This window comes from Hirundo rustica, chromosome 31, assembly GCF_015227805.2.
Source record: "Hirundo rustica isolate bHirRus1 chromosome 31, bHirRus1.pri.v3, whole genome shotgun sequence".
NCBI classification, from domain to species: domain Eukaryota; kingdom Metazoa; phylum Chordata; class Aves; order Passeriformes; family Hirundinidae; genus Hirundo; species Hirundo rustica.
In genome coordinates this window covers 1,266,056-1,335,766 of record NC_053480.1, presented here as the reverse complement: position 1 = coordinate 1,335,766, position 69,711 = coordinate 1,266,056, and the positions used below count along the sequence as shown (strand labels likewise).

Sequence of the window (69,711 nt, the reverse complement as noted above, 5' to 3'; positions counted from 1 at the left end):
TGAAGCAGGACCATACTAAAAGGATTTTAGTATGGGAACACAGGAGAACACTGCAGCCTGTTGCTTACTTTTCTTAGATGTTAGACCCAGTGGGCTGAAGGCTGGCCTCATTGTCTGCAGAACTGTGCAACCATGGCTTTAATGGTAACTGAAGCCCGAAAACTGATGACAGGAGAATGTTTTATTATTGAAGTCTCACATCAAATTAATGTTTTGCAAATTGAAAAAGCCTCTAAGTGGATGTCCAGTACTCAGTTATTACAGTCTAAAACTCATTTAACAGAACAGAAAGACTTAGGATGAGAAGTGGGGAAGGGTTTAACCCAGCCTCCTGCTTGAATAGTCCTGGAGAGGGGGTTGGGAAGGAACCCATGACTGCATTCAAGTAATAAATCTCCAGACCCAGGCTAGTGAATATTTACGAGACACTCCCTGGCCTAAGGGAGAAAATGTGTTTTTTACTGAGACTTCAGGGGTAATAGAAGGGAAGCAAGTTACAGAAGAAGCTATTATTAAGGGAAGGGAATTAGAAGAAAGGAGGATGTTGTCACCCACATAATCAGCTCAGACAGGGGAGCTGTAAGTTCTTGTAAGAGCCTGTGAATTTACATTCTTACTGATTCTAAGTATGCATGTGGAATAGTACATGCATTTAGAAAACTGTCAGAGGAAAGAGGTTTATTAAGCTGCAGCAGAAAAACAGTAGCTCATGAGAGATTAATTATTCATCTATTGGAGGTGGTGAACTTACCAAAAATGGTGGCAATAATGTATGTTAGGGGACATCAAGCAAGGTACTCAGAGGAGGCAATAGGTAATCAATTGGCAGATGAAAAATCTCAGAAAGCAACACTTTGGCCAGAAATCTGGAAGATCCTCCCTCTGCTCCCAGTGACTTAATCACTGTCAGAGAATCTGTCTTTTCCACCAAAGGACCTGGAGATTAATAAAATTAATGAGGCAGAGAAAAAAGGGGGATAATTGGTTAACAAGAGATGGCAAACGATAGATACCAGAAGCTTTGGCCCTACAAGTAGTAGAACAACTCCATGAAGGGAGTCATTGGAGTTCTTGAGGATTGGCAGAAGCCTTCCTCAAGATGTATGTTGCTGTGTGTCTTTTTAGTCTGGCAAAGCCAGCTGTTGAAGGTTGCTTGATTTGTGCTAAAGCAAATAACACGGTTACAAAGGAAACTGCCAAGGGAGGGAGACTTTGAGCTGTATGTCCCTTCCAAAGATGCCAGGTAGATTTTACTGAGATGCCCCAAGTGGGAAGGCTTAAATATCTTCTGGTAAAATATTACATCAGCTAACAAGGTGGCCAGAAGCATTTCCAACTGCTTCATCAACTGCAATATCAGTTACTAAGGTATTTTTGGAAAAAATAATTTCAAGACATAGGATTGTAGAAGCAATAGACTCAGATAGGGGAAATAATTTTTCAGGAAAGATCCTTCAAGGGATTATGGCTACTTTAGGAAAACAATGGGTAGAAACAAAAAAGAATGGAGAAATAAAGAAACACCTTTTGAAGCTAGTAATAGAAACCAAGATGCCACAGGGTGGACTTTTGCCGTTGACTTTCACCGTTGACTTTTGCAAGAATGAGGGCCAAACCCAGAAGAGAGATTTGGTATTTTCTTTTGAATAATTGTTTGTTATTCTTTACCCAGGTAATTCTCATCCTACTGGGGGGTGGTGATAAGTGGTGTATATTTAAAATAATATGTGGCCAGGATACTGTCTCTTGTGAAATCTCTTTCAACGGGAAGCTCAGCTGGCACAGCTCCCTGCCTTTGGACTTTTCTGTTTATTACATCCAACCAGGGGATTTAGTCCTGGTTAAGGAGTAAAAAGAAGCACCACTGATGGCGAAGTCGTGTGGACCTTTCCAAGTGTTAGTGACCACAGAAACAGCTGTCAAGACAGCTGAACACAGGTGGACCTGTCACACTCTCATCAAGGTCCCTAAGGCCCTGGAGACTTCTCAGCTGGAAGGACAGGAGGCCATGACTGACACTCTGCAGGAGTGGTCTAGAGCAGCAGACAGTTCATCGACATCAGGGGTTGTGGCAGTGCATGTTTTATTTCATTTGTTCTATGTAATTTATACTGAGTTTTGTATTGGTTTGTTCCAATGTACCCCCCAGTTTCTATAATGGTTCCATCCCCACATGTTTGTTATATAATCCCCAGTTATCTGTCAATCATTCCACTCCCCCACCTATCCCTGTCAATCCCCTCTCTCTCCTCTTGGGCGCCCTGTCTGTCACTTTGGGGCCCTTCCCTGGCTTCTGGAAAGATCCAGGGGAGGCATCGAGTGATAGGCTGGTACCCAGGAAATCCCCCTCCCCCCTCTTGTTATTGGTTCAATGTTCAGGAGCTAACACGCATTGTTAGACCCCCATATCCCCTGACTGGCTGACCCGTTGTCGCCACCCCTGGATCCTCCCCTGGTTAAAAGACCATGCACAGCTCTGTTTGGGGCTCTCTCTGGGCAGCAGTTGTCAGAGGCGGAGCTCCCTGCTGGTCTCCCCTCCAATAAACCATTTTTAACCCTGCACAAGAGAGTAGATCCTTTATCCATCGCCACAGTCGTGCCTCCAACGAGTCCTGTTGTCGGCGTGGGGAACCAAGGCCCCACAGGGAGGATGTTGCTTGCCCAGCCTGCAACCCTGACCTTACTCGCGTAAGCCGCAGTGCGAGGCTGAGTTAACCTGTGGTCAGCGCCTGCCGAGCGCAAGGGACACTGTGACAAAGGGTCGCCCCGTGTGCCTACAGACTGTCTGCTGAAATAGTCTGTATGGGGATCCCTCCTTTAGAATCTCCACTCACTGGTGGGCTACTACTTGCTGTCATTGTTTTAATTATCTTAAGTGGCTTTTGTACCTTCACTCACCACAAGTGGTGTGTAAAATAAGGTGAAAAATAGACGAGGTCATTAGTATACACTGTTATAATATTTTCCTTATTAATTCTGCTTTTATATTGTCAGCTAAGTTTAGGCTAGGAGTGGAAGAATCAGTTTGCAGCCTTAGCAGGAGTAGCAAGTTTTTAACCTTAGCAATTGTTAGATCTGGGCAGAGACAGGAGGATCTGAAGAGTGGCCATGGGTGACTAGCCCAGTTGAACCTACATGGTGGGCCAACACCCTAAGTGAGGTCCATAATGGGGCAGGATTTGGGGACGAAAAAAGAAGTCCATGGCCATTTCATTCTTCTGAAACAGGTACTTATTGCCTAAATAGGATGGGGGGGGATTTGTGCAGGAAAAGTGTTGGTGAATTTTTGTCTTTGAGTTGGAACAATTGGGTTTGGACTCCCAATTACCCTCCTTACAATTGTTCCAAATATGAAGGCAAGTGCAATCAAATGCCTGTTAAGCTCACTAATGGTAGCTGGGTAAAGTGTTCCTACCATAATTAATGAAAAGATTTTGAAGGCTGTAAAGCAGTGGGGAGGGACAAGTTGGTTTTTCTCAACCACCTATTCTTAAGTTGTCTCCAAGAAAATTCCACAAGTAGAACATGTTGTTTGTGATTATCAGTGGAAATGGCAATACCAGAATGGAGCTTGAACCCTTTTTATTGAGTTCTGCTCCAAATCCAACCAAACAGCTTGCAGATGTAAATGTAGATGGGAACCCCGCATGAGAGCTTAGAAAGGCAAATATTGTGACCCTTATGGTGGGACAGCTATTGTAGGAGGACTGTTATGGCCAGGAAACAAGCAGTATTTTGAGCCACCAATTGATGACAAAGGATAGGAAGGCCCCTTTGCTAATAGAACATGGGCTTTGAAAGGACATTATTGGATTTGTGGCCAACATGCTTATTGCAGGTTACCTCCAAATTGCTCAGGGATATGTTACAGGGGGCATATTAGACCATTGTTCTTTTTCCTACCACAAGTTCAGGGAAATCACTTAGGAATCAAAATCTATGATGATTTAATTGGAGAAAAGAAATCAATTGATGCAGCATTGGCTAGAGGGAGAACCCCAGAATGGAGAAAATATGAATGGCCACCAGAAAAAATTATACTGCACTATGGACTAGCCACTTGGAATCCTTATGAATTAATATCAGATGCCAGAGAACCGATTTATAATTTGAATGGGATTATTAGGTTACAAGCTGTCTTTGAAGCAATAAGCAACCAGACAGCTACAGCTCTTGACCTTCTTGCTGACCAATCCACTCAAATGAGTGGACTCTCCCTTTATTTGAAGAAAGTTACAGGACTCCTCTGTCTCCTTTTTGGACAGAAACCTCTGGCATTGAGAAGAATAAAAATTTCAAGGTGCAATGCCTATAAGTTATTAACCATCTATGTTACCTGTTGTTAGTTATTAGTTATCTATATTATTTGTTATCGGTATAGGTTACCAGTTCTATGTATCAATGTTATCTGTACCCCGAACCCCAGTTCTTTACAAAATGCTGTACTCCCCAGTTCCTTCCCAGTTCTCCCCCAGTTCCCCAGACCCCGAAAACCTTACCTTATTCCAAGTTAAGCCTCCGCTGCTCCCTTGTTAGTCTACGAACACATCAAAGCCGCCTGCGCCCCGTCTGCTGCTCCCTATCTGTCAATCACAGCATCAACACCGCCTGCTTTTAACCAGCTCCTCCCTGCCTGCCTGTCAACCCGGAGGCCCTGCCCACTCCTTGTCTGCTCCTGGCCCAACACCGCCCATTATGGAAATCAGGCAACTCCCAGGATGCCTTGCTCAGGCGGAAGTGTGGTGGAAACCAACAGCCCCTAAGAACAACGAGCCAACATGAACTTCAAAGAAATGAGAGGCAGCACCAGGTGAGGAAAGCATCCAAGCAGCTACAGACTACATTCAGCCATTCTCCAGGTTCTCACCCCAACCTAAGAAGCACTGGCTGGGAGACACCCCTTAGGCCTGAGGAGCCTAGAACGAGATCCTGGGGACTCCTGTGAGGCAAGGCTCCTGACTCTGCAGCACATGCGGCAAAGTCATTGTAGGCTTCCTCCTCAGCAGTGCCCATTGAGAGCAGTGGTGGCATACATATCCCCGAGCCGTCCCTCAGAAAGAGCTGATAATAAAGGCGTTTAAAGGAGTTAAATTGATCTCCTGCCCTTTCATTTCTAACAGCATTGTGGATTAATTTTTCTAACAGCAACGACCTGCTGCGGGGTCTCCGTGCACCCCCGCAGCCCTCCAGGAGGTGTCAAACGGTTCCTGGCGGCTCCTCTGCCCAGGACTGCCTGCAGCTCCGTCTCCTCCCCAGGGCTTCCCGCGGGCTACAGGACCACCTCGCTACTGGTGCTGGCAGCGGCGGGACTCCCTCTTGACAGCAGTCAGAGGCATGCGGAGTGGGCAGCTGTGGGACCATCAACAATTTTACGCCGCGCAGTGATGCCGCCTCCGTCTTCCCATGGCCTCTTCTGCTCCCCACGCAGCTGCACGTTCACGGGCTGCGCCTTGGCACGGCCTGGGTCTTGGCAGGGCCCAGCCATTGGCGCACCAAGCAGCGCACATGCATTGCGTGGCAGGCCACGGGGCAGGTGGAGCGGGCCGGCACGGTTGGGGTAGCGCAAAGATAGGAACCCCCGGGCGGAGCAGCTAGTGGCACCATGCTGTGCGTTTCTGCCTCCTGTCGCTCGGTGGCCACTCCCGGCAGTGGCCTGGCAGGTGTCGTGTGACCCAGCAGAGCGGTGGGGCTGGCTGGGTGGTGCGCGGCCTGGTGTATGGATTGCGGCAGCCGCAGCAAGGGCCTGCTAACACTGCCAGTGCATGTGGTGAGAGGGAGGAGCCGAGGCCTGCATTCCCAGGGTGATAAGGGGTGGCCACCTTTTCAGACTTACCCTCCCTGCCACACATGGCCAATTCTGGCGAACCACAGCTCCCGCAGCGGCACAGACCGTCGGGCGTGTGGAGAGCGTGCTCGGTGCCATGCCGGCTGCTCCAGCCTAGCGCCGCACTCCTCCAAGGCCTTTTTCCGCCTGTCCTCAGAAGGAAACGTAAAGAACACTGAATCTGGAGGTTCGCTGTCAGCGTGAGCAACTTCCCTCCGTTAACTACCTCTTTTCCCCCTGCGATTCAGGTACCTTGTGGTACATGCGGTGGTGCTTAAGAGGAGCGGTTTGGCCCAGACACTGGCAGAGGTGGTGCGGGAGCTCAAGGCAAGGAGCTTTCAGTGGCATGTGTGAGGGTAGGAGGGAATGGTATCCATAGCTGAAGGCAAGAACAGGTCAGGGCGTGTAATCGGCTGCAGTAATGCTAAGTTGTTAATCTTTGCAAACTGCTTGATGAGTTGTTCCTTTCTTAGGTTATGGGGGTTTGTATCAACCAGAACTGCATGTGGTCAGTATTTGCAGATGATGTTATGAGGCCGGTTGGTGAAGTAAGTCTAGCAGTTTATATGGCATTCTGCAAAAAAGTGGCAGGTCTTTCTATGTTCCTCAATTCTTAACAAAAATTAACAAAAGCCTGAAAATAGGTTTTACGAAACATCGGATTTTTTTACTACTATTACTAGAGATGAGCATAGTTGCCTTGTTTTTAAGTAAAGGTTACCTATTTTTCTCCAAGAGCATCAAGTGCTTTTGATCAGTATTTGTGTGCATCAATTAGCCTTGTTCATCTTTGGAGAACTTTCGCAGTACTCAGTGAAATTAATAAGAACACAAAGACTCCAAATTACATTGTTAAGAAGGTTGTACTGTTTGTTATATTGATAAAATGTTATGCCATTACTTACCCCTATTCCAAACTGTTCATGCTGACCCTGTAATCCCAGACCCTTGTGTTCCAAAGTTATAATCCCTCTTCCACACTGGCTGGCTGGGCCTCTGCTTGCTCCCTGCCTGCTCGTTGCCATTTGCTCCCCTGCCTGTCCATCAAACTACTCACACCTCCTGCTCCTCGCCCGCTCCTTGAATTACTGACACCACCTAATAGGTAAATCAAGAGACTCCCATGGTGCTTAGCTCCAAGTGGAAGTCCAATTAGCACCAGAAAGCCCCTAAAACAATGAGCCAACACAAGATCTCAACTTGGAAAAGACATTTTTATATAGACAGAACCTCAGGCTACCTTGAGCTGTTTTTATCTCCTCGCCATAACATAAAAGATGCTAAGAGAGAGAGACACCCCTGGATTGTATCAGCCAGTACGAGTTCCTGGGAACCCCTGTGAGGCAGGAATCCTGACTCTGCAGCGTGAGAAGCAGATTCAACTTGCACCTCCTCCTCAGTGGTGTCTAGAGGGAGCAGCAGCAGCGTGTGCCATCCCCTGAGTTTCCTCTTAAAGGAGTTGTTTTTAATAAAGGCGTTAAAAAAGAGCAGGTCTTCTTGCCCATTTCTTTCACTCAGATGATCTGTGTAGGCTGTAGACTGCAGTGGTGAACTTTGAGGATTCCAGCTGAAAGGAGATGCTGTCCATATTTTGGATTTTTCTTTGTCTGAACCTCGAAGGTCCAAGGCTTCAATTTTTCAAGCAGTTTAAAGAACTCCAAAATAAGACATGAACATGTACTTGTTTTTTCATTACCTTAGTCACCACTGATGGTGCAAGTTATCCTGTGCATTTGATTTAATCGACTAGTGAAGCATGTGCTAAAAATATATCCAGTACCTCCTCGATTACTTTCCTAGAAGAGTTTGACTGGGTTACAAGGAGTTCTGAGGGCAAATATTTGGTATACTAAAAGTAGAATTTAGGACTCGATTGCAGAGCACTGCATGCACAAATGGTTAAGCAGTATGCATCTTTTTCTGTCCCCTCTACGCTTGTTCTCATTTGAAATACTAAACATTCTGCAGGTTAGTTTTGTTAGGGCTGAGAGTTTTTTTGTGGGGGTGGGGGCCATGCTGGGGGAGGATGTGGGTGTGTTTTATTTTTATTTCTAGAATAGTGTACAAAAAACTTTGTACACTAGTGTACAAAGAATAGTGTACAAAGTACCCCAAACCAGCAGTATGAAACAATGCATGTGTAAAATAAGGTCACAGAAATGTAGGATAATATGAATCTGAAAATTCTTCAATATTTCCCAGGTTTTTCACTCCAAAAAGGTGATTGTAATTCACAGAAATGTAGTGGCAGACTTACAGCATACTAGAAGTGATGAACATTTTCTCTCCCAAATCAACCAGTGAAATGCTTTGGCTCTTGATTTAAACCCCCAAGTCAGCCATATTTCAGGCTGCAGGAGCTGCAGCTGGTGTGGCAGAGGCAGGGTGCAGCTCTGCCCATTGGTCACCCCCTGGCACCCGCAGGTTGCAGCCATTCGTGCCCAGGGTCCCCTCTGCTTCCTTGCTGGGGCTGTGTCTGCCTCCTTCCACCCCTGGTAGCCTTAGGGACACAGCACACTACCCCATCTGCTTTTAAAACAAGCAAACAAAAAACAGCCCACTGTAAAAATACGCAAAGGTCTTCAAACTACTTACCAAACTGCTTGGAGTTTCTTGATGGAGCAGATGGTTTTTAGGTAAACTGATATTGCTGGTACTACTTTTAGATTAGGCTCCTCAACTTCAGAAGGGAAGGGATGGTGGTCATGTACCCCTGAGGAATGCTGGAAACAGTGAGACTGCTCAGTCATTTCAAGGTGGTCACAAAATGGCTGTAACGGTGGAGTGGACACTCTGAGTAGCCTTAGGTCGTGTAATGACTGGCACTTCAGTGGGAATGTTACATCAACACCAAGAGGTTGTGTCATGACGTGTTGCATGACAGCAAATGGGGCCAAAATTCTACTGATTTGGACCTAGATGGACAGGCCACTTTCACTTAACCTGGCAAAGGGATGTAAGTCAATGATGTTTTAAAAACAGGCCTAAAAAGTTGTTCTTTTGGACTGTTGCAACTGTGCAAAGCTCTGTTGACAGGTCATTGGAATCAGCTGCTGGAGTCTAATTGCAGTTTGACACTTCACCGGTCTGCATCACTAGGAGGCACACCTCTAGGTGGTGCACATTTTTTTCACAGTAATGACCCAATGAAGAGCAGCGTTCACTACCATGACTGCTGTTGTGCTCTTCAAGAGAAATGGGCTCGCCTCACTGTGTGAGAGTTCTTGGTTCATTCTAACAGAACCTCCTTGGTTCTGTTGGTTTGGTTTCACAGCTGGAGCAAAGGCACAACATTGGAAGCAGTCCCTGGGGCAGAAGTGGATCATATCCGGAGCAGAGGACTTCACTGTCCTTCAGCAACACAATGTAATTGAGTGTAGTCTAATTGGGGGAGTGCTGACCATCAGTGCTATCAGATTTTTGAAAAGTTCTTAATTCTGTCAAAACAAGAAAGAAGTAAAGTGATGAAGATGAAATCCTTTCCTCTTAAATCTGCCTACCCAACAACTTCAGGGGTAGTTGTAATGTGCACTCAGCTATTTTAGCACTGAAAGGATATTGGAGCCACCTAAAGAAAGCTTTCCTATGGAGTACTGTAAAACTGTAACAAGTTTCCATACAGTAGTTTGAACACAAAGGTAATAGATGTACAAGCTTGGTTGTTTAATCCTCACTGGCTCAAGAGCCAGTGTCAAGCTTTTGTGTTTTAAATCCAGTCTTGGGGCTCTGCAGGGGTCACTGTTGTGACAAGGGGATGCTGGTTCATACATAAACCAGAGATGCTTTCATGATATATTCAACCAGCTTTGAAGACTTGTACCTGGCATGTTGAAACTTGAGAGAAATGGCCAAGGTTTCCCCAAACATTTTGTAATATCATGCTATAGCTTTCATTCCTGAAGAAACAGTATTGAGCACACTGCTGGCAAAATGCTGAAAGAATAAGCCAAAAAGAAAGAAAGTCCATTACTGGGAAGGATGAGAAGAATTAAGATGCTTTTATTTGAATTAAAATTACTGTGGACCAAGCCCAAATAGATTTCATAATAAACACAACTGATTTTAAGAAAAGGAAGGATTTTTCAGCTGCTTGTGTTTCAGTTCATTTGTATTCCTCATGCTTGCCCTTTCCTTTTCACTATAAAACATTCCTCAGGCTCAGTGAGCAGATGTAAAATAGGTTCTGTGCATCCTTGTAATTCAGGTGGTCAGGATCAGATGGACTTCTGCAGTAAAAGGATACAATTAAAATCGAGATGTAGCCTACAGTGGGAACTGCTGTGATTTTTCTTCTCTCAAAACATTTTTCCACTTGAAATTGATTTCTGTAGAAAACTTTAAACATTCTGCTATTCCTGAGAGTAATTAATAAAAAACCTGGGGTATTTATTGTGTGACAATGGTCCCTGCTGTGGACCTTTTTTCCTAGCTCACTGACCATTTTCTCACAGCTGTGATCCAGAAGATGGGCACATACATACCCAGCAGTTTTCTCTTGCCTACTTGACTTTTCAAATTCTTATTATGTGATTATTGCATTCTTTTTGTCCATAATATCTGGAATAATTTACTATGCAGTTTTGGATACAGCACATATATGTAGCAGATAAGAAAACTTTCATAGAATAAGTAGAAGGCCTTTGCTCACTTTGTTCACTCTTGCTCTCTGACAGTTCACAAAAGGTACTCCGAGAAATGTATAGGTGGCAAGTTATATAACCAGAAAACAAGTTATGCAACTGCATATGAACACTGCATGATCAGAGAGTTTACTGGTTAAAGTACAAGTGAACAATAACACAGGTAGTGGCAGGCAGCCAATAAATGTTTTAGTTTGCAAAAATGTTAATAAATATAACTTTAGCCAGAGTATTTGTAGCACAGTATAAAGGCTTGGTGTTGTGCTACAGTAAATAAAGTATTGCATTATGGCAAAAAAGTTGATTCTCTTCGGAACAAAAACCAAGAGGATTTGTGTCTTCATTTATCATTGCTACATGAACACATATCTTTTACTCTTAGAAATCTGAAAGTGAGTTCTATTTAATAGTAGTTTGTGAGAAGTATGGCAGTCAAGCCTTAAATGTGCCATTTATGCAAATAAACCCATTTTATCAGTCAATCTTTTCAATATATTAATGTGTTTATATGTGATTTTATTCCTATATAAGAGATGAAACTATAGTAATTTTTTTTCTGTTTATGCTAATCAAAGTTTTAATTTACATTGACTCCAATAGCTGTGATTGACTTCACATAGTTGGGGATGTACTTAAGTCTTTGTGTATATAAGACTTCCTTTAGTATCTGGTGTGTGTTATGCCTGCAAAGCAAGCACCACTGCTCTAAGTGATGCTGTTACTGCTGGTTTCATTTGGTTTTTTTTTATCAAGCGTCTCATGATTAAAATAGTTTTGAAAAATAAGGCACATTTATCAGAGAAATAATTCTTTTTGAACAGCTGCTAATTACTAAGGAAGTATATAATAGCTGGGAACAAATTGGTTTAAGATTTCATGAAACAGGTAAAGACTATTCTGTAATTTTGAAAATTCAAAATAACACAAAATAACCCCAAAATGGGCTTCTGCATCCCCCAAAACCACCCCTAAATCACCTTAAAAATCACCACAAATTTGCCCCAAAAAATTGCCACAACCCCCCTCAAATTGCCCCAAAAACTGCCCCCAAAACTGCCCCCAAACTGCCCCCAAAATCACCTCCAAATCAGCTTAGGCACCCTCAAAATTCCCCCAAATTGCCCTAAAATTCCTCAAAATCAGCCCCCAAATAACCCCAAACTTATCCCAAACCACTCAAAATCAACCCAAAATCTCTCAAAAACCAGAATCTGCACCCCTAAAAAACATCCCAAAATTAACCCAAAATCGGCTTTGGCACCCCCTAAAACCCCACAAATCTGCCCCAAAAATTCCCCAAACATGACTGTCACGATCTGCTTGTACAAGCGGGGGCTGTGATGGTTCATTTACTGATCTCAGAGTGCAAAACACAACACAGAGGGAGTTTCAGCATTAAAACATGCACCTTTTATTGATTGACCATAGCAAATGCAATAGAGGATTAAGAGTGAGAGAAAGAGATAGAGAGAGAGAAAGAGAAAGAGAGGGGGATATAGCTACCAAACATGGAGACGAAGTCCTCGAGGTCCTGTTGATGGGTCCGCCTGTCACGTCGGGGAGAGTCTCTACCTCGTTGGTTAACTCAGGGGTTTTTATTATAGTCCTCAATCATGGGGGGAACAGGTAAACCTATTGAAGCCCCCAAGGGGAAACAGGTAGTCCATATTCTCAGCAGTAAGCAAGAGCCATTGTCTTCTTGGTCCAACGATCATGCCTGCAGGCAAACATCTCACTTTGGTTAAGTCAGCCCCACCCCGTTGTACTAGGGTTGTAGGGGTCTCATGTCTCAGTCCTTGAGAGGGGCTTCATATAGGGGTCTCAATCTCAGTCCTTGAAAGGGAGCTTTGATCTCTGTCTGTCACAGTGGTTGTGAAGCAGATGAGGGATTTTCCGTGGAGGACCACCAAAGTTACCCCAGAAAGTTCCCTTGGCCAAGAGGTGGGGAAATTCATAGGTTATTGTTGTAAAGCAGGGACCATGAAGCAGGTGCAATCTTCAGGTACAGAACTACCATTACACTGCTCAAAGCCAGTGTACCGTGGCGTGGTGACACAGGAAAATGCACCTGCAGACGATTGGCAAGCATCCACCTCGAGCAGGCCAGAACTGCAGTGGGGTCCTTGGGGTCCTTATGACGATCGTGAGGCAGATGAGGGGAACTTCAGACAGACTCTTACACCATGCCGTGACTCACGATTGTCTTCAAGAGATGTTCTTCAGCAGGGTTCCGTAGTGGCATTGCGAAGTCTTCACAACTCATCAACGTTGGTAGCATATCCCGAGAAACAGAGGTAGTAGGTGGAGAGGGAGAGGGAGAAAAAGAAGGAAAAGGAAAAGTAGAAAAGGAAAAGGAAATAATAATTAATTCAGATTATCAAACAAATCACAATTAATCAAAACAATAGTAACAATCAGTATTAATGCAAAATAATTCTTTCAAAACAAATCACAAAAAATCAAAAGTAAATTTCACAAGATTACAAAATGAAATAATTTCAAAATATACTTTCAAATTTTATACTCACCTTGTGTCAATAGCCTTGGGGATGTCCATAGTGGAGAGGACATTGGCCAGGTTATGAGCATTAATTATGGACGTCAACCGTGTTAACCGTTTCATCATTCTCCAATTCATAATGAATAAAATTGCTGATAAAAGAAAACAAATTAAAACTAAAATCAAAAGGACAATGATGAGATGACACAATTTGTTCAAGGCACTTGTGGCAGTAGGTAACCACCCAAAAATAGTATCCCACCACCCGTGCTCGACATCTTTTCTTACCCTTTCTATAACACGAGGTATTTCTTCCACAACATGATGAACATTTATCAGGGTTTTCTGTCCATCTTTCTTGATCTTTTCCAAAATTTCTATTAAGTCCTGGTGAAGCAACAATTGCTTTACCAAAGTAAGGTTCATTCCAATGGGAGTAGGTGATAGTTTGTGAATCAATGTGTAATTCAATTGCAAAAGTTAATGAGAAGTAACGGGAGCTTTATAAGAAAAATCACATCCTGTAATTTTAGTAAAATTGCAAGCACAAAAGTTTGAATGATTTTTAGTATCTACTACTATGTTTTCTACAAATACGATATCAAAAATAGTTCTAAAGCATGCACAACCATTACCTATATATATAAGGACTGTTTCAGGACCCTCTTTAGGATGAATTTCAAAATGACAGATATTTTGCTCTGTATCCAGACAAATATCTTGAGCTATAACTGTGTTACTTCCACAGATAAACCCTTGTTTTTCTCGGACAATACAGGATTCTAAGTTAACAGTTTGCCATTTCTCACCGATTTGATGGGCCCGTTCCCTGTGCTCGGAAGGATAGAGAATAGCTAATCCTAATGCAATGATAGGGAATATCAAATGCACTGAAGCATTATGTATGGTTAACACAAAAGCTGTAGCTGTGTTTGTAATGGGTTGTAAGTAAAATTTACTAAGTTCACCAGGATTGGAATTCTCTTTCAAAATCAGTGGCATTGTCACAAATTATTTTCCAAATTTCAGTAGGAAAAGTGCCTTCTTCACCTTCTCTTATAATAGAGGCAGCAACTGACTGCATCCACAATTGAGCCTGGATACAGCTGAGGGCCAAAGAAACATTGTTTTGTGTAGCACTGAGCACATCAATTACCAATTTATGATCTTTCACATTTACCTTTTCCCAGTTTGGTAATATTGTGGTGGTGCATGTTTTGTTAGATTTGTTTAAGTATTTTATATTGTAATCAGTGTTGGTTCGCTCCAATGTACCGCCCGTTTTCTGCAATGGTTCTCCCCCGTGAGTCTGTTATATAACGAGTCGTTATATGTCAATCATCCCTCTCCCCCACCTGTCCTTGTCAATCCCCTCTCTCTCCTCTTGGGCGCCCTGTCTGTCACTTCAGGGCTCTTCCCTGGCTTCTGGAAAGATCCAGGGAGGGCATCGAGTGATAGGCTGGTGCCTGGGAAATCCCCTTCTCCCCTCTTATGATTCGTTCGTTGTTCAGAAGTTAACACCCACTGTTACACCCCCATATTCCCTCATTGGCTGACCTGTTGTCACCACCCCTTGATCCTCCCCCGTTTATAAGTTAGTGCACAGCTGTGTTTGGGGCTCTCTCTGGGCAGCAGTTGTCAGAGGCGGAGCTCCCGGTTGGACTCCCCTTCAATAAACCATCTTTAACCCTGCTCAAGAGAGTTGGCCCTTTGTCTGCTGCCACAGTTGTGACACCAACGAGTCCTGTCGCCAGCATGGGGAATCAAGACCCCACAGGGAGGAGGTTGCTTGCCCCGCCTGCAACCCCGACCTTTCTCGCGTCAGCTGCAGTGCAAGGCTGAGTTAGCCTGTGGCCAGCACCTGCAAGGCGTGAGGGACGCTGCAAAATAATATGTTTGGTAACAACCTTTGTGTTCCCAAAGCCAATAAGGACGACTGTAGTGGTTGTTGTAATTTAGTCAAATCTCTAGTTGTGGCAACCAGTTTATTCATTAATGGTATTTAGAATTTCCAATCCTGTTCCCATAACACTGGTTGTTTCTCTTAACGTCTGGGGCCAAGCATAACCGGTGATTGGGTTGGAGTGGTGGTATGAGCTGTAGTAGATTGGGCTGTGGTATTTATTTTAAACTTGAAAGGAAGCCCTTCAGTATTTTTGGCCCAAAGACAAACTACTTCTACAGTTTGTGGCAATGTGAAATTGTTCCAAGAGTCCTGTACTCTTGGATGTGTGCAGACCTCTTTGTGCTTATATGTTTGGTTTGTCCAAACACTGATTGAGATTGCCTTACTATAGGTCGTTCCATTAATCATTCGGCACCCTATACTAATTTTTTCCCCTACTATCCCTTGAAGCTGCCAGGTTTTTTGGTTTTCCCATTCCGGCCTAGTGTATATCTGATTTTCATGCATAACAAGATTTGATAGGTTTAAATCTTTCACATTTCCCATGGATCCGGTAGAGTGAACAAAAGCTTGGGACCAAGGCCATTCCAAAAAATTCTGGCCATGGGGTTGTGCTAGGATACAGAAAAGTATCACTAGTCTTATCATGGTTCAGATGATTTTTAATGTCCCTCGGAGTTTTCCTGTGAAAAGCAAACACAACAAAATCTGCCACTAAGAGGCAGAAAATTAGAATGATGGAATTGTCCAGCATGTAATTTATCCTATGTTCTTTCCCTAGGGCATCAAAACTATACATGCATAATTATTTAGAGGGATTTTCAGCACTAGGGGTATTTCCCCTGCAGTAGGGAGGTCCACCAGAGCAGGTTGTCCAGGGTAATGTACAGGATGCTTAGGATCATCAGGTCCCTGTGGTGAGGGAATTATGCTTGGAGGTGGAGGGCAAAAAGCAGTGCTTTTGGGACACCCATTTACCGTCCATCTATCATTCACACCTTTCACAGCTTCTTCAGTTATTGAGAAGATGTTACAGTAATGTTCAATCTGAGCATACCACTTTCTTACTGAGGCCCCCTGGGCCACCCCATCAGGTAGGGGGGTCCCAGTAGTGACTGTTTTAATTACTTCAAAAGGGCCTCTCAAGACAATTGGTGGTTGTTGTGCAACCTTCTCCACTGCTATGAGAGCTAAGCTAACCACAAACAATCCTTTTTCCCAGGTAGTATATCTTTTTTCAGCGTCTTTGAAACCATGGGAATAAAAACCAGCAGATCTCATCGGACCCTCAGAACCTTGCTGCCATATGTATGGGTAGCCCTGAGGAGGCAAACCCCCATTCCACCTGGACAGGGTCTGTAGGGTGAATAGGGCCCTGGGCTTGATGAGCTGTTACTTCAAAAATCCTCAAGTGCGTTGCTTCCTCCTGAGAAGGGGTCCAATCCCATTTCACCCCTTTCCTCAGCAAACCATAAAGGGGGCTAGCAATTATTGAGAAATCTGGAATGTGTTTTCTCCAGATGTCCTGGTTTGGGACAAATTTGGGAGAAAACCCCTGAATAGGATCCCTCTAAGGAAGCAAACCCAAGTGGCCCCTCCCTCCAACCGGTCCAGAAAAAAAACCTCTTTGGAGAAAAGTGGAAAAAACTATTTTACTAAACAAATGAAGTGCATACAAGTATAAAGAATGAATAATATGAAACAATAAAACCTCTCCTTCTGAAGTGAGATGGCAAATTGAGAAAGTCCTTGTCGTGGATGTAGATCGGCTCTCTCTCAGTCTCTCATCAGTCCCAGTCCCTCCAGCACTGCTGGAAAATGCTGATGTCCAGGCCCCGGTGGGCCGCAGGTGCAGCCCCCAGTGCTCTGCTGGGTTTTCAGTCCAGAGCAGGTTTAAACAGTTCCAAGAAAAAGGAAAAAAAAACAATCCAGGGAACTTCTCTGCCCTAGCTAGCTGAAACTAACTAAAAGCAAAAAAATCTCTGTCCTGCAGTCTCTCCAAGCCTCCGCCGAACACCCCGTCTGGAGAAGAATGTGTAGCAGTCAGGCAGTTTTCTCAAAACAAACTCCGCGCTTCTCCTTGCTCTTAGAACCAGTCTTAAAGGCACAGGACTCAATATACAGCACAAACAGAACAGACGATTGGGGATACAAGCATCATAAAGTTACCCTAGGACACCAGAACACTAATAGTCCTAGAGCTTGCTGAAGATCTTTCCTGGATTCAGGCATTTTAATCTGATCTAAAGAGGTTAGGGTATCTGGTGGAATACAGGTCATAGCTCCCTTCCATCAAATTCCCAAAAACTTCATGTGCTGAGAAGGTTTTTGAATTTTCTCTGCGGTAACCTGCAAATCAAGACTTTCCAAGTGAGAGATTATTTTCTGTTGGACATCTCCCACTTCTATTTCATCTCCTCCCGCAAGGATAACATCAATGTATTGATAGACAGCTACATTGTGAGCTATGGGTATATTTTCTAACTCTTGGGCATCCTGAGCTAGGGTGAGGGAATGTTTTTACCCTTGGGAAAACCTAGTGGAAGTATCCTCCGGAGTTTCTACAGGTCCATACTTTTTACTGTAATTAATGAGATCTGCTGCAAGCTGACTCCCAGTCCAAACTTTATGATCACTGGCAGATGAATCAGATTGAGAAGCTGGCAACTGAGAGGGGGTTGAATATGGAGCAAACCCAGGATCGGTAGATCCAGTTTGGTTGCTTGGGTTTCCAAGGAATCTATCCAGCCTTTCTACGAGACCTAAAGTCATCATGGTTTTTTGTGAAGAAATTGCTGTAGGTTTTAGTGATTCTGGAAGCCCCCGAATTAAAGGGGTCATCAATTCAGGCTGCACAGGTAATTGCCTTGGTGATTCATAGCCAGAAATTAATTTTCTTTCATGTATCATTAGCAAGCAGGCAGCTTTGTGAATGTTTTCTAGCAGTTGGTCAGGGCCACCGATTATAGCCAAAGGATGGCCCTTTTCCAAGGGGCTAAGCCCCCCTGCCCAATAAGCTGCAAACTGAGTCAGGGACCACGGAATATGTTTATTTCCTGTTGTTAAGAAAACTCCATGTCCCCGATATCCACTGGCCTCATGTTCAGTTAATTTAATTTGATCTCCACCAGTGAGGGACATTCAGAAGACATACTCTGTCTCTGATTCTTGTGGGAGGTGGTTGTATTCCTTTTTTAGCTTAGCCAATTCAGTAGCACTGTATGGTATATGTTTGGTTGTGATTTGTGGTTCGAAATCTTCATCATTAATGTAATTATATTCTGTTTTAACCAAGGGTCTCAAGTGAGGACAGCAGATTTCCCTGCAGTTTTTGACTGCTTCAAGTTCCTTATGGGGATAAATTTGTTTAATGTGAGAAGTTTCCTTCTCCTCTGTTTCCATAGAGGAATCAACATTATAGGAGTTTTTAACACGTTCCTCTCTAAGGGCAGCTCTCAGTGCATAGATCTCATTCCTTTCTTCATTTAATTGTTTTTGCAAAATTTCAACTAGGTTTTGAAGGGAGTCTATTATAGCTTTTTCCTCACTTCTTCACTTAAAGTGACTTTCTACAGCTGCTGAAAGACAAACTCCCAAAACTGAGCAGAGGATAGTTTTGGTTTTACCCAGTTTAAATTTTGTTTCATGTTGGAAAGAGCATACTCTATCAATAATTTTCCAAATTAAACCAATTACATTGTATCCACTCTTCTCCTCCAGGAGAAGGCTTGTCATTGTGTTTAGCAAGTAATGCATAAAATGCAGCTTTGTCTTTTGCACTAAGATTTTCAGTCATTTTATTAAGGGATCAAAACCACAACAGGGAGGAAATACTTAGTTACACACACACACAGCTCAGCTGTGTCTCCCTTCGCTTCCCTGAGTGGGTGAAGAGACAAAATCTGCCTGGGAGGCCCTGCTTAGTTTCTTCAGGTTGTCCCTTCCTTCCCAGACAGTCCAGAAACACACAAACAGTAAAACAGTTTCAAAATACAGTTTAGTCTTTTGCACTAAGGTTTTCAGTAATTTTATGAAGGGATCAAAACCACAACAGGGAGGTACCACTTAGTTACACACACACAGCTCGGCTGTGTCTCCCTTCACTTCCCTGGGTGGGTGAAGAGACAAAATCTGCCTGGAAGGCCCTGCTTAGTTTCTTCAGGTTGTCCCTTCCTTCCCAGACAGTCCAGAGACACACAAACACAAAAACAGTTTCCCCTTTTTGCACTAAGAGATCTTTCGTGAAACTCTGAAGACAGAGCCCTCAATTGAGTATGGGGGTGCTTATCACCTAGGCGTGTGCAGTTTGCGGGAAATTCGAGTCGACCCCCCTTGCTTTCTAGCTCTGTTCGACCCTTTCGGGAATGACAGGCTAGATGTGGCTGGAGCGAAACATCCTTCCCCTATTACAGACTACTCACGACCCTGCAAACCCCTCCGTCTATCAGAATCCTGTCCGTGACACCAATTTAATGTCACAATCCGCTCGTACAAGCGGGGATCATGATGGTTCGTTTACTGACCTCAGAGTGCAAAACAAAACACGGAGGGGATTTCAGCATTAAAACATGCACCTTTTATTGACTGACCATAGCAAATGCAATGGAGGATTAAGAGTGAGAGAAAGAGATAGAGAGAGAGAGAAAGAGAAAGAGAGGGGGATATAGCTACCAAACATGGAGACGAAGTCCTCGAGGTCCTGTTGATGGGTCCGCCTGTCACGTCGGGGAGAGTCTCTGCCTCGTTGGTTAACTCAGGGGTTTTTATTATAGTCCTCAATCATGGGGGGAACAGGTAAATCTATTGAAGCCCCCAAGGGGAAACAGGTAGTCCATATTCTCAGCAGTAAGCAAGAGCCATTGTCTTCTTTGTCTTCCAACGATCATGCCTGCAGGCAAGCATCTCACTTTGGTTAAGTCAGCCCCACCCCGTTGTACTAGGGTTGTAGGGGTCTCATGTCTCAGTCCTTGAAAGGGAGCTTTGATCTCTGTCTGTCACAGTGGTTGTGAAGCAGATGAGGGATTTTCCGTGGAGGACCACCAAAGTTACCCCAGAAAGTTCCCTTGGCCAAGAGGTGGGGAAATTCATAGGTTATTGTTGTGAAGCAGGGACCATGAAGCAGGTGCAATCTTCAGGTACAGAACTACCATTGCACTGCTCAAAGCCAGTGTACCGTGGCATGGTGACACAGGAAAATGCACCCGCAGACGATTGGCAAGCATCCACCTCGAGCAGGCCAGAACTGCAGTGGGGTCCCGGGGTCCTTATGACGATCGTGAGGCAGATGAGGGGAACTTCAGATAGACTCTTACAATGCCTCAAAAATCACTCCAAAATTGCCTTTAAAAGCTTTGAAATCACCCAAAATAACCCTGAAGTTTGTCTTCGGCCCTCCCCAAAATCTCCAAAAGCGTCCCAAAAATCACTCTAAAATAGTCCAAAAGTAACCACAAAAATCACCTAAAAAATCTCTCCAAAATCACACTAAATCAGCCCAAAATAGGCTTCTGCACCCCCCAAAAACCACCCCGAAATCCCCCCAGAAACCTTCCAAAGTGTTCCAAAAACCACCCCAAAAACTGCCCCAAAAATCTCCCCCCATATAACCCCAAAAATCACCCCAAAACTGGCTTTGGCACTCTCACCAATGCCCTGCCCCCAATCACCCTAAAAAAAAAAAAAAAAAAACAAAAAAAAACAAAAATTGCCACAGAAATCACCCTAAGACTGCCAAAAATCTACCCCAAATCACCTGAAAATTGCCTTCGGCATCCCCACAAATCACCTAAAATCATTAAAATTGGCCTCAGAACTCAAAAACAACCACCAAAAAACCTCCCAAATTCACCCCAAAAATCAAACCAAAATCACCCAAAAGTCTCTCCAAAATCTGCCCTCCAAATCACCTTAACATCTCCCTGAAAGACACCCCAAAATCTTCCCCAAATACCACCCAAAATATCACCCAATAGTCACCTCAAAAATCAAACCAAAATCACCCCAAAACCTGCTTTGGCACACTCAAAAACATCCAAAATTGCCTTAAACCAACCAAAAGTTGCCACAAAAATCACCCTAAAAGCAGCTTTGAAACCCAAAATTGCCACCAACTCCCCCCGCCCCACCCCCAACTCCTCAAATTCGCCCCCAAAAATCTGACTCTCAGCTTTCTGAAGTCCTCCTGAAGAATTCTGTGTGTGAAGCACCCTAGGAACAGGGTTTTTATACCAGGGATAGGTAATTCAGAGCCCCTTTCTCCCCCTTGGGCTGAGAGTCTCGCACTTGCCATTTCCAAGGGCCCTGCAGTTGTTAAAGGTGCCCTTTTTTGCTCAGTTGTTTTTTTGGAGGATTTTTTTGTTTTGCTTGGTTTGGTTTTTGTTCTGTTTTTGTGTTTGCATCTGTTTTAGTGTTATTCTTTTAGTCAACTTCCACGGGCAGATCTGGGCAGAACTCTGTAACTGTATCTGACATTTGCCTATGGCACTGTGGAGATGGACAGGGGGAACTTCCTCAAGCTGTTGTGCAGAGGAATCCACAGCAGGCCAGGTCGGGGAGCTCAGTGGTCAGTCAGTTCTGTTGACTGCATGCGGCCCTGGATGCTTCCCTTGGAGCGTCTCCAGGGAGGGAACGCTGGGGCTGCCACCACTCTAGTGCCACAGAAACAGGAATACTAGGGCAGCTCCACTGCTACCCCGGTCCCAGCAACTCTGCCAGCGCCTCGAGCAGACACAAAGGCTGAGCCAATGGGTGAGAACTGCAGAAGGGGAGGAGCTGAGAGGGAGACCCAGCGGAATCATCGAGTCCAGCCCCTGGCCCTACAAAGATAGCCCCAAGAGCCCCAGCCTGTGCATCTCTGTGAGCGGTGTCCAAATGCTCCTAGAGCTGCAGCCACCTTGGGGCTGTGACCATTTCCTGAGGAGCCTGATCAGTGCTGGAGGAGACTCTGGGGGAGGGGAGGGGAGGGGAGGGGAGGGGAGGGGAGGGGAGGGGAGGGGAGGGGAGGGGAGGGGAGGGGAGGGGAGGGGAGGGGAGGGGAGGGGAGGGGAGGGGAGGGGAGGGAAGGGAAGGGAAGGGAAGGGAAGGGAAGGGAAGGGAAGGGAAGGGAAGGGAAGGGAAGGGAAGGGAAGGGAAGGGAAGGGAAGGGAAGGGAAGGGAAGGGAAGGGAAGGGAAGGGAAGGGAAGGGAAGGGAAGGGAAGGGAAGGGAAGGGAAGGGAAGGGAAGGGAAGGGAAGGGAAGGGAAGGGAAGGGAAGGGAAGGATCGGGAAGGATCCAGTCCTTACCAGCTCTGTCTGGAGCCTGAAATCTGGTGTTTAGCACCGCCAGTGCCAAGATCGGGAAATATCCCAATGCCAGCACAGCCCAAGTCCAGCAATTTGCTGGCACATAAAGCCAAAATCTGGCAATTTCCCAGTGCCAGCACCAGCACTGTCCAGATCTGGTAATTTGCTGGTGCCAGGAGTCCAGATCCAACAAATTGCTAGCACCTGCACTGCCCAGGTGCAGCACTTGCCAGCACCAGTACCAGCCAGACCTGACAACTTCCTGCTGCTGGGGCACTTGGGAGCCTGGCTAAGCAGGAGAGGTGACCCTGAGCCAGGAGAGTTCCTTGGGGCTGCAGCAAAGCCTCAACACAGAAGGACCTTCCTGGCACTGTGACTTATTAAAGAAATATGGGTATTGATCTAGTATCAATACCCAACTGTGACGGACAAAAACTCTCTTAACAGTTTAAAGTTAGAAAGTGTATGTTTATTATGGCTGGGCAGCACACAGGATACCTCCCTAATACGAGCTGTGAAATTTAAAGGTAATTACAAAGCCTTTTATTTACAGAAGTGTTGAATACCCAAAATACAAATGCATATTCATACCCTTGTTACCTCCCATTCCTCGCTTCATATCCTAATTGGCAAAAATAGCCATTAAGCACGCGTAGTTTGTTTCCTAAAATGAGTCAGGGTTCTATTCTGGGAAGCGGTCACCAAAAATGAGGAAGTAAAATGAGTCTTCCTCATCCTGACCTTTCTACCTTTTCAATGCATTCATCATAAATGAATCCTTGGTAGAACTTAGAGTTTCCTGTGTTGAATGGGTTCTTTAAGCAGGAAGTCTGCAGTTATATCTTATTTACCGCATTTTGGTTTTTTCTTACAAGCACAGCTACATAAAGCTGACAAGGAATTAGTTACTAAATGTGGGATAGCTTAACTAAGATCTGGCTTCTGTTAACTTAGGAAAGCTTATCCACCTACTTTAGCTATTTCAGGAACTATAATCTTAACTTTCCTAAATTCCCTATTTCTTCAAATTTAATGTCTCAGCTGTGGCCTGGGCCAGGTGGCATTGTGCCACAGGAGCTGAGCCTAAATTTCTTCTCCCAGGAAGCTTTACGACATGGAACGTGGAGAAGCCAGAGCTGACTCTCAGCTTTCTGGAGTCCTTCAGAACAATCCTGTGTGGGAAGCAGTCTGGAAGGAGGGTTTACGTGCCAGGGGCAGGCAATTCAGAGCCCTCTTCTTCCCTGTGGGCTGAGGCTTTGGTCCTTGTCCTTTCCAAGAGCCCTACAGCTGCCTGCCAAGCAGGCAGCTTTTTCACTTGGATGAGAAGAGTCCTGCTGCAAGGCACTCCACAAGCTGTTTTTGCTGCACATGTGCCCGAGGAATGGTCACTGCTTGCAGTCTCAGGTGCTGTATGTGTGCAGGTGAAACTACTGAGGGTGGGAGCAGCTCTGCTGGGGGTGGAGTTGTCTTTTTCTCCTGGTTTTTTTTTTCTAATTAACTTTCCCTGTCCTGGGCAGAGCTCTGTAACTGTATCTGGAACTTCTTCCAGGACACTTTGGGGTTTTCTTCTGACTTGGATTTCTTGAGGGAATGCTGCTACCTCCTCTCAGGATCTGAGAACCATGGACTCAAAACATCAAATACACTACAGGGCTCATTAAAATGAAGAAAGGCCTAATGAGTGGTTACCTTCCCCTTTGTCAAGTCTTCAACATTTGTACAGCTAATTAGAGAGGTTTGAGGACTGGAGATAAAGATTCCAATGACCACTTTGAAGAGATGGTAACACCATTGTACAGCTGACACTGATCCAGGGTATCCCAATGTCATAGTTTTAATTTTAAACTGGGCGGAAACACTAATTTATGTAGTGGTTTCACGTTCACTAAATTTTGGTCTTGGTACTTACTCTTTCTGTGGGAGAGAGACTAGAAACAAAACAAGCTTAACTTTAAAATTAACAAATCGTTTTATTAACATACACTAAAAGAATAGAAAAAAAGAAAGTTGGAAAAAAAAACCTAAAATGGAATGAAACTTCAAAAACACTCTTCCCTTACAAACTCTTCACTTTCTTACAAAATAACATAAAGAGACAAAACTTGTAATTTTTAGTCAGTTTCACTATCTGACAATAGTCTTTCATCAATTCATTAGGGGAAGAGTATCTTTTAGAGTCATGGATCCCACTGACAACTTAGAAAAGTTTTCTTGTGGGTTTTAAACTGTCACAAAAACAACTGCTCAGAGAAACCTGCTTTTGTGACCCTCCCAGGAGCAGTTTCTCAAGCTGCTTAGGGGTCATGGGTCTAAGATTTTTGCATACTGGGGTGTCACTTTTTAAAGATGAATAACTCCAAAGCAAAGGATTCTTCACCTCAAGGTACAGAGATACCTTCTTACTTCTTCACTGGCCCAGGGGGCTTCTCATCTTTATCTCTGTTAAAGCATCTTATAGGATATTACTTAGTTCATCACAAACACTTTTGCTTAAATTCACGCATAAATTAAAACAATCATCCCCTTAAATGCATATCTGTCCTAGAGGAAAGGAATTTAAAAGAATTATCTAAATATAGAGTTCATTTCTATGGCTCAAGTAAGAATAGAACAACTAACTCTTTAACCTTCTCTCCTAATAGTTTTTTCCCTCTTGCTTTACTGACTTTATGCTGTTGTTCTTTATGTTCACTCTGTCTTTTCTTACTCTCGTAGAGAAGGGCTAAGCTCTGGAAGCTTCATGTTGCTAAGAAAGAGTTAAATCTGCTTGGAGTCTTTGTCTCTCTCTCTGTAGCTCGTGGTGTTAGATGTTCAAGGCTGCGCTGATGAGGGAGGAAGAACTTACAGAAACATTAGAAGTTGGAGAACTTAAGCAGTCTAGAATCACAAAAAAACTAAGCAGAATTATAAATGCCTTCTCAGCTGGTGGAGAGGCTGCAGGGACAGCGTGCACAGTGCCATCAGCCCTTCTGTCCCACACCTGTGCCTGTCCATGCCACTCGCCCCCAGCGAGTGCTCAGGTGTGCAGGTGACAACAGCACCGTTGGTGCTCCAGCACAGACGTCCCCCCTTCACCCCTGCCCCCTTTGGCAGCCACTGAGGGGGACCCAGCACAGTGGCAATCATGTGTCCCTTGCACTCTGCCAAAGCGGCATTTCAGGGACATGGCAGGGTCTGGCAAGGGCGGGCGAGAGGGTGCCATGGCAGGGGTGAGATGTGGAGGGGAGGGGACACCGGGACACCCCAAAATGCCGCCAAATTTTCCCATTCCCTTCCCCAAGTTGGCCCAACATCACCTCCAGGATGGCTTCAAAGTTGTAGGGGGTGAGGGGGAGGAACATCAGGACCCCCCCACCCCCGTGTCCCAGCAGCTTCACACCCAACTAGGAGGAGCAGCAGGGCCAGGCTTGACGGGAGGTCTCCCCAAATCTCCCCCACACCAATGACACAGGCGGACACTTGGGAGGCTGCCTCAGCCTTTATTGTCCACCAACATCCCAGGAGGGAGCAAAAAATCCACCTGCAGATGCTGATTCTGGAGGCTCACAATGGCTCCTTTCTTCCATGAGGTTCTGTCAAGTCATAGTAGAACCTTGGTGCCATATTGTTCCATAGCCTCACAAAGCTCTCCTGGGTTCCATGAGTTTCTTCTTGACACACTGCAGCCTTGGTTCCATGAGGGTCTCTTGCGTTCCATGAGGCTCGGCTATGTTCCGTTAGAGCCCTGCTTTCATTGTATTCAATAACCTCACAATGTTCTCCTGTGTCCCATGAGGTCCTGCTGTGATACACTGGAGATGCGGCTCAATTAGGTTCCATAAGCTCACTAGCTTATGGAGCCTAATTGGGTTCCATCATGCACACCTTTTTCACGAGTTCCATGAGTTCCATCAACTGACAATCGTCATCTGAGTTCCATGACGCCCAGCAAGATCACATCAGAGCCTTGTTTTCATGAGGTTCCGTTACCTCACTAGAGTCCCCTGAGCTCTGTGAGGCCCCACTGTGTCACACTGGAGCATTGATTCCATGAGGTTCCATACCCTCACTATGGTATTTTTGGTTCAGTGAAGCTTCTCTGAGTCACATTAGAGTCCTGGTTCCATTGGGTTCCATAACTGTGGGAAATAAGAAAAGCCTTACAGAATAAAGGCCCTTTTCAACCTTTGTTAAATCCTGTTCACTTCTGTTCACCAAAAAGTAGTCTGGGAAGGGTTCACCTGCAGGTCAGATGGCCAGAGATTGGTTGGTGGTCACCTCGTGCATTAGGCAGTGATCGTCTAGGGAGACGCGTGGACACCATGTGATCAGAGTGCTGACTGGGTAAAGAGACGCGTCAACAGTGACACCGCAGTGGCAGGCAGCCAATGCATGCTTGTTTGGGTTAAGTTTCAGTGACGTTTGGGTGAAGTTTTGAATATAAAAAGGTTCAGTTCATTACGATAAAAAATCTTCTTCGGAGCTCCATGTGTCTTTGTTCCCCATGGCTACAGTATAGGTTTGGGGCTCACCCCCTAAAAAACACTGGTGCACCCAGAACTCTAAAACCAGTATGGACCAATATAGACTGGTATGGGCCAGTATAGACCAGTATGAACCAGCACAGACTAGTAAGGGCTCTCCCAGTCCCAGTCCCTCCCGGTCCACTTTTAACCCTTCCCAGTACCCACCCAGTATAAACCAGTAACCCCAAACTCCCTTTTAACCCTTTTTTTACCCCTTCAAACCCTTCCCAGTCCTAACCAGTGCCCTCCCAGTCCCTCCCAGTATAAACCAGTACAAACCAATATACACTAGTCCTCTCCCAGTGCTCCCAGTGTGCACAGGTTCCAGCAAGTGTCCACCTGACAATCCTGACAGACTGGCCACCAGGATGGTGCTGGTCAGGGACAGCACATGGGTGGGTGGCGCCCCCTGCGGGGAAGGTAAGTCCCAGTTAAAGCCAGTATAAACCAGTATAGCCCCAGTAAATCCCAGTTTCATCCCAATAGTACCATTAGGGGCAACATCTGGGCACAGGGTGGCCCCTGCTGGCTAGGTGAGGAACATGCCCAGTCCAAACCAGTATAAACCAGTATAGCCCAAGTAAATCCAGTGCCCTCCCAATCCCCTCCCAGTCCAGCCCAGTAACCCCCCAGGGACTTCCCAGTTCATCCCAGTAACTCTCACTGACCTCCCAGTATGGCCCAGTGACCCTCCCAGTTCAAACCAGTTACCCCTCAGTATAAATCAGTATGGCCCAGTAATATCCCAGTGACCTCCCAGTCTATCCCAGTCCCAAACCAGTATAAATCAGTCCCAAACCAGTACAAGACCAGTATAATCCAGTGTAAAATACAGTATAAACCAATATAAAATACCCTTCAACCCCTATTTATCCCTTTTTTTTTAATTCTTTAATCCTCTCCCAGTCTTTCCCAGTCCCCTCCCCAGTACAAATCAGTACAAAACAGTACCCCTAGGAAGGTGTCCATGGCCTCCTGGTACTGCCTCAGTTTCTCCTCCCACTGCTGGTGTTGGGTGGAATCTGGGGGACAGAGCTTGAGCCACCCGTGCTGGGACAGGGAACTGGGATAGACTGGGAGCACTGGGAATAACTGGGATGAAACTGGGAGGGACTGAGAGGAAATTGGGAGGGAAGGACTGGGATGAAACTGGGAGGGGATTGGGAGGGTCACTGGGCCATACTGGGAGGCATTGGGAGGTTAGTGGGAGTTACTGGGATGAACTGGGAAATCCCTGTGAGGGCTACTGGGCCACACTTGGAGGCACTGGGAGGGGAGTGGAAGGGACTGGGAAGTTACTGGGTAGTTACTGGTGGGCACTGGGAGTCACTGGTGGAGACTGGGACTAAATGGGAGGGACTAGTGGCAACTGGGATATACTGGGAAGGGGGTTGTGGGCACTGGATGGGACTGGGATGGACTGGGAGGAACCGGGAAGTTACTGGTGGACACTGGGGGGTATTGGGAGCCACTGGGAGGAGACTGGGAGTAACTGGAAGGGAATTGGGAAGGACTAGGAGGGGAACTGGGAGCACTGGGACAAACTGTGAGGGGACTGGTTGAGACCTGGAAGGACTGTGAGAAGATTGGGGAGGACTGGGATGAACTAGGAGATACTGGAAGGGATTGGGAGAAACTGGGAGCACTAGAGGGTACTGGGAGGGAACTGACAGGGACTGGGAAGTACTGAAGGAGAACTGGGAAGGGATTGGTGGGGACTGGGATGGACTGGGAACACTGGGATGGACTGGGATATACTGGGAGGTGACTGGGAAGGGAACAGTGATAAACTGGGAAGATACTGGGGGTCATTGGGAGGCACTGGTGGCAACTGGGATGGTCTGGGAAGGGGTTTGTGGGCATTGACGGGACTGGGAGAGACTGGAATATACTGAAAGCTCCTGGAAGGAGACTGGGATGGACTGAGAAAAACTGTGAGGGACTGGGGGGATACTGGGAACACTGGGATGTGACTGGGAGCAACTGGGAATTTGTTTGTGTGGACTGTAAGGGACTGGAACATACTGGGACACACTGGGCAGTTACTGGGCGGTAACTGGTGGGCACTGGGAGGACACTGTGAGTAACTAGAAGGGCATTGGGAGGGATTGGAAGGCACTAGAAGAACTGGGAGGGGATTCATGGGGACTGGGATGGACTAGGAGAAACTGAGAGAGGAATGGGAAGTTACTGGGTGGTTACTGGTGGGCACTGGGGGTACTGGGATGAAACTGAGAGGGCACTGGGAGGCATTGGGAGCACTGGGAGATTACTGGGATGAACTGGGAGGGCACTGGGAGCACTAGGGGATGAGGGGGACCCTCCGGGCCCGGCCGGTTCCATTGCCACGGGGAGGAGAGGAGGAGCTGTTGCCTCACCATTTCCTCTGCTCGGAGCGGGGGGTCCGGGACCTGCGGGCGACACCGCGGCTCATGGGGGTACCGGCGGATCCCAGAGGATCCCAAGGCCTTGCCGGCGATCCCGATGAGATTCCCCCCGGCCGCGAGTCCCACTCGGAGCGGCAGCGGCTCTTGACGGGTGCGCGAGGGCTGCCGGGAATGACGGCGCCGCGGGGCATGCTGGGATGCAGCGCGGGCCGCCGCCGGCGCTTTCAATCACCCGCAGCAGGCCTCAGTGCTCGCGGGGAGCAACGCAGGATGATGGAGGTGATGAGGGGGAAAACGCGGTATGTGTGTCAGGAAAATTAATCGACGATGCCAGAGGTTTATGTCCAAAAAAGGAGACAGAGGAGTCATTTAACTTTATTCGAACAAAGGGAGAGGCCATGGGGCGTTTCCCATGGGGTCTCTCAAATGGTTGGAGGATGCAGCCTCCCTTTTATCTTAAGGTCCCTGCTGTATCACCCTCTTCCTTTTTCCCATGGCTGAAGTAATCGGAAGGTGCAGACTTCCAGAATTGCCTCCTCTATGCCCCCCCCTAATATGCGCCCCCCCCCAATAGGCTCCCCCTTTTTTGTTATATAAAAGAAAGAAAACCCTAATCATTATTTGACTAAGTGTTCTTTTGCTCTAGGTTCAGGAATTTAAAACAGCCTTGGCTGAGCAACAGTCTGTGTTGATCGGTAACATTCTCTAGAGCTAATAGCTTCTTCTGTTACTTCCTGTAAAATTAGTTCCCCTGTCTGAATCTATTGCTTCCACAATGCCATATCTTGGAATTATTTGTTCCAAAAAATACTTTAATAACTGATCCAGTGATTGCTGAAGCACTGGGAAATGCTTCTGGCCACCCTGTTAGCTGACATGCTATTACCAGAAGATAATTCAGCCTTTGCACTCAGGGCATTCTGGTAAAATCCACTTGACATCTTTGGAAGGGACATACAGCCCATGGCCTCCATCCTCTGGTAAGTTTCTTTGTAACTTGATGTCTTCGGGATGGCTTCTTATCTCATATAATTTTTGAAGTTCTTTTGTTTTTTGTTTTGTGTCTGGAATGGTCACTGCTCCAGGCATATCACAATGAGTGGGAGTCAGGCCAGGGTTTCAAGAAGGCATTGGGGGTAGGGTGCTGGCAGGACCTTTCCCTCCAGGCCAGCTGTTGGAGTGGACACACCACTGGTGTCTCTGACCATGGATCCTGCTGCTTCTGTGGGTTCTGCCTGTTTCTTTTTGTTTCTTTCCCTTTGGTGCTGTGAAGGGCTTGCTGGCTTACTTCTCTGGTTCTCTGCTTCTTAGGAGCCCAGAGCCCCAGTGCATGCTACACCAGGAGCGGGAACACCCTGTTCCCTGCCGGGGGCTGCCTCCTCTGCACAGCCCGGACCCTGGGGCCAGCCATCGCCGGTGAGAAATTGCAGGGAGCAATGCCCGGCCCAGGCCCACTGTTATCTCTCACTGCTTCAGAGCTTCTTGACAGACTGTAACCCAGCACCCGGGCACCCCACAGCTTCAGGCATGGCTCCGGAGTTTCTGCTGCCTCTTGCTTGCTGCCTCGGGTGAGCCTGCCCTGCCGTTCCAGCTTGCTGCTTCTGAGGTTCCTGCTACAGTTCCTTTTGCTATCCAGAAGGGGCACCTGGATCAGGGGGTTTGTAAAGGAAACCCCTTTTCTATCCCTTGAGTTCACGATTACAATTATTCTGAGGGAAGGGGGTCATATTCTTATTCTCCTTTCCAAGGGTGGTTCCTGCCTTGCTTAGCTGACAGCTGTCTTTCAAACCTTGATGTTAGCATAAATCAAGCAACCTTCAGCAGCTTGTTTTGCCATATCAAAAAGACCCAAGGCATGACATTTGAGGACAGCTTCTGCCAATCCTCAAGAACTCCAAGGACTCCCTTTGTGGAGTTGTTTTAATATTTGTAAGGCCCAGAGCTTTGCGTATCCATTGTTTGCCATCCCCTGGCAGCCTGGAGAAGTGAGGGAGACTAAAGATGAGCAGCGTCAAGGAGATTAAAGGGGTGCCAGGAGAGAGGTGAGCCCTGAGTGCCTGGAGTGGGGAGAGCCTGGGACCTGTGGGAGCCAAAGCAGAATCAAGGGAGAAGGGACTTGTGGAACCCCTGAAATCCCCTACGCATCCCAAAGCAGGATCTCAGAGTGGAGGGCTCCCCCATATGCCCAGGACCCCCAGCAGCCATGAGAAGGGGGATCCCAATACCTCAAAGTGACAAGATTAGAAAGGGAGAGGCTTTTTTGGGACTCACTCTTGATTATTGGAGGTTTTATGGACACCAGACACCCAGTGATTTCTAAAGACAGCCTTGGGCAGGAGGAACCCCCAAACCAAGGCACTCGCACCTTGTTTATCCCCAAACCCAAGATTTCCCATTCCCAAACCTTGGCCAGATAGAGAAGGAAGCTGTGAGGAAGAGGAAGATGCCCAGGCACCCCCAGGCAGGTGAGGAGGAAGTCACTGCCCCTTTCCCCCTCTCTTCTGCTCTGTCTCCCTGCCCAGTATTGCCCTTGGCTGCAGGACAAACCTGATGCCGATGCCGTCCTGCTGGAGACAGACTGGGGGGGATCTCCTTTCCCCTTCCCTCTGGTATGGAGGCAAATCCCATCCTCTCCTTGTCCTTCCTCCCCCAGACAAGGAGATGAGGATGGAGAACAGGGAGGACAAAGCACCTCATCAGAACCCTCTGGAAGAGGCCATTTTGAGCAGCTCCATGGTGCAGGAATCCAACAGGGAGGAAAAGCCACGGAAATCCTGTACAAGGAGGGACTCCAAACCCAACTCAGGGTGCTCTGAGGAGGAAAGACTCACCCTGCGCCAAGAAGGCAGCCAGAGCTTCAACCAGAGCTTGGACCTGGTGGTCTCTGAGCAGCATCAGAGCAGGCAGAAGTCCTACAACTGCGAGGAATGTGGGAAGAGCTTCAGCCACAGCTCCAACCTGATCCGCCACCGGAGGATCCACACTGGGGAGAGGCCCTATGAGTGTGGGGAATGTGGGAAGAGCTTCAGCCGGAGCAACAACCTGGCCCGCCACGAGATGATCCACTATAAGGAACGGCACTATGAATGCTCTGAATATGGGAAGAGCTTCAAAAAGATATCCAAATGTATCCAGCACAAGAAAAACTGCACTGAGGAACGGCTCTATGAGTGTGGAGAATGTGGAAAGAACTTCAGCCGGAGATCAAACCTAACCCGCCACAAAAGGATCCACACTGGGGAAAGGCCCCACAAATGCTCCAAGTGTGGGAAGAGCTTCAGCCAGCGCTCCCACCTGAATGTCCACCGGTGCATTGACACCCGGGAACAGCCCAACAAGTGTGAGGAGCGTGGGGAGAGCTTCAGGAAGATTCAGAACATACCCAATTGCCTGTCTGTGGAAACCAGGGAACCGCCCTACAAGTGCTTGGTATGTAAGAAGAGCTTCAAGCAGAGATCTCACCTGACAGTCCACTGGCGCATCCACACTGGACAACAGCCCTACATGTGTGAGACATGTAATAAGAGCTTCAGTGATCGCTCCAACCTGAACCACCACCAGAGGATTCACACTGGTGAACGGCCCTACAGGTGTGAGAAATGTGAAAAGAGCTTCTCCAGGAGGTCTCATTTGACCCAGCACCAACAGAGACACCAGAAAGGGAAGCCCCACAAGTTCTCTGACTGTGGGAAGAGTTTCATCTGATGCTTCAACTTCATCACCTAAAGCCTCACCATTTTACTGCCATTTGGGAGGGGAATTTGTTTTTCAGGAGATATTCTGGAGGATTTGATGGTTCTGGAGTATTTGGAAGAATTTTCTCCATTACCTCAAAACCACTCAGTCTCACTTAAAACTATTCAATCCTATCCCAGCCCAAAATTACTCAATTCCACAGCTCCTCAGGGTGGGTGGGATTGGAAGGGGGTTGGGTCAAGTGTGATGCAAATCAGGAGGGGTGAGATGGGCATTTGGTGGGGCAGGATGGGTGGAATGGGGATTGGGAGAGATGGAATGGGGGAAGTAGGGCTTGGGAAGGGGCTCTTTATGTCCAGGAGGCTGAGAAGGATTTGTATGGGGATTGGGAGGGTGGGACAGGGTCTGGAATGAGACAGCTGAAGGTTGGGGATGATGAAGGGAGGAGGAACCATGGGGCATTCTATGTTCCTGTAGGGATTTTGGGGCATCCCACATTTTGGAAGTGGTTTTGGGTTACTCCCCAATTCTTCGGGGGTCCCTGAGAGCAGCTCCAAGGAGCCCAGTTTCCAGGCTGGTTGCCTGGGGCACAAGCTCAGAGCTGCAGCACAGTCCATTGCCGCAGTGCTGGAGAGCAGAGAAATGATGGATGGCCCCAGACATCTCCAGTGTGTGTTTGGGGGACAGGGCAAGTTCTGTGTAGGTGGTACAGTCACTGCCCCACCCCCAGCCACTGCAGCTTCTGGTCCAGCCCCAAAGTGACTGCCAAGCCCCTGGCACCCCAAAAACCCCACCTGTGACAGGAACCAGAGCAGGTAAAGACTGTGACATGCGTGTGACACTGATGTGTCCCTGACAGTAGCTGAGATGGCAAGCTGAGATGCATCCAAGGCTGTGACTGTGGATATTCCTCTCCTTCTCTCTATCTATCTCTCCGTCGCTCTCTTCCCCTGACTTCCTTTTCTCAAAATCTGGATAACTTGAAGTTGGACGGATTAGAGTTTGCTGAATCAGTGTTTTTTGAAGTGCCTTACCATAATTCCAGGTTTAATGTAAGTTATAAATTGAGTTAAATACTATCCCTCTGTAAATTGTTAAGTCATAGGTTATAAATTAGGTTAAATACTGTTAAGTGCTGTTTCTTTGCTAAATTTTTAAGTTTAAGGTGTAAGTTAAGGTTAACATAGAAGTTCTCTTAAGTTTGAGCGCTGTTAAGCTTTATGGCCATATTCCATTTATCCTTGCCTGTTGGGATACAAATCCCTCTGGGCCCCATCCACACAAGCCCAGGGGTGTTCAGAAATGTGAGGGCTGAATTAAAACCTTCAGAAAAACTAAAATACATAAATCCACACAGACATGAGGTAAAAATGCAAGTTTAGTTTTAAATAAGAAGAGAATATTTTATGTACCTTAAGCAAATAAGAAACTGTATTAATAAGAAAAAGCCCCAAAGCCTAGTTTAAAGTTCAGTGGCATCACCTTTTACAAAGTTAACTAAGTTCCAGACATAACAAAAAAATAATGTAGCCTTGCTAGCATTCCTAGATAGAACAGATAGAGTATATAAGTAGAATTTGTGTAAGGAGTTATGATCCCTTTCACACAGCAGTCTTAGATTTGGATAGGTCCAACAAGGCAGTATGTCTTGGATTATGTAACCTAAAAATGTGTATTCTGTTTCATCTGTTGAAAGCTGGTTTTTCGGAGATGCTTTGTCCTTCTCTTGTAACTCCAGGGGGGCGGATGCCTTCTGATAATGACCCAGGCATTAAAACCAGCTGGGGCAGTGTTTCTTATCTCTTTCCCCACCCTTCCATCCTCCAGGGGGACATCTTCTTATAATGGGCCATTAGGGCCCACCAATGACATGACACATTCCATCATCCCATTGTAAGATGCTCCACCCAGTAGGGGAGGAACCAGCTGTCCCTGGCTAGATAAAAACTGGGAATTAAGACCATGAGGTATCTGGTTTTTCCACTGGATTCCCAGAGGAAAGACTGGACCTATCTCATCACCGCTGGACTTTGTACAGGACTATCTCTACTCCACAGAACTACATCTGTTACTCTAGGAGAATTTACTTGGACTGCTTCCAATCCCCTGACCAACAGGGTGCCAGGTCATATCCCTGACTCTGTCAGGGGTTTTTACAGGATTTTTGTTTGCTTGCTTGCTTTTTTTCTTTTGTACTACTACATTTGGATTTTCTTTTTTTTTTTTTCTTTTTTTTTTTTTTTTTTTTTTTTTTTTTTTTAATATTCCTAGTAAATAACTGTTACTCCTATTCCCATATCTTTGCCTGAGAGCCCCTAATTGCAAAATTATAATAATTTGGAGGGAAGGGGGTTTACATTCTTCATTCCAAGGAGGGCTCTAGTTTTCCTTGGCGGACAACTGTCTTTCAAAACCAAGACAGACTTTTGCAACTACCCAGCTTATATGGTCTATGAAACCCCCACACAATTCTTGATACTTGCCCTTACTCTCCTTTTGTCAATTGCAACTAAACACATACGGACAGTTCTTGGTTCATTTCTGGTTTGACTGCCTGGATTTTGTTTAGTTTTGTTGCTTTGTTTCCTTGGTGTGCCTGAACTGTCCAGTCAGGAGTAGAGTGACTCTTGCCAGTGAACTCTATTATGCCTGTGCTCCTAATTGGAGATTTTTGTCAAATATGCTAATTTGCTAAAATTATAAAACTGTATTCACCCCATGGCGGGGTAGGCATTTTGTGGACATTTTCCATATCTTCTCCTTGGAGACCTCCAATGAAAGTTAGCCTTTATATTACCTCCTATACTAATATTATCTCCAAAGGATGTTGTTTCATTTCTAAGGCCTTTAAGGCATCAGTTTTTCTGGCGCCTCGGATGGGACTGGACCCGGCAGCCTCCCTCTGGACCAGAAACATCTTGCAAGGAATTTTTTCCTGCCAAAGACTTTTAAGAATTTCCCTGCAGTGGCCTGAGGGATGAGGAAGCATGGTTCCAGGACCCCACAGGAGGTAACATAAAGGCATCTCTTGTTGGGCAGTGCGAAGTTGTGTATTTGTGTATTTTCTGGAAAATCTGAATTCTTAAGAACCAAATTGTGGCATTTTACAGGATGCCACCTGTTTTGTAAGGTTTGATAGGTCACTTATTCTGTCCCAGCGTGGTGTGGAGAGGTGTCCAAGGGTGATTTTATGATACTTGTTTCCCCAGTCATCTGTTCTGTTTGTGCTGTATATTGAGTTCTGTGCCTTTAAGACTGGTTCTAAGAGCAAGGAGAAGTGCGGAGTTTGTTTTGAGAAAACTGCCTGACTGCTACACATTCCTCTCCAGACGGGGTGTTCGGCAGAGGCTTGGAGAGACTGCAAGACAGATTTTTTTTTATTTTAGTTAGTTTCAGCTAGCTAAGGCAGAGAAGTTCCCTGGACTGTTTTTTTCTTTCCTTTTTCTTAGAACTATTTAAACCTGCTCTGGACTGAAAACCCAGGGGAACACTTGGGGCTTGCACCTGCGGCCAACTGGGGCCTGGACCTTGGCATTTTCCAGCAGCACCGGAGGGACTGGGACTGATGAGAGACTGAGAGAGAGCCGAGCTACATCCACTGCAAGAACTTTCTCAATTTGCCATCTCACTCCAGAACGAGAGGGTTTATTGTTTCATATTATTCATTCTTTATACTTATATACACTTTGTTTGTTAAGTAAAAGTTTTTTTCCACTTTTCTCCAAAGAAGTTTTTTTACCAGACCAGTTGGAGGGAGGGGTCATTTGAGTTTGCTTCCCAGAGGGATCCTATTCAGGGGTTTTCTCCCAAATTTGTCCCCAAACCAGGACAAGAGGGAATTTGCTTTTGGAGTGGTTTCTCAAGGGTTATTTTTTTTCCCTTTTGTCGCTTTTTCCAACCCTTCTACAGCTAGGGTAGGTGAAGGCAGAGGCAGAGTCCAGCCCCATGGAAAAGCTGATGTCACCTTTGTAGCTGAAAGCTGACACCTTTCTTCCAACCTTTAAAATATGAATTAGGAAAACACTGGGTTGTCACAGCACACCCAATCTGTAGCTGGACAGATAAATCTGGCCATAACATAAACCTAATTCAGCTAGCCAGGTTTGTTCTAGAAAAGAACAAGTCCCTGGGTGAACATGATAGGATAGATTTGACCTCAAACAGGAAACTCACCCAATCATATTCAATTTAAAGTAGAGACATATCAAGGAGCTGGGTAGTGTTAAGACCCAGACCAATCAGCTATGTAAACCCAAGAAAATTAAAACCCCCTTTAAAAGAGGTGGCAATAATAAACTCAGTGCTATTTGTTGAGGATGCTTGGTGAGTTCATGTAGTTTCTCTCTCCAGCTAACGACCCTTGATGTAATACTGGGTGATTCATCAGTCTCTCTATTTGCCAGACTCTTCTAAGAAGGATCTATTGGAATTTTGCAACGTGGGGAGATAGTTTAGGATGGTTTACTGAATTGAATTTTAAAAATAACTTCTCCTGCATCCCTGTGAATAAGAAAGGGCAAGGACTGAGCAAAAGAAAGAAGGTAAAAATATTGACTAATTCTGAATATGCATTTAATATTGTTGATGAAATCATCTGTAAGGAAAGAGGAATGGCAACTCAATGCCAGTGCAAAGTAATCATGGTCCATGGGTGCAGCCTGCAGAGCTTCCTGCCCTCCAGCACATCCCCATCCCACCCAATTTGGTCTCATCTATTTACTGAGGGGACCCTCAATCCTCTCATCCAGATCATCAAGAGAGGCACAGAACAAGATCATCCTGGAAGATTCCAGACATCCCTTGGAGCAAAATGTCAGGCTTATGGCCGTTCCATCTCTCGGTGTTCTGGAGCCTGCGCATGTCCCAATGGATCAGATTTTCTCCCTGATCCCAAACCTTCCTATTCTGAATTATGTTCCCTGGTAAATGGGCATCTCTGCTGATTCCCATGACTGTGTGTGGTGTGGTGATCCTGGCTGGATTCTTGGTACCCCCAGATCTGTTACATCCTTCTCCTCTCCACCCCTGAAAGGGGACAAAATAGAAGGAAAAGCCTGAGTTGGGAAAAAGGCAGGCAGAGAAACCTCATGGATTCTGGGCAAAAGGGACTCGACGGGGGGATACTAATTCGATTTATCCCCAGTCAGAATCGCAGCAGGTAAAATGAGAAGGAAAATAAATCCTAAACCATCTTTTCCCAACCCCTTCCTCCTTCCCAAGTCCCAGCATATTCCCAATTCTCTCCTTCCCTCCCAGCAGCACAGGGAGATAGGAATGGGGGTCAGGCTCCACCTCAGAAAGAACTATCAAGTCCTTCCCTCCTCCAAGGTGCATCCCATCCACAGGGTCAGTCATTCAGGAATTGCTCCAGTGTGGGACCCCACATGATCGTAAATGCTACCAGACAAAGAGTGGTAAACTGAAGGCCCACACACACCTATCCAGGTGATGTCACCTTTCAGAACATAGAAACCCAAAATGTTTTCATGGGGATCTCTAACTGCAAAGCAGCTGGGCAGCTGGCATCTGCGTCTTGCCCAGGAGCCAGGAACTACCCTTGGTGGTTTAGCACATGGCACTTAGTCCACTGATTTTCAATGAATAATGGAATATCCTGAATCGGAAGGGATGCACAAGGGTCATCAAGTCCAACTGCTGGCCCTACAAAGGACACTCCAACAATCCCACCCTGTGCCTGAAAGCGTTGTCCAAATGCTCCTGGAGTTCTGGCAGCCTTGGGGCCGTGACCATTTCTTTGGGACCCACTCAGTGCCCGATCATCCTGTGGGGGAAGAATCTTTTCCTGATAGCCAGCCTTACCCTGCCATGGCACAGCTTCAAGCCGTTCTCTTGGGTCTTGCGACTGGCCAAGAGAGCTCGGAAATTGGTGCCTGCCCCTCCACTGCCACTCAGGAGGAAGCTGGAGAAGGCTATGGTGTGAAAAACTAAAATTCACTCTTTCACTATTTTCAAAAATTTAATAAGGGAATAAAAAAGGACAATGTCTCCAGCCCCAGGCTGGGGTGTTCCTGGCTTTGGCCAATGAACACACTGGTACATTAAGGCAGTGTTATCAATGTACTGTTACTTTACTGAGGTACATACATAAGTTTCATGCATTACTCAAACATTCTTGGGAGCTTTTGATGTTGTAGGAACTTTCTTTTGTTTTGGTTTTTCACTTGGACTTTTCTACATGACATCCTGCAGATCAGGTTAATATATTTTATTCCTTCTTGTGGCTTCATTTTGTTGTTTCACACTTCCCTGATAACGAAGAGTTAACAAATTCTTCTCTAATTTTCCTCCCATGCTCTGGTTTGTGTCATGCTTATCATTTGGAGAGGTCAGTCAGCAGATGTGGGAAACAACATAATTGCTTTATACAGTTCTCTCAGTTACATAGAGATATTTTAACATTTTATGTTTTGCTAAGGCCTAGAGTACAATACATTCATCACACCATTATTTCTATAACTTATATGCTGTATACATAGATATATTCATCATACTACTATTTCTATGTGCGATACAGTGCTTACTTAGAAGGATAAATTATATTAGCAAACAGTTAAAAGGGGTTACAAATTGCGCTATTTTTGAATACTTACGATCAATAACAACATGTAAGAGCGAATACATAAATGCAAAAGCCAATATTATAGGGTCATTTTTAACATATGGGGTCTCCTGCAAGTGCCTTGTTAAACTTCATATGGTTGATGATTTTCCACGTCTCCAATATGTAAAGGTCTCTCCGCCCTGCTAAATTTAACTTTGTTGTTTGTGAAAAACGCCAATCACTTGTTTTAAAATTTTGAAAGTTTAGTAGTAAATAAAATGGTTATAAAAATAGAATTAGAGTAAAAAAATTGAACAATTAGGGTTAGGACAATACGAGACAATAAAAACAAAGTTACAGACGTCTGGGTGCCTTCCCGAGCAAAAAGCTCTGAAGAAGGACCCCTGTTAACAAAGGATTATCTCTTAAAAGCAATAGCCTGTTGAATATTCATACATTTCATACATGATGCACAAATTCCATCCAAACAAAGAATTCTCTCTGGTTAGTGTCACCTTTTTTCCTTTAATCTCTATGGCGTCTTCAAGGCTGAGCAAGGCAGAAGAAGTTGGTCTCTTCTGATAAGGAAGTAGTAAATTCTTTTTTTTCTCTGAAAGATCTATGTTTTCCTTTGGTTGGTATATAAAAACTACATTTTAACTACAAAACTACACTTACCATACTATCAAAATATTAATACAACATTACTAATCAATACAACATAATACATATAGTAAATATCTTGCGTAGAGCCATATAATATGCACTTTTCACATTGTTTATGAAATTAGACATACAGAACTTCATTTATAACACAATCCCATATTCCAGTTATCGTATTTCCAGTCCCGTCCCCTCATTCCCGATCCCGGTCCCGATCCCGGTATCTTCCTATTGCTCATCCTATGCTCTCAGTCCGGTTGCTCTTTCCGTATTCCCTGACCCGTTCCCCTATTCCCAGCCTCTGTCCTGTTCCCGGTCGCAGGCCCGTATTTCCATTCCCGGTCCCTGTCGCCGCCATCGCTCCGGCCCTCACGCGGCAGGGGAAATACCGCGCTGGTCCCGCCCACCAATCACAGCGCGCGATTCCCCTTGGTATTTGCATAGCTCCGCTTTCTTGATAGCGCCGCTTTCTTGATAGCTCCGCTTTCTTGATAGCTCCGCTTTCTTGATGGCCACGCCCGCCGTTGGCTGCAGCCGTGTCCGTGCTGTTTCCTTCCAGTTCCTTCCCAGTGCTCCCAGTAACAGCGATACTGGGAGAGAAAGCGCTCCCAATTCCTTCCCGGTGCTGTCAGGATCGCTCCCGGTGCTCCCAGTATCGCTCCCGGTGCTCCCAGTATCGCTCCGCGCTACTTTTGCACCCGCGCGGGGCGGCGCCGCTTTGGGGATGCCTTCAGGGCACAGCACGGCTGCCTTTGAGATGTCGGCGGCTTCCCGTGCTGGGGTGGGACCGGAGAAGGAAGAGGGGGGCGGGGGGAGGGGGGAGGGAGGAGGAGGATGGGGAGAGGGGGAGGGGCAGGAAGGGGCAAGAGGAGGGACCGGAAGGGCCAAGGGCTGTTTGGATCGTGTTTAGATCATGCAGGACTCCAAAGCCAAGCTGCAAATGCTCCTTTGTGGGGTTTCTTGGAAGTCGACGTGGCGATCGCCCGGTACCGGCGAGGAAGAGGGGTCGATATCGGTGTTGAGACAGTCGGAGTGGAATGCGGGAGTCCCGGAGTGGGGAGACCCCGAAGCCGGGAGACGCCCGGTAGACGGAAGGGGTGGGAGGAGACTCGAGCGAGGTCCGGGCCCCACGACCTGAAAGGGGCGGTGACTTTTCGAGCTGGACTTGGGCAGCGGGACCGTCAAACCCAACGCGCTCAGCCCTTGTTTTTTCCTCCCCAGACCAGGATTTCCCATTTGCAAACCTTAGCCGGATAGAGGAGAAAGTAGTGAGGAAGAGGAAGATGTCCTGGGACCCTCAGGCAGGTGAGGAGGGGGTCACTGCCCCTTTCCCCCTCTCTTCTCCATCTCCCAGCCAAGCATTGCCCCTGCCGTCGCCGTCCTGCCAGGGATGGATTGGGATGATCTCCTTCCCTTCCCTCTGGCACAGAGGCAAATCCCATCCTCTCCTTGTCCTCCCTTCCCCAGGCACTGAACTTAGGATGGAGACCAGGGAGGACAAATCCCTTTGTCAGAACCTCATGGAAAGAGGCCATTTTGAGTGGCTCCACAGAGCAGGAATCTAAAAGGGAGGAAAAGCCCCAGAGATCCTTGTACAAGGAGGGGCTGCAGACCCAGTCCAGGGATCTACAAGGGGGAAAGACCCTCCATGGGCTGGAAATGCAGCTGGAGGTCTGGCCGGAACTCAGAGCTGGGTGTCCATGAGCAGTTTTATGATGGGGAGAAGCCCCAAAAGTGCTTGAAATGTGGGAAGAGCTTCAACCAGAGCACAACTCTGATCCACCATTGGAGAATCCATACCGGAGAACAGCCCTACGAGTGTGGGAACAGCCCTACGAGTGTGGGGACTGTGGGAGGAGCTCCAAACTGATTGTCCATCAGAGGATCCACACAAAGCAGGGTCCCTATTAGTGTGATGAACACCGGAAGATGTTTCAAACCAGCTCCCATCTCCTCAGGCATCAGCAGATTCACACCAAGGAGAGGCCCTTCCACTGACCCAGCTGAGGGGAAGGGCTTTAACCAGAACTGCGCCCTTGTCACCCACTGGTTCATCCACATCGGTGAGAGATCCTACAAGTGTGGAGTTTTCAGACCAGCTCCTATCTCTTCCATCACCAGCCGATTCACATAGATGATGAAGCCCTTCTGCTGCCCCACCTGCAGAAAGGGCTTCAGGTACATCTCCAACCTCATCATCCACTGGTGCATCCACACTGGGGAGATGCCCTACAAGTGACCCGAGTGTGGGAAGAGCTCACAGAGCTCTCGCTTGACGCAACACCAACAGAGGCATCACTAAGGGAAGCCCAGCGAGTGCCCCGAGTGTGGGAAGAGCTTTGTACGCTGCTCCAGCTCCATCCCCCATAGGAGGATTGGCATTGGATGATCCCCAGTGACCCTCATTGTGCAGAGCCCTGGTGATCCATGGTGCTGGTGATCTGTGTTGGAAAGATACCTGGCTGGGGGGGCCCACATCCTCCTGGTTCCCCATCAGCACCTGGACACATCCACATACCAACATCAGAAATCCATTGTGGAGAGCCCATTTGTCAACTTCCGATCCCAGAAAAATCTCACCTTTTGCATCTTCTGGTGGCATCAAGCAACACTGATCGCCTTGGAGGTCTTCTCCAACATAAATCCATCATTTTGATCTTCTCTGTCCCACAGGCATCTTCCACAGCCAAATGGGGAAGAACTGGGGCAAAATCCACGGTTTTAGAGACAGTGGGGTGGAAACCCTTCCTAAAAAGGTTCTTCCCACTCACCTAAGCACATGGATGCTCAGCAGACACAAACACATAAATCCTTTTGGTTTGGCCTTGATTTTCTTTTCGTTTCTCTTCATCCCTTTGAAACCCCTGAAACCAGGATAAAAATAAAGATGTTGAACAAAGACATGGATGAGGATATATGGGGGACAATGACATGGGTAGGGACATGGGGGGACATGGACATGGGGGACATGGACATGGGTGGGGTCAGAAGCTATGACAGTATCAGTGCCACCAGCACGTTCATCTCAGCCATGGCAAAGTGCTGCTTGATGCAGTTCCTGGGACCACGTCCCCACTGCCACCAAGGTGGTGTCTCAGCTGAATGTCACCACCCACCAGGGCAGGACAGTGAACTTGTTCAACTGGTGGAAAGTGGCCCGGAAGGGAGTGACAGCCACCAGGGTAACCCAGAGCCACCACACTCTGGGGGCCCCAACTGCCCCTGGGGACAGGACAAGGAGCAGTGTCACTTGAGTGTTCACATAGCCTACTGGCAGTGTCCCCTGACACATCCTGGCGGCTTCGTGCGCTGACTTGTCATGGTGGCAGCATCCCCATAGGTGTGGCGACATCGTCCCTGATGTGCGTCCTGATAGCATTGTGTCCCCTCCTCCTCACGTGTCCCTGTCCCTTTCCGTGTGTCCCTGTTCCCCTTCCTGTGTCCCCTCCTCCTCATGTGTCCCTGTCCCTTTCCGTGTGTCCCTGTTCCCCTCCCTGTGTTCCCTCCTCCCCGTGTGTCCCCGTCCCTTTCCTGTTCCCTTCCCTGTGTCCCTGTCCCTCCCCCGTGTGTCCCTGTCCCCCGCCCCCGGCGGGGCCAAAGTCCCCGAGGTCCCGGGGTGGTGTCCTGCAGGAGGTCCTCGTGTCCTGCAGGATGTCCCCCTGTGGCGCAGGGTGTCCCCGTGTCCCTCAAGGTGTCGCCGTGTCCCGCAGGATGTTCCCGTGGCTGCTTCTGGCGCTGAGCGTCTGCACCCGCCCCGGCACAGGTAGGGACATGCCACGGCATCCCACGACACCCCGTGACACTCCAGATCCCATGATAACCCGTGACACCCTTTGTCCTCAGAGTGTGGGTCCTTCTCCTCTCTTTTGGGTCCGTTCCCCCTAATTTTAGGTCCTTTCCTCCCTGCTTTAGATCCTTTCTCTCTATTTTGGGTCCTTTCCCACCTTTTGAGTCCTTTCCCCTGGTTTGGGTCCTTCCTCCTATTTAGGATCCTTTCCTCCCTATTTTGCGTCCGTTCCCCTGGTTTGGGTCCTTTCCCCCCATTTTGGATCCTTCTCCGTATTTAGGATCCTTTCCTCCCTGTTTTGGGGAGGAAAGGTTTGGGTCCTTCCCTCTGTTTAAGGATCCTTTCCCCCCTATTTTGGGTCCTTCCCCCCTGGTATGTGGTTTTTTCCCCCCTTTTTGGTCATTTCCCCCTGGCTTGGGTCCTTTCCCCTGTTTAGGATCCTTTCCCCCCTATTTTGGGTCCTTCCCCCCTGGTTTGTGTTTTTTCCCCCCCTTTTGGTCATTTCCCCCTGGTTTGGGTCCTTTCCCCTTATTTTGGATCCTTTTCCCGGTTTGGGTCCCTTCAACGTATTTTGGATCCTTTCCTCCCTATTTTGGGTCCTTCCCCCCGGTTTGGGTCCTTTCCTCTCTCTTCTGAGTCCTTTCCCCGTCTCGTTTCCCCCTATTTTGGGTACTCTTCCCTTGCTTTTGGCACATTTTTGGCTGCCTCCCCCTTCTCCAACCCCCTCCCCACCCCTTAGCCCTCCTTACCCCCCACCCCGTGTTCCCTAGGCGTGTCCCCAGCTGTGTCCCCAACTGTCCCCCCACGTCACATGGACTCGGTGCTCGACATCCTGGACGCCCTCGAGTCCCCGGCCCGGGGCGGCTCTCTCGGCACCGCAGCGGCCTTGTGGAGGGAGCTGGGGGTCTGCAGTACTCCGGGGTGCCGGGCGGTGCTGGGCGAGACCCCCGGGACCCCCGAACGCCCCCCGGCTCTCACCTTGGGCCAGTGGCAGCTCCTGACCGAGCTCCTCCGCCACGACCCGGTGACACCGGAGCTGGGGGTGGTGCTGGCCCCCGACGGCTCCACGTTGGCCCTCGGTCCCCTCCTGGCGGGCATCGAGGCAGGGCTGAGATCCGGCGGGTTTGGACGACCCCTCCCCACCCTCGACCCGCCCGTCGACCCCCTCTTGGCCGTCACCATCGCCGAGGCTCTGGGGACATCCTTCCTGCTGGCCGGGGGTGGTGACAACAACGCCACCGCGCTGGGACCCGGCGGCTGCTGGGACGATGCGGAGAACCCCCAAAATTACACCTTGAGGGGTCCCCCGTCCCCTGTCCCCGACCCTGTGGCCATCGGGGCCATGGATGGGGTGGTCCTGGGGGCTCGGCTAGCCCGGGGACCCCTCCCGGTGGTCGAGCTGATCCAAGGCTACTACGGCACCGGGAACGGCTCGGAAGCGGGAAGACCCCCCAGCAGTTACCGGCGCCGGGATTTTGGTGCACTGGCTGGACAGGGACGCCTGGAGAAAGAGGTGGCGGCGGTTCTGGGGCTGTTGAGGACACTGTCGCCCACCCCGGAGTTCCTGAGGGACGTGGGGGCACAGGAGGTGGCGGCCGTGGCTCATAGGGCAGCACGGGAGTTCAGTGAGCGCTACGTGGGTAAGGGCGGGGTGACACCTCCTAAACTAGGGTTGTCACTTCACAGACATGCGTTGTCCCACCCTAAACAGGGATTGCCACTGCACAAATGGGGGTTGTCACCCCCTAGATGGGGTTGCGACCTCCCAAATGGGGAGTGTCACGGCTCAAATGGGCGTTGTCACCCCCAAACGTTGTTGTCACCCCCTAAACGGTGGTTCTCACCTCCCAGACAGGGATTGTCACCCCCTTAATGAGGCTGTCACTCCTCAAATGGGGGTTGTCATCCCCTAAACAGGGATTGTCACCTCCCAGACAGGGATTATCATCCCACATGTCTCCACATGGCCTCTGCCATGTCCTCAATGTCTCAGGGGACACCTCCAAGCCCCATGTCCCCACACGGCTTCTGTCATGTCCTCAGTGTCTCAGGGGACATATCCAGCCCCTTGTCCCCACGTGGACACCAGCACAACCCCAAGGAGCCCCTTGTCCCCTGATGGACTTTATCTACTGTGTCCCCAACAAGCCCCATGTCCCCACATGGCCTCTGCCATGCCACCAAGGACCTGTCAAGTCTCTCATCCCCTGGTGGACTCTACCATGTCCCCAAGGAGCTCCTTGTTCCCATATGGCCTCTGCTATGTCCCCAAGATCTCAGGTGACACCTCCACCTCCCCCTCCCCACAGAGTGCCCCACCATCATGCCCCGCTGCCTGTGGGGTGCCCAGCCCTACCGAGGCACCCCAGCCCTGCTGCGGCCCCCGCTGGCCTCAGTGTTCCTGCACCACACCCTGGAGCCATCACAACCCTGCCGGACCTTTGGTGCCTGCGCCCGCGCCATGAGGGACATGCAAAGCTTCCACCAGGACACCCGCGGCTGGGACGATATTGGCTACAGGTCACTGTCACCGCCCTGGGGCAATGGCAGCCATCATGGGCCCTGGCACTCCCTGTGGGGGCGATCACTGTACCTCTGTGAGGACTGTCACCTCCATTGGTTCCTGTCACCTCCCATGTGGTCTCCATCATCTCCCTCAGTCCCTGTCACTCACCACAGTCCCTGCTACCCACCATGTTCCCTGTCACCCCCTGGGGAGCTGGTACCTGTCACAGTCCCTGTCACTCCCCTGGTTCCTGTCATTGTACCTCGGTGGGCACTGACACCTCCACTGGTTCCTGTCACCCCCAGTGAGGATGGTCGTTGTCTCCCTATGGTCCCTGTCAACCCCCGTGGTCACTGTCATCCCCTGTGGTTCCCATCATTGTCCCACCATGGTCTCTGTCACCCTCCATGGTCCCCATCACTGTCTCCCTGCAGTCCCTGTTGTTGTTCCCTCACAGTCCCCACCACTGTCCCTTCATGGTCCCTATCACTGTCCCTCCACTGTCCCCATCCCTGTCCCTTTGCAGTCCCCATCACTGTCCCGCACTATCCCCTCACTGTCCACATTGTGTTCTCACAGCTTCGTGGTGGGCTCGGATGGGTACCTGTACGAGGGCCGGGGGTGGCACTGGGTGGGTGCTCACACCAAAGGCTACAACACCCAAGGCTTCGGCATTGGCATCGTTGGGGACTTCACGGCCACCCTGCCGGACCCTGACACACTGGCCCTGGTGCGGGACGAACTCCTGCCCTGTGCTGTCCGCTCTGGCCACATCTGGCCAAACTTCACCCTGCGTGGCCATCGCCAGCTCAGACACACCGACTGCCCTGGCAACGCCCTCTTCCAGGAGATCCAGAGCTGGCCTGGCTTCCAGGGGACACCAGTAGCCCTGGGGCTTGGGGTGAGTGGCCTGGTGCGGTTGGTGGGAGGGCATTTAGGGTCATCTTGTTAACTGACCGTGGGTCTTGTCCACTCTGCAGTGAGGAACGGCCTTGGCTGGGAAGCCTGGGATGGATGAGGGCAGGAGGTTGGACGCTGGTCCAGATCGACACCAGAGCCATGGATCCCAGTCTGGATGGACACTGGTCCAGCAGATGGTCTGATGGAGCCCAGCTGGACATTGGTCTCCAGCCCCCCAGCCTGGACAGCCCCCAGCCCAGATGACCACCAGCTAGCCACACCCTGGCCTACCGCACTGGCCCACCAACACATCCCAGTAGCCCCAACCTCAAAACACCCCTAAATAAATCCAATTCCAGGACATCAGCTCCGGGTGGTCTCTGCAGAGCAAGGGGGCAACTGAGGCACGGTCTGGGGGTGACTTTGGAGTGATGGGAGGGGACTTTGGGGCCACCCTGGAGACCCCGAAGTTCCCCGTCCCCCTCCCTCCCAAAACGAGCGCCCACCCCCCAAACTGGTACCCGCAGTATCCCGGGACCTCCAGCTGCCACTTCGGAGGGACACCAGGAGTCACCGTGACCCCGCAATCCCTTAGAGCGGTGACCCGCGGTGTTCCCCGGGTGTCGCCAGTCCATCCCCAGTGGGAGCAGCGGCATCACCTCCCGGGGCAGAGGCAGAGGAGGAGGAGAAGGAGGAGGCGAGGGTGTGACTGAACCTCCTGCCGGGTCACATAGGAAATCCGCGACAAGATCCGGGGCCGAGCGCAGGCTCAGTAGCGGAGGTACGGCTGGGACGGGGGGGCGGGGACGCGGGAGGAGTCCCCAGAGTCCCCAAGGCCCCTCGGGGATGCTGCGGCTGGGACAGTGCGGGGGATGTGGGGTCGCGCAGCATCCTCGGGCGATGCGGGGGGATGGAAGGGGGGGGACCCCTAAAACTGCTGTCACTCCCCCTTGTGGCATGTGGGCCACCCCCCCACTTTGGGGCTCCAGTGACAAATTGGCAGGTAGTGGTGACAAAAAGCTCAGGTGCCACCTAGGGGATGTCACAGAAAGGGGATCCTGCGGTGCCACCGCACCCCCTACACTGAGCGGATGACAAAGGGGACATCAGAGGGTCCCGAGGGTGCAGGGGGGTGTGCAGGGGAAGAGCAGCCGGGGCGCGACAGAAACTCCTCTGGTCCCCCCTGCGCCCGGGGCACGGGAGTGGCGGGGCACCTAGCACCCTGCCTGGCGCCCTGGCACCGGCAGAAGGGGGTCTGCGAGGGGATGGCGTGGGCAGCCACTGGGGGGACAGGAGAGCCCAAAAATCGGGGACCCCTGAGTGGGCAGAGGTATCCCAGGGAGGTGGGACCCCGCAAATTGGGGACCACTCGTTGGGAAGTTGTGCGAGACATAGCCAAGAAGTTTCCTCTTTAGATTCAGACGAAAGGAAGGCCGAATGTGGTGGTACGTGGATGGGAAATCCGATGAGGATGATGACGCTGGCAGCCATAATAGACACGGTGACCAACACCACCTTGAGATTCCAGCCGGATTCTGGCTCTGGGAAGCACGGGATGGTGAGGAGGTGGAGGAGTGCAGGTGCTCCACAGTTCCCAATTCCTCTCCCAGATTCCCACAATACACATTCCCAGCCTCACCCCAGGAAATGCAGAGAGTAGGGAACTGGGGGAACACGGGGACTTAGGAGGTCTGGGGGTCCCAGATCCAGTAAAAGGGGAGGCTGGGGTGTGGAGAGGTTGAATGGCTGGGAAAGAGGGTGCAGGAGGGGATTGGTGCAGGATGGGGGGTGCATGGTATACACATGGCTGGGGAAGACAGTTTCAAGGGGTGCAGAGTCTTTTGCAGAGGAGATTCCAGGGGCTTCCTGTGTCCAGGAAAGAGAGTCCAGTGCTCCCTAGTTTCAGGGAAAGGGGAGTCACAGGCAGGAAGACCCAGGAATGGATGACCTACAGGCTCTCAGTGTGAAAGAACAGGGGGTCTGGAGGTTGGGAAAGGAGGGAACAAGGATCCGGGTCCCAGAGTCAAGGAAAAGCTGAAGGCTGGGGTCTATAGTGATGATGGAATGACCAGGAAAGGGAGTGCGGGGGTATTAGTGGAGGACAAGAGGTGTAGGTTAAGAGGTTTCAGTGTCATATGAGGGGGTTCAGGGGGTCCCAGTGTGGAAAAGTTGGTGAAGGGGGTGTCAGTACCGGGGTTGGGTGTTGTAATGCATTAATTGGGTTTATATTTGTAATGTTTTTTTCTGTCTGTCCCTGCCCAGCAGCGCACACCCCCCTCACTGAGATGTACTCTAATCCTGTTTCTTCCATCGGGAACACTGATTGGGTGATGCCTCTGGGTCTCGCCTATGGGCCCTGCCCCCCTGGGGAGAAAAATCCACGGCAGAGGAGGAGCCAGCACTCTGGCATCGGCTTTCTGTCGGATAGGTTCTCAAGGCTGAGCAGGACGTAAGAATAAAAGCAGAACTATCCCACCGAAGTCAGAGTCAAGACTCTTCCTTTACCTTTGGCGGCCGTCTAGTCTCGTGGGAAAGGCTACAGTTGGGGGTGCAGGATGGGAGGTTCAAAGGGTCCCCAGTGTTGAGTACAGGTGCGTCATAGGTTAGGGAGAGCCAGGACAGCTGAGGATGGGGGCTAAAGAGGTCCCCAGTGTTAAGGAAAAGGGAAAGGCAGGAATGGGGGTGCAGGGGGTCCCAGGAGAAATGAAAAGGAGCATCTGGAGGGTGGAGAGGCGGGGTGGCCGAGAAAGGGAGTTCAGGGTCATTCTGTGCCAGAAATGGTGGATCAGGCAGTCCTGGTGCTCTTGAGTTGCGGTTCAGGGTTCCCGGTGTTGGGAATTGCAGTTCAGGAGGGTCCCAGGGTAAGGAAAGGCAGTGATAAGGGTGGGGAGAGGTGAGATCTCTAGGAAGGAGGATTCAGGGCATCGCCAGTGTTGAAGAAGGGAAGATTTGGGGACTGGAAGAAGCAGGAATGGGTTTGAGGACTGGCAAAGGCAGGAATGGGCACCGAGTGCCAAGTTCAAGGGAAAGGGAGAGGCTGGGGGCTGGGAGAGGCGGCATGGCTGGGAAAGAGGATGGAGGGTTGTGCCAGGGCCAGGGAATGGGGTGCAGGGGGGGTTCGGCACACAGCAATGTGGGGTTCAGGGGGGTCACGGATTCAGACAATGGCAGTTCCCAGGTTCCGGTTCCCGGGAATGGCAGCTCAGGGGTGTCCCGGTGCCGAGGGTCCCACTCACCCCTCGCCACCCCCCAGGACCACCCCTCACCCCAGCACTACAGCCATCGATGGCACTGCTCCGCTGTGGCCCTACCCCCAGAAGCACCTCTGGGCCCACGATTTGCACCACTCTTTCCTGCCAGCCAATGGCAGCTGGGGATGTTCATTATGGAGGAGACCCTGGGCTGAGGCACATGAAGCTCCTGGCCAGTGGTGAATGCCCCTCCTTTGGCTCAGGCCACCCCTGGGGCCATCGTTTGGGTCATGTTCCCATAGCCATCTCCAGGACCATTTCTTGGGTAATGTCCCCAAAACCACCCCCAGGGCCATCGCTTGGGTAATGTCCACACAGCCACCCCCAGGCCCATTGCTTGGGTAATGTCCCCAGAGCCATAGTTTGGGTAATGTCCTCACAACCACCCTCAGGGCCATTGTTTGGGTAATGTCCCCATGGCCACATCAGTTGAGATCAGATGTACTGGTAGCAGTGATCTGATAACACCTCCCTGAGGAGGAAGGACCCATCACACGCTCACACAACGGCCATGAGGGTTGCAACACCCAAATCACCCAAAACAGCAGGTTTGCACACCACAGCCTCTCACTCTTCTCTGAAGGCATCTCCAGGACATCACTGTAGCTTGTCATGGCTGTCTACAAGGTGACAGTAGCAACCGGTGACATGGCAGAAGCTGGGACCACCAACTCCATCTCCATCACTTTGGTGGGCAGCTATGGCGAGAGCCGCCAGACCACCGTCTCCTTCTTGTTCCTGCCAGGGAAGGTGGGGATGAGGATAGGGTCACAAGGGGTGGTGGGGCTGTCCTGGGGACATGAGGGGTGGCACAAGCTGCCCCAGGGATGTGAGGGGCTGCAGGGACTGTCCTAGGGACACAAGAGGATGGTGGGAAGGGATTTGAGAGAGATGGAGGAAAGGGGTTCCTGGGTCTGGAGGAAAAAAATTTGGGGAGGGTGGTGGGTAGTGCTCCTGGGGGGATTGGAGGAATGGTGTTCTGGGAAGATGGAGGAAAAAGACTTTGAGGGGATGGTAGAGAATAAGGATCCTGGATGCAATGGAAGCAAGTGGGGATGCTTTGAGCCCCTTCTCTGCTGGTGTCCCCAGTGCCACCACAGGGCATCTGCCCATCCCCCCAGAAGTCATTTCCTTCTCTCCAGGAGAGGAGCCTGTCTGTGCACTGCGGGCAGGACTTGGGTCCTATTATCCTCATCCGTCTGCATAAGTGGCGGCTCTTCCTGGAGGATGCCTGGTTCTGCAAGGACATCCGGGTGACAGCCCCCAACGGCACCCTGTATCGCTTCCCCTGCTACCAATGGCTGGAGGGGGTCACCACGGTGGAGTTGCGGGAGGGCTCAGGTAGGACCCACCCTGCCCCTGTCCTCCTCTGATGGCCAGTGGTCCGACTTTTGACAACCCCCTTCTTTCTAGGGAAGAAGCTGGTGGATGACAAGCTGCAGATCCTCAAGGAACATCGTTTTCAGGAGCTGGCAGCACGGCAGGAAGCTTACCGGTGACAGCAGGGAAACAGGGACAAAGGCCCTACTTTGGCCAGGTGGGCTGGTCAGCAACGATGCTGATGTCTGCTCCCATTTTTCCCCCCACTCAGGTGGAAGAACTTTGCCCAGGGCTGGCCCCGTTGCCTCAACGTGGACTCCATCATCGAGCTGGACTCCAGCATCCAGTTCTCCCGCATCAGGGCCAGCAACTTCACTGGTTTCCTCATCTTCCAGTAAGCAGTGCCCTGAGACCATGGACGACCTGGGTGATGGCAGGGAAAGGGGCCAGAGAAGGCAAGGGGTGTGCTGACATCACCCCTCTGCCCTGTAGAGGGGCCTCCCACTTTCTGTCAGGGTTCCTACTGAGACGCACCTCCTGGAACAGCCTGGATGAGATGCGCACCGTCTTCTCCCGGACGCAGGGCAGGGACATTGGTGGGTGCCTTGTGTGTTGTCCCCTGCCCTTCCCCCTGCATCACTCAGGGCTTCACAAGATGTGCCTGGAGGGTGGGTAAGTGGGTGCTGATGTGTGACCATCCCCTTAGTCCCTGAGTACGTGGCCAAGCACTGGCAAGAAGATGACTTCTTCGGTTCCCAGTTCCTCAATGGCAACAACCCCATCGTCATCCATCGCTGCACCACACTGCCGCTCAAATTCCCAGTGACATCAGAGATGGTCGCTGGCTCACTGGGAGGTGGTACTGACCTGGGCAAGGAGCTGCAAGAAGGTCGGATTTTCCTTGTGGACTACAAGGTGCTGGAGGACATCCCAACCGACACCATTTATGGGCGCCAGCAGTACATAGCAGCCCCACTCTGCCTGCTTCACCAGGGCACCGATGGGCTCCTGCGCCCCATCGCCATCCAGGTAGGGATGTCCCACCCCAAACCTTACCATCAGGAGAGTGGCAGTGGTCCTAGACCACAGGGTGGTGTCCCACAGCTCAGCCAAACGCCAGGACCCTGCAGCCCCATCTTCCTGCCGAGTGATGATGAATGGGATTGGCTGTTGGCCAAGACCTGGGTGCGCAATGCTGACTTCTACAGCCACCAGCTCCTCACCCACCTGCTGAGGACCCACCTCTTTGGGGAGGTCTTTGCCATCGCCACACTGCGCCACCTTCCCACCTGTCACCCCCTCTTCAAGGTAAGGTCTCCCTTCAGGGCCATCCGCTGCTCCCCACCCCTGGATCTGAGGACAGTTATGCCCTACCTGAAAGCCCCCCCAGCTCCATGAAGGGGTCCGTGGTCATCTGCCTGGTGTTTGTTCCCCCCCTCAGCTCCTCATGCCCCATTTCCGCTTCACACTGCACATCAACACCTTGGCTCGCAGTGTCCTCATCAACCCAGGTGGCCTCATTGACAAGGTAAGCCCTGGGGACTGAGAGCAATGGATTCTGCTGGGGCACTGGGGCCTGTTGGCACTGAGGGCCACTGAATGCTCAGGGGTATTGGGAGGCATGGGGGTGTACTGGGGACACTGGGGGTCTACTGGAATCCACTGGGGCACTGGAGGGCACTGAAGTCTTCACAGCGCTGGGGTCTACTAGGGACACTAGAAGTACCGGATTCTGCTGGGGGCAGTGGGGTCTCCTGAGAGCCTTGGGGTCTACTGGAAACACTGGGGGGTACTGGGGTGCTACTGGGACCAATGCAGAATATGTACTGGGAATACTGGGTGTGCTGGAATTGCTGGGGAGCACCGTAGTGTACTCAAGGCACTAGGGGGCACTGGAAACCATGAGAGACCTGGGAGACACTAGAGAACATGGGGTGGAGAGCACTGGAGAGCACTGGGGTATGTGGGAGTACCGGGTGTGTACTTGGAGGACTCGTACCCTGGGAGCAGTGCAGGGTACTGGGGTATACTGGGAGCACTGGGGGACACTGAAGTCTGGCACATCCTGCCCTCCCCAACAATGGGTGGCCCTCCTCCCAGGGCTCAGGCGCGACCTATGAGGGGCTGCTGCTGGTGGTACAGCGAGGCCTGGAGCAGGTGACCTACAAGTCCCTGTGCCTGCCCGATGACATCCGCCACCGTGGCATGTCCCATGTCCCCAACTACCTCTACCGAGATGATGGGATGAGCCTCTGGGAAGCCATTGAGAGGTAAGACTGGTTTTGCGGGGGGGTGAAGGGTGGTCCTAGCATGCCCCAGGATCTCAAAATCACTTTGTCTCTATGGCAGCTTTGTCACTGGCATTGTGACATTCTACTATGGTGGGGATGCAGCAGTGAGTGGGGACACTGAGCTGCAGGCCTGGGTGATGGACATCTTCACCAATGGCTTCCTGGGCAGGACCTCCTCAGGTAGCGTATCTGTGGCTGCCACAGGATGTCCCCAGGGGAAGCAAGGGACAAGCAGGTCCCTGAGGCTCTTGACTGTCCCCACCGCTACCCAGGTGTTCCCTCCTCGCTGCAGACAGTGGCGGAGCTCATCAAGTTCCTCACCATGGTGATGTTCACCTGCTCAGCTCAGCACGCGGCTGTCAACAATGGGCAGGTGGGACACTGGCCAGGGACCCAAAGGATATCCCTAACTGTCCTCCAGCCATGCTGGGGACATGTCCCCTTCCCACTCCTCTGTGTGCAGGAAGGATGCCCCCATGCTGAACCAATGTCCATATCATACCTCTCTATATGCCAGAAGGATGTCCCCATCCATCCTATCTCCATGTCAGAAGAATGTCCTCACCCTACATCCCCATCCAATGGGTCCCCATGGTCCCCATCTATTCCCTCTTCATACCGGAGGAGATGTCCCCATCCATCTCCCTTGCCATGCTGAGGTCTTCCCACCTGCCCACTCTCTGTGCCAAAGAATGTCCCCACCTATCTCCTTGCTGTTTCGGGGGGGTGTCCCCACCCATTCCATCACTGTTTTGGGGGGATGTTCTCAGCAGTGACCTATCCCCCTGCAGTATGATCTGGGGGCCTTCGTCCCCAACGCCCCGTCCTCCATGCGCCACCCACCACCCTGTGAGAAGGGCCGGGCCTTCCTCCAGCACTTCCTCGACACCATCCCTGAGGTCGCCACCACTGCCAACATCCTGGTGGCTCTCATTCTCCTCAGCTCCCAACTCAAGGACAGGGTGAGTCTGGCCCCACAGCCCCCATGTGCCCCCCCAAACAGCTCTGTGGGCCTGGGAAACTGCAAGAGGTATCTACTAAGGTGGATGTCACCACCTTTGGTGTCACCAAGCTTGTGGGACAGCCACCATTGCTCCACACCTACCAGGGTGCCAGAGAACCCCTGAACAGCACCAAGGGGTTGAAGCTGTCTCTGTCCTTCCCCAGAGGCTCCTGGGACAGTACCCAGAGGAGTGGTTCACGGAGGCGGAACCCCGGCGGCTCATCCGGGCCTTCCAAGGGCAGTTGCAGGAGATCCGGGAACGGATTGAGGAGAGGAACCACCAGGCTAAGCTGAGATACAACTACCTGAACCCACTGGAGACAGAGAACAGCATCTCCATCTGAGCACAGGAGCTGCACCGGCTCAGCACCCCCAGCATTCCCAGCATCCTGCATCTGGGCATCCCCAGCACACTCAGAACCCCACATATGGTCACCCCCAACATCCAACAACCCCAGTATCTGGACACCCAGTGCACGCAGCACCTCCAGAACACCCAGCATCCTGCATCTGGACACCCCCAACACACAACCACCAGCATCCGGACATCCAGTACACCCAGCACTCCCAGTACCCCTTTTACATAGCCATCCCCAACACCCTTGTCACCCAGCATCCTGCACTTGGACAACCCCAGCAACCCCATGACCCCACACCTGGAGATCCTCAGCATCTACCCCCTAGCACCCTCAGGACCCCCTCTCCATTTTCCTCTCCCCAATAAATGCCAGCTTGTCAATCATACCCTTGCTGCTTGTTGGCGTACCCTAAAACCACACAGCCCTCCATCAAAGCAGGAAGCTGGACTGAGGCAACTGGGAGACATGACGGAGTTTCCAGTGCCAGCTCCCAGGGCTTTCTCACAGTGCTCCCAGTGCTCATCACTGGTCCCCAGTGACCCCAGTGCCCCTCTGCAGTGCTCCCCTTTCGTGGGCAGAATGGGAACTTCAAACAAAGTTTATTAGATAAGCTCTATTTGATATATAAGGTACAGAAAGGACCCCAAACACCCCAGAACCTACCCACAACCCCCTGGCTTTCTAAACTTCTCAGAAGGGAATATGGGAATGGATGGATCTAATCCAAGTCCAGCTTCCTCAGCCTCCTCACAGGCAAGGTGCTCCAGCCCCACCTTGGAGGCCCTTTAACTACATCTGCTTAGGCTTCCAGACATCTTTCCTGTGTTGAGGAACCAAAACCAAGGCACAAGAACCTGGATAATCCACATCCTTAATCTCCTGGTCACACAGCCCAGGGTGCTCCTGGCCTTCCTTGCTGCCAGGGCACATGGCTGCCACCTGCTCAACTCCCTACCCACCAAGACCTTTTCCACAGGGATACTCCCAGCCAGGCAGCTCCAGCAGGTGCCACTGCAGGGACTGACATCAGCATTTGTCCCTCTGGGATTTCATGAGTGTGTGAACTGAATATATGCAGGTAACCAAGACATCCCAAATCCACAGCTGAAGTGTAAAGAGCAGATTTATTCTATCGCCATGCTAGCAAAATGGGGACACATACAATCTTAGGTTTATTCCATCTTAACAAGGGCAAAAAGCACACACACCGAGCCTGTTCCCCTGCCATAACATACTACAGAGCCTATCACAGGCACATTTCCTTCACAATGCTGTGCTTTTGCAATCTCCAAGCTTCTTATCTCTCTTTCTTCTCACCAGGAGACCTAGCCTTGTGCAAAACGCTTTTTAGGACTTTTTTGCAACATCCTGTTATCTTCTGCAGAAATTCAATTTCTCAAAGTAGGCAGAAAACAACCCAAAGCAAAAGCAACCATAATATTTGAAATTTCCCCCACTGAATATTAGCCTCTTTCAGCTGCAAGGTCATCTTTGAATGAAAATATTACTTTTTCTTATTTTTTTTCTTCCTTGCCAAATCTTCTGCTTTTAACCTCTTCCTCCCCTCATTGAGGTCTTTGCCAATACATGCTTTCCTCTGTCAGAGTCCAGGGCATTCCTCTGGTTGCCCTGGAAGGTCAGAGACCTGGGCAGAGGGGTCTGGGACCTGGACAGGGGGTGTGGTGGTGCAGAACGGGACAGAACCAGACACAAGGGGGGTCTGGGACCCTGGCACAGAGAAGACACTGGCTTTGATATCAGTCTCCGTGGCTTCCTACACTGCAAGATAAATTACCGGCCACAAGAGTGAGAAAGATAGTAGTTTAGCTTATCACAAGGTGAAAAACAGTGGTTTTGGGTTTTTAGTATGGAAGTAGATGGGAGCAAGATGGAGGATTTTGGGCATTGTCTCTTGCTTCTTCTTTCTTCTTCCTTCAGTCCATTTTGTGTAGTGACGATGATGGCACAGAGTAGTTTAAGGAGATTGTGTCAAAGTAGAGATTAACTGTTTAGTATAAGGGATAGGTATTGGCAAATAATGATAAATAAAGAGTATGTAACAATTAGTGTAAGAGGCAGCGACAGCCCAGTGCAGGGGGAGTCGTCAGATGCCCGACCAGCTGCACAGATCTCAGTTAGGCACTGAAAGAATTGTAAGATAAGAAACAATAAACAAAGTGCGCAACCTTGAAAATCAGAACCTGAAAACTCCGTCTCTTTCTTGCGTCCTGCTCAGGGCTTCTCAGAAGGCAAAAAGACTCTAAAACCATCTGAATCTCGGGAAGCCAAACCCGAAATTCCTCCTCCTCGCTGCCCTTCACTGAGAGACCTGAGAGATCTTTCCAGTAAAGACTCAGGCAAAGAAGCCATTGCATCCCTCAACATCAATACTAGCGTCTGGTATTAAATCCCCCTCCCTGTTCTGAAGCAGCCCTGCACAGCACAAACAATGGACAGAAATGGCCTTGCTGTTATCTCCTGTCAGTGTCTTCATGGCTCCTGTTTGTAATCTGCCCTGTGACATCCCAGCCCTGCTCCCTTCACATGTCCCCACGGCCCCTGTGCAGGCCCAGGGCAGGACAGGAGCATTGCAGGGGGGAACGGCCCCTGTGCCATGGTGCCCACAGCAGCCTTGGGGCTCTGTGCCTCATGGTCTCCCTGCTGGGCAGCCTCTGCCAGCTCCTGCACAGCCCGTGGCACCTGTGGGCCTGCACAGACAGCCCTGCCCCGGGCTCTGCCGGGCTCTGGGCCAGCAGAGAGGCCGGGCAGGGCTGGCCATGGCGGGGAACAGGCCCTGAGCCCAGCAGGAGGATGGAGCTGGGCCACAGCCAAACTGCCCCACAAACCTGGGCTGAGCAGCCAGGGCTGGCAATGGCTGGGGACAGAGGTGGGCAGTGACGAATGTCCTGGGCCCCTCGCCTGTTCTGTCCATGCCACCAAGGGCACAGATCAGCCTCCTCTCAGGGCCACTTGCCTGTTTTCAATGCCGTCCACAGGTGCTGGCCCTGCCCAACAAAGCCTGGGCTGAGTCCTGCCCCTGCACGCTCACACAGGCTGAGATGGACACTGATGGCTTCTGTGCCAGGCTCTTTCAGGCCAGCCCAGCTCCCTCCAAGCTCTGCCAGCTGCCCTGAGCCCGCTGCAGCACCAAGGGCCTCTCCCCAGAGCACAGCCCAGCCGGCTCTGGCCCCACAGCTCTGCTCAGGGCAGGCTGCTCTGGGCAGGGGCCCACGGCCTCAGCCCCTCTGAAGGGCACAGCAGAGGCTGGAGCTCAGAGAGGGCTCAGCCCCACCATGAGACAAGGTGCTTGGCCAAGGGAAAAGGAGGCTCTCTGTGTGCCCTGCTCCCCTCTTCCTGAGGTCCTGAGAGCTCTGCAGCCCCTCCTGCCATCCCATCTCCACAGGCCAGCACAACAGCCACAGCCCTTGTGGTCCTAAAGAGCTCATACTGCTGCAGGCACAGGGCCCATTCCAAGGCTGGTGCAACCATAAAGTTGTTCTTATTTCCCATTCATTCCCGCTCTGCTAAGGATGAATCTCAAGACACAAAAAAAAAAAAAAAAAAAAAAAAAAAAAAAAAAAAAAAAAAAAAAAAAAAAAAAGCTGCAGGTTAATTTCTTTCATTATTTCTTTCATTTATAATTTCTTTCATTTAAATACAATGTGAGTCTCCCTATTTATACAAAATCTCCATGTCACACAAGCTTGGTGGATGCTGAAGGAGGAGAGGATGAGTTATGACATTTCTTCTTAAAGAAAACAACATAACAAGTGGAGAAGAAAAGATATGTAAATAAGGAAAGACAGACTTGATCTGTCATGACATGCACTAGGAGTCACTGACAGAGGACAACAGGCAGGCTGTGGCTGTTCAAATGCATCCAGTCCTAAGTTTCTTCAGGGCATCCTTGAGCTCCTGGTTCCTCAGGCTGTAGATGAGGGGGTTCAGTGCTGGAGGTACCACTGAATACAGAATTGACACCACCAGATGTAACAGCGGGGAGGAGGTGAAGAGGGGCTTCAGGTAAACAAACATGGAAGTGCTGATTTTACAAGGAGACTAGACAGGTGAGGGAAGCATATGGCTTTGTGCTGTCCCTGCTCAGAGGGGATCCTCGGCATGGCCCTGAAGATCCGCACAGCATTGGAAAATATTAGTACAAACCATCCAAATCCTAAACACAAGAATCCCAACTTTGGCCAGTTATTTTCAGAGATGCTCCAGTCTACAGATTCTCAGAGACTTGAACTTTTGTTGTCATGGAGACTCAGAACCCTGCAAGGTCAAGGGCCTGTTGAAGATGAAGGCTGGAAGAGAGTCATTGCAGGTACAAGGAAGGAGGTTCCTCGTCCTTCTGAAAACCTGACAAGTAGGACAGGTACCTTCTACAACAATTAAGAGGCCCTGGAACTAGGTGGCTGCTAGACAGCTGATGAGGTGGGTGAAGGTGCTTCTGGGATAGAGGAGCCTCCTAAAGCAACACCACCTGTATGCTGCATCACAATCTCCCCTGTTAAGAGGAAAAGAAAGGCAGTTTAACAGGAGACTCCCTTCTGAGGAGAACAGAGGACCTGATTTAGACAGGACCCAACTCACAGGGAAGTCTGCGGTCTCCCAGGGACTCAGGTAAGGGACATTACTGGAAAACTCTCCAGTCTAGTATGGCCTTCTGATTACTATCTGTTTTTTCAGGCTGGCAATGACAAAAAAATAAAGAGATGTCTGGGCAATCAAAAGAGGTTTCAAAGCCTTGAGACAATTGGTCGCAGGATCAGGAGCACAGGTAGTGATTTCCTCAATCCTTCTGGTAACAAAAAATAATATTGAGGGGAAAAGCAAGATCCATCATGTCAATGCATGGGTCCAAGGCTAATGCAATTGGAAAAAATTGGGTTATTTGACCATGGGATGATCTATTCAACACCTCGTCTACTGAGAGCTGATGGGATTCACCTTTAAGAGGGAAAGGGACAAAACCAGGCTCAACAGTGATGAAGTGTCAGAACTTGAGGAAAGGAGCACTAATAGCATCCCTCAATCCTGCTACAATGTATTACACCTGAAATGTTTCTACAGTAATGCATGCAGCATGAGTAACAAACAAGAGGAGCTGGAAGCTGTGGCTCACTGCCAGAGACTTGACATCACTGGCATAAGTGAAACCTGATGGGATGAGACAACTCTGTGATGGGAGTGCCCCGTTGGATGGTTAAATGCTCTTTCAGAAGGGTAAGCAGGGCAGGAGAGGTATGGGGTGTCATTGGATATAATGGAAGGGCTGGAATGTCTGGAGCTCACAGCTGGCAGTGGCAGAGAGTGTCTGGGTATGAATCAAGGGGCAAACAAATAATGCAGATGTCGCCATAGGAGTCCACCATAGACCACCCAGCCAGGCCCAGGATAGTGAAGAGTTATTATCTGAGGAAGTAAGAGACACTTCCAAGGAAAGATGCTCTCCTGGATCTGCTGCTTGTCAACAGAGAGGATCTTGTGAGCAAAATGGAGACTGGTGGCCATCTCATCCACAGAGACCACAGAGCAGTCAAGTTTAAAATCTCTGTTGACAGGAGCAAAAGTGCCAGAAAAACATCAACTTTGGCCATGAGAGTACACCTCAGGCTGTTCAGGGAACAAATGAGTACCCTAGGAAAATGTTTCTGCAGGTGCTGGGGTCCATCCATCACTGCATCACCTTCTAAGGGCACAGGAGCAGCAACTCCTAAATGCTGGAAGTCAGGCAAGGTAGAAGGCCGGCATGGCTGAACAGGGATTTTCCCTTGGATATAAGGAAAAAAGGAAGGTGTGTGCCCAGTGGAAGAAAGGTCAGGAAGAATACAGAGACGCTGCTCAACACTGTAGGGATAAAATTTGTGTGGCCAAAGCTCAGTTGGAATTGAAGCTGCCAGAAATGTGGGGAACAAAAAAAGTTTTTCAAATATATTAATGACAAAACAAAGGGTAGAAATAGCATTGTCCCATTTCAGGATGAGGATGGCCACCTCACGAACAGGGACATGCACAAGGCAAATGTGTTTAATACACTCTTTGCCACTGTCTTCAACACAGATGACAGACCTAGGGAATCTCAGCGTAGATCAAGAATGATCAACTCCCAGCTGACTGTGAACTTGTGTGGAACCTTCTAATCTAACTGGATCCCTACAAATCTATGGGGTCAGCTGGGATTCATACAAGAATACTCAAAGAGCTGCTGATGTCATTGCAAAGCCTTTCTTGATGATTTTTGAGTATTCTTGAGAAACCAGAGAGGTCCCAACTGACTGGAAACTGGCAAATGTTGTCCCAATTTTCAGGAAGGGTAAGAAGGAGGACTCTGGAAACTACAGGCCTGTCACTGTCACTTTAGTGTCCAATGATATAACAGAAAAGATTAGTCTGGGAGGTATTGAAAAATACCTGGAGGACACAGCAGTTATTGGTCACAGCCAGCACAGCTTCATGAGGGGAAAGTCCTGCTTGTTGAACCTGATTTCTTTCTCAGACAGGGTAACCCATGTGGTTGATCCAGGAAAGCCAGGAGATGGAATGTTTTCTGGACCTCAGCAAAGGTCCTGATACTGTCTCTCCCAGGACCCTTCTGGACAAACTGTCCAGCCCACAGCTGAATAACTGTGTTACGGCTTGGGCACAAAGGGTGATAGTGACAGGTGAAATCAGGCTGGCACCAGTCACTAGTGGGGTTCCACAGGGACCCATCATCAGCCCAGTTTTCTTCAACCTCTTCATAAATGACTTGAAGGCAGGACTCAAATACTAAGAAAGTTTACCAACAACATTAAATTGGGAGGAGCTATCAACTTCTGCAAAGACAGAAAGGCCTTGCAAAAAGCCTCGATAAATCAGAGATGTGGGCAATCACCAACTGTGTGAAGTTTAACAAGGGCAAGTGCAGGATTCTGCACTCTGCACCTGTGTCATGGGTTGGCACAGGTTTTTAGCTATGGAGAAATGTGGAATGTAATTCCCTGTCAGGACCTGGGAATTGCTTTAGAAATGACAGGGACCTATCAGAATGCTAGTTTGAGATATTAACATCTGGTTTAGCCCCTGAAAATGTTGAATGTGACTTTGGGCAGTACCCATATAAAAACCCTCATCCCCGGCAGATCAGCCTCTTCCGTCTAGGATAGCCATGAGGTAGCATCATGGGCAGTACGGGGGCTCGGCTTAGGCCCCAGTGCCCTCTGGGTGGCTGGGCTGGGCCCCGCCAGGCCTCCAGGAGCCGCTGCCCGCACTGAGAGCGGTCCGAGCTGGCTGAGGCCCCTTCTCCCCGGCTGCCAGCGGGGGAGAGGGCGGCTGCAGCTCGGCAGTGCTGGCCACGTACTAGGGCCACAGCAGAGGGGGCTAAGCCATGGCCCAGCTTAATCGCTGCTGGCAGCAGAGAAAGAAAAGCCTGCAGCTTTATAACAACTCTGAGCCGGGAGCCCTGAATAAGACCTGAGGGGTGGAAAGGAGGACATCAGGACATCCAACAGCCTCCCTCATCACACTTTGTGTCTCTACAGCCCTGTAGCCTGGGGCAAGAGATCACATGGCTATTGGTGGTCTGGGCAGATTTAACCCTTTCCTGGCAACATGAAGCTTCTAAAGCATAACCTTTCCCTGAGAGAGAGAAGAAAGAGAAAGAGGGTAGGTAGAAAAGACACCGCATGAAGTCAGTGGATTAAGAGTAAAAGAAATAATAATATTATTGGAATGGGATTGAAGAAGTGGACATTTTTAACCAGACTTCTCTGGAGTAAACTATGGAGAAATGGACTGTTCTTTGTAACATCTTAATGTTGTTGGGGGAATGCTGGTTTTAATCAAAATTGGGGACTGATGTGATTGAGATTTAATTAAGAACTTTAAAGCCCTTGCTCCTGGGTTAAAAGGAGGCCTCAGCCTTTGAAACGAAGATGATTTTAGACTAGAGGAAGCATTCTTAAACAGTATCCCAGATACACTGAGAGGCCCATAAGTAGCCAAGGGAAAGGCTGCTAATGGACGGAACAGCACAATCTGCAAAAACTCCGTGAGGTTGCAGATTTGTGACATTAAGAGCCACTAGACTATTTTGTCTTGTGGCAAGGGTGATATATGTCCTAAAGTTAATTCGTGTTAATAGGATATGAAATGTAATACAAGCCATATAAATATAAGTTTTGTATAAACTAGCATGTTATAAGTTAAGTTTTGTTCAAACTAGCATATTGTGAATTAACTCAGGGGAAGGTGCTTCAACAAAATAAAATAATTTCTCTAGCCCGAAAAGGCATAGGAGGGACACGAAGAAAACATGATTGGAATTACCAGAAAAGGTGACAAGAAAATGCCGCTGCCGGGAATCCTTGAAAGGGAACAAAAGGCAACGGAAAACGGAGATGATAGCCCGGAAAACCAGATGATTACCTCAGATCAATATCTAGATCGTCTCTGTCAGGAATTAACATCTCCACACCACACCTAGACCCAACCATTAACAGTATTGTCCTCCTCCGCCGACCTATTCAGACTCTCAGAACTGAGACCTGCATGATTAATGAAGATGCCCCGGAGGAAGGACCGTCGAAATCCCGAGCCTCTCTCCGCGATCCAGTGTATAAAAAGAGACTGCTGCAAACCAAAAATGTGAACTTGGGGATAACAGACTGGCAGAGTGTGTTATCATTGTTCACCCGGCGCTGATCCCGGGCTTGACGCTGTCCTTTTAATTGTGGCTGTCCGAGACTGTCATTTTATCTCTCAATAAAATTCCAAATTTTGATTTATCGAATTTGGTCCATCGTATTTATAACACAAGTGTCTTCATAAGACACTAGAGTGACTTCTCCCAAAGTAATGAAAGATTATGTTTAAATGGTGAAACTAGCTGAAAATCACAAGTTGTGTCTTTCTATGTTGTTTTCTAAGAAAGTTAACAGTTTGTAGGGGGAGGGAAGAGTATTTTTGAAGTTTCATTCTATTTTAGTTTTGGTTTTCTTTTCTCCACTTTTTTTTTTTTTCATTCTTTTAGCATGTGTTAATAAAACTGTTTATTTTTAAGTCCAAGCCTGCTTTACTTTTCTCCAAATCTTTCTCACACAAAAAGAGAATAAACACTAAAACCACTGCACTAAATTTAGCAACCAAAATTTAGTAAATACGAAACCACTACATTAGTTGGTGTTTCTGCCTCATTTTATTAAATTAAAACCATTACAACCTGAGACAGGGTGCACCTGGTTGTGTGTCTGGACTGGAGAATGAGATGCTGGAAGGAAGGAACCTGGAGGTCCTGGTCAGTGTCAAGTTGGATCTAAATCAGCAGTGCTCTGGTAGCCAGGAGGGCCATCCATGTCCTAGGGTCATCAGGCCCAGCACCACTGGCCTGGCCAGGGAACAGATTGTCCTGAGCTTTGCACTAGGGCAGCCTTCACCTCAAGTCCTGGGGGCAGTTTTGGGCACGAAAACACAAAAAGGACATTTAGCCGTTGGAGAGCATCCAAAAGGAGGCCACAAGGATGGGAAGGGTCAGGAGGGGAAGCTTTATGAGTGGCTGAGGTCGCTTTATCTGTTCAGTTGGAGGAGACTAAGGGGAGATCCCATTGAGCTCTTCAACATGCTCCCAGGGGGCAGCACAGGAGCAGGTACTGACCTCTTCACTCTTGTGACCAGTGGCAGGACTCAAGGAAACAGCTGGAGCTGAGTCACAGAGGTTTAGGTGAGATATCAGGAAAAGTTTTTTACCCCAGAGGTTGGTCAGGCACTGGAACAAGCTGCCCATTAAAGTGGTCACAGCTCCAAACCTGTCTGAGCTCAAGGAGTGTGGGAGCTCAGGACTTCTGAACCACAGAACCAATATGATTTCAGCCGAAGCCTTTTATTGTTTATATTAAGCTACAATTACAGATTCTAAGGCTGCTTGTTCATGCATTCATCATTATTTGACTACTTCCTCCATCTTGTCCACACATTGCACAAACCCTCCAGGAAACATGATTGGTCCCAGGTTATCGCTCTGTGGGCCTCCTTTATCTTGCATTCCTGGTATTCTATTTCTCAGGCTCTTCTTTTCTTATTTTAGCCCTGTTTTTCTCAGTAACCTTGACGAATTCCTGAGGGTTCTGATATCAATAACTGCAAGTGGCTTGGCTGGGACACATTCTGGACAAATACATTGCAACAAAGGAGCATTTGGACAATGTTCTCAGTCCATGGTGGGATTGTTGGAGCATCCTGTGCAAGGCCCAGAGTTGGACTTGATGATCCTGATGGGTTCCTTCCAGCTCAGCCTACTCTGTGATTCTATGAACTCTCTGCCCTGCCCCAAGGCTCGTGCTCAACCCCCATGTCTCACCCACTGGAGAAGGACAGCTCTGCCCACAGGAACAAAACCTACCAAGTCTGGTTTACACAAGAGGCTGCACCAGGTGAACTGGAAACGGGAGCAAGTCAGACCTCCTCATTCTTTTTTCTCTGTTTTCTCTGCCTCTCTATTTTCCCTCTCTCCCCTCTGTTTTTCCTCTGCCCAGCTCCAGCCCATCCACATAGCAGCACCAACACACAATTGAAGCACTGGAAATATTCTTTGTTTTCTTCCCTGGCTGTGCCTGGACAAAGCACACCTCTCCTGTTCTATCCCATTCTCCAAACTGTGTGGAGACATTGTGGAGCTGTGCTGTGCCTTGTAAGCCAGCACCTTGGAGGAGTTTGTGGTTGCAGCAGAGAATTCACGGAAGCGTTGGGTACAACAAAACATAAGAGTTCCTCAGATGTGCCCGGGTCTTTGTTCAGCTTGATGGGAATTTATAACAAACATCACTCCCCTACTGGGGGATCATGACAGGGGTCCTGGGACTCCCTGCTTTCCATACTCCCTCCCCTCTCCAGGCTGCCGGGGATCCCCCCCTCTGTAGGCCTACTGTTTCAGAATCCCAGGGCTCCCTGCTCTCTGGGCAGCTCAGGGGATTCCCCCTCTCTGAGCTGTTAGTGGTTCTGAGGGTCTCCTCATGAGAGACTGGAATGTTCTGGGTTAATGGCTCAAACAATTGGCCATTTGTAAAAGCAGAAGGGACTTTGCTGACTATGTGCAAGAGAACAGCCCAGGTGCAGAGGGTGTGAGCCCCAGAGGATGATCACGACAAATCAACCTTTGTTTAGCAGAAAGCTGGGGTTTGAGCCAATTAAGGGAAGAGGCCTATAAGCAGCTGATCCAGCGAGGTGGGACAGTGCTTTTGATCAGGGCAATTTCATCCTTTACACAACTGACTCAGTTGTAAAAACAACCCCCTCCCTGAGGAACGTACTGGGACATTCAGAGAGGGGGCTGAAGGTTTTCATCCCTTCTGATGGGGCATAATTAGCCCAACTGCTGTGGCTGAGAGACAGATGCCATGGTGTAGCAGATGTCATAAAACATCAAAGATTCTTGAAGTGCCCCACACTAATTTCTGGGGCCTTCCACCAGAGGACTGCATATGATCCACAGTGTTGCAATAAATCCACACTGTTGTTACAGACAGTGCAAACTCCCCCTTCCAGTGGAAGTACATGGACTTTCCTACATAAACCCAAGTGTATATTAATTCATTGAAGTTTGTGTTTCATGGTGTAGTGGTTTTACGTTCACTAAATTTTGGTCTTGGTATTTACTCTTTCTGTGGGAGAGAGACTAGGAGAAAAACAAAGCAGGCTCAACCTTAAAATTAACAAATAGTTTACTAACATACACTAAAAGAATAGAAAAGAAAAAAAGTTGGAAAAAAAAACCTAAAAGAGAATGAAACTTCAAAAACACTCTTCTCTCCCCTTACAAACTGTTCACTTTCTTACAAAACAACATAAAGAGACAAAACCTGTAATTTTCAGTCAGTTTCACTATCTGATAATAGTCTTTCATCAATTCATTAGGGGAAGAGTAGCTTCTAGAGTCATGGATCCCACTTACAACTTAGAACAGTCCTCTTGTGGGTTTTAAACAACAAAAACAACTGCTCAGAGAAACTTGCCTTTGTGACCCTCCCATTGTTGGAAATTAACCATGTTGCTAGGAGAAGTACAAGGAAAGAATGTGCTGACAAATGAAGCATGAGGAACGGACCAAGACGTCGCGGTTAGGTGATCACGGTGGTCAAAGAAGAATAGAATTTATGGTGGGAGCCTTTTGTGTAAATAGAGATAGGGAAGCAGGTGTTGTGGGAACGGGATATAGTCTATAGAAATTAGAAGATTAATGTTAAACTGAAATGTCATGTATAGCACGTACGTTGATGATGTAATCTGTAAGAAATAGTATAAAACCTGTAAGAAAATGAGGGTCGGTGGGATTCTGATTTGGGACGCTAGTCCCCGGGTCCCCGGGCCCGAATAAAGCACCGCATAAACTACTTTGTGGTTTGTGTTTCTCTTCGTTGGGCAACAGTTTTCTGGCGACCGCGGCAGGACTCAGAAGGTTGCTGGGGTGGTTCGCGAGGTGATCTACTCCACGCCGGCACCAGGTGATTTCTGGGGAGACATCAACCCGTGCCCGACCCCGCGCCTGTCGGACAACTACGAGGTAAGCCCAAAAGGTGCTTTATTCTTAAAGGATTTTAGACACCTGCCGATTAAGACGGACCTACGATCCGCACGGTTGGGCTTGGACGTCCCAGGCTGGTGGAAAAAAATTGACCGTAAATCTCGACGAAAGTTGAGTAGGATCAATACCTGCTAGCAGGATATAAGGTGGTAAAGGATATAAGGTGGTAAAGGACATAAAGTGGTAAAAAAAAAAATAATTAAAAAAAAAAAAATGCCATTTAAAGGGTTTAAAACGTCCTCGGCAGGGATTGAAATACCGGAGGATTCACCACTAGGTTGTTTAATAAGGAAATGGAAAGAAGGGAATTTTGGTCAAGAATTAGCTAAAGATAAGTTGATTGATTTTTGTAATCATGTTTGGCCACAATATGACACCGCGGGAATGCAGTGGCCTAGGAATGGGACGCTGAATCATGATATTATTACTCCAATGATGCATTATTTACAGGATAATGGTAAATGGGAAGAGATACCATATTTGGATCTGTTTTATTACTTGGGACGGAGAACGGATTGGCAGAAGGAATGTGGAATAATGGTTCTAACTGTGGCAAATGAGAAGTGTCGGGGTTGCGAGAATCGGGATCAAAAGGCGGACTATCTAGTTAAATATAAAGACCCTGAGGAGGATGTATCCCTACTGGTCTCCCCTAGCGCTCCCCCACCTGAAACCGCTTCGGAAGAAGAGGGAGAAGAGGGTGGGGAAACAAGGGAAAAAGGGGATGGCAAGAGCAAACGGCATACCCCGATATCTAAACGAACAAGGGGTCACCTAGTCTCTAAGAAAGGGGGCCAGGAGGGGGAAACACACGTAATGGCCCCACTGAGAGAGGCGGTGAGACCCCAGGGAGATCGAGTAATGGTGAAAGTTCCGTTCTCCCCAAATGACCTGATGATCTGGAAGCAATCTGCAGGATCTTATAGGGAGGATCCCGACCGTACGGCCAGGGTAGTAAAAATGGTAATAAAAACTCAGAACCCTGATTGGAATGATTTACAGGTTTTATTAGATACTTTGATGGACACTACTGAAAAGGAAATGGTGTTGCGGGCTATGACGGAAAAGGCGAGAGAAATGATAAGGTTGCGGGTGGCGGATGGAACTCTGAATGAATTAGTACCAAGGGAAGACCCTGAATGGGACCCCAATACAGCACGGGGACACCAAGCATTGAAGGGATACCAGGAATTGTTAATTGAAGGAGTTAGAACAGGCATTCCAAAGACAGTAAATTGGTCCAAACTTTATTCAGTGAAACAAGAAAAGAATGAATCCCCTTCTGCTTTCTTAGAACGATTGAAGGAAACTGCGAGATGGTATACTAGTTTAGAAGTAGAGGGGGAAGCGGGAAGGTTACAATTGGCATTAATCTTTATGGGGCAGTCCCAGGAGGATATTAGAAAGAAATTGCAGAAGCTAGAAGGTGAGGATACCCGTAATTTAGAAAAATTGTTGGAAGTTGCCTGGAAGGTCTATAACAATCGGGAAAAGGAATCGGTCAGGAAGCAACAAGCTAGCATGTTGGCAGTACTCCAGCAAGCTGTGGGGAGAGGTAATGGGAGGGGGCGTGCTCGAGGCAGAGGAGGATTTGGTAGGGGTTGTGGCGGGGGCCAGGTGAGATTGGGATATGACCAATGCGCCCTTTGTAAAAATAAAGGACATTAGAAAAATGAGTGCCCATTGAATAGTGGGATTGGAATTCCGAGGCAGTTTGGGAATTCGATGGCAGAGGTCGCCCAGGCGCCGGTAATGGGGGAATATCAGAATC

General features: G+C 48.9%; 3 protein-coding genes and 3 long non-coding RNA genes across 6 annotated transcripts; 4 read left to right on the top strand and 2 right to left on the bottom strand.

Moving 5' to 3' along the window:
* Positions 1–22,624: 22,624 nt before the first annotated feature.
* On the bottom strand, positions 22,625–29,199 carry LOC120764587 (uncharacterized). The gene is made up of 5 exons (XR_005704234.2): positions 29,035–29,199; positions 27,608–27,678; positions 26,936–27,065; positions 26,372–26,470; positions 22,625–26,269 (listed from the first exon to the last, which is right to left on the bottom strand). It is a non-coding gene; the product is annotated as an uncharacterized LOC120764587 (long non-coding RNA).
* A 48-nt stretch (positions 29,200–29,247) lies between these two features.
* LOC120764578 (zinc finger protein 239-like) lies at positions 29,248–32,961 on the top strand. The gene is made up of 4 exons (XM_040088581.2): positions 29,248–29,322; positions 29,958–30,023; positions 30,355–30,459; positions 31,697–32,961. Exon 4 carries the CDS (start codon positions 31,705–31,707, stop codon positions 32,746–32,748), a length of 1,044 nt encoding a protein of 347 aa, XP_039944515.1. The 5' UTR covers positions 29,248–29,322; positions 29,958–30,023; positions 30,355–30,459; positions 31,697–31,704; the 3' UTR covers positions 32,749–32,961.
* A 192-nt stretch (positions 32,962–33,153) lies between these two features.
* Positions 33,154–36,453, top strand: LOC131378725 (uncharacterized). The gene is made up of 2 exons (XR_009208564.1): positions 33,154–35,749; positions 36,189–36,453. It is a non-coding gene; the product is annotated as an uncharacterized LOC131378725 (long non-coding RNA).
* Positions 36,454–41,159: 4,706 nt separating this feature from the next.
* PGLYRP2 (peptidoglycan recognition protein 2) lies at positions 41,160–47,466 on the top strand. The gene is made up of 6 exons (XM_040088530.2): positions 41,160–41,269; positions 43,675–43,727; positions 44,534–45,391; positions 46,061–46,271; positions 46,837–47,158; positions 47,238–47,466. The coding sequence occupies exons 2-6, from the start codon at positions 43,676–43,678 to the stop codon at positions 47,238–47,240; spliced, it is 1,446 nt and encodes a 481-aa protein (XP_039944464.1). The 5' UTR covers positions 41,160–41,269; position 43,675; the 3' UTR covers positions 47,241–47,466.
* On the bottom strand, positions 41,241–47,849 carry LOC120764584 (uncharacterized). Its single transcript, XR_005704231.2, has 3 exons — positions 47,679–47,849; positions 42,736–42,828; positions 41,241–42,665 (listed from the first exon to the last, which is right to left on the bottom strand). It is a non-coding gene; the product is annotated as an uncharacterized LOC120764584 (long non-coding RNA).
* A 3,171-nt stretch (positions 47,850–51,020) lies between these two features.
* On the top strand, positions 51,021–55,372 carry LOC120764546 (hydroperoxide isomerase ALOXE3-like). Its single transcript, XM_040088527.1, has 13 exons — positions 51,021–51,158; positions 51,551–51,749; positions 51,822–51,903; positions 52,000–52,122; positions 52,221–52,324; positions 52,435–52,757; positions 52,833–53,036; positions 53,170–53,256; positions 53,829–53,998; positions 54,078–54,199; positions 54,292–54,392; positions 54,811–54,981; positions 55,187–55,372. Exons 1-13 carry the CDS (start codon positions 51,021–51,023, stop codon positions 55,364–55,366), a joined length of 2,004 nt encoding a protein of 667 aa, XP_039944461.1. The 3' UTR covers positions 55,367–55,372.
* Positions 55,373–69,711: the final 14,339 nt, after the last annotated feature.

Excerpts from the sequence above, each read along its gene's own strand:
- LOC120764578 (XM_040088581.2), top strand. The coding sequence starts at position 31,705 with ATGAGGATGGAGAACAGGGAGGACAAAGCACCTCATCAGAACCCTCTG.
- PGLYRP2 (XM_040088530.2), top strand. The coding sequence starts at position 43,676 with ATGTTCCCGTGGCTGCTTCTGGCGCTGAGCGTCTGCACCCGCCCCGGC. Across the intron at positions 43,728-44,533 it reads CTGCACCCGCCCCGGCACAG|CTGTGTCCCCAACTGTCCCC; the intron begins GTAGGGACATGC and ends GCGTGTCCCCAG. Across the intron at positions 45,392-46,060 it reads GTTCAGTGAGCGCTACGTGG|AGTGCCCCACCATCATGCCC; the intron begins GTAAGGGCGGGG and ends CCCTCCCCACAG.
- LOC120764546 (XM_040088527.1), top strand. The coding sequence starts at position 51,021 with ATGGCTGTCTACAAGGTGACAGTAGCAACCGGTGACATGGCAGAAGCT. Across the intron at positions 52,123-52,220 it reads ACTGGTTTCCTCATCTTCCA|AGGGGCCTCCCACTTTCTGT; the intron begins GTAAGCAGTGCC and ends TCTGCCCTGTAG. Across the intron at positions 54,393-54,810 it reads CGGCTGTCAACAATGGGCAG|TATGATCTGGGGGCCTTCGT; the intron begins GTGGGACACTGG and ends ATCCCCCTGCAG.